Source organism: Cheilinus undulatus, linkage group 16 (assembly GCF_018320785.1).
Source record: "Cheilinus undulatus linkage group 16, ASM1832078v1, whole genome shotgun sequence".
Taxonomy (NCBI): Eukaryota; Metazoa; Chordata; class Actinopteri; order Labriformes; family Labridae; genus Cheilinus; species Cheilinus undulatus.
Window position 1 is genome coordinate 41,005,562 of NC_054880.1, and position 72,089 is coordinate 41,077,650.

General features: G+C 39.4%; 1 long non-coding RNA gene across 1 annotated transcript; it reads right to left on the reverse strand.

Moving 5' to 3' along the window:
- Positions 1 to 41,711: 41,711 nt before the first annotated feature.
- On the reverse strand, positions 41,712 to 43,024 carry LOC121523283. Its single transcript, XR_005993043.1, has 3 exons — positions 42,981 to 43,024; positions 42,683 to 42,817; positions 41,712 to 41,798 (listed from the first exon to the last, which is right to left on the reverse strand). It is a non-coding gene; the product is annotated as an uncharacterized LOC121523283 (long non-coding RNA).
- Between the last annotated feature and the right edge of the window lie 29,065 nt (positions 43,025 to 72,089).

The following is a 72,089-nucleotide window of genomic DNA, read 5'->3' on the forward strand; positions in this document are numbered from 1 at the left end:
TGATTCAACAGGGCTCCAGCCAGAGCAACCAGACAGAGCTTGAGCAGATTTCAAAGAGGAATGGAGTAAAATTGGAAACGCCAGGTGTGCAAGCCTGACTGAGACCTATCAACACAGACACAGTGCACTGTGTCAAACAAATTTTCATGAAAATACCAAAAAAATTAAAAATCAAAGCAAACTACTCCCACAGCTTACAATGAAATTTCTTAAAAATATACAAACAAATGTCCAAAATGTGTATGAAAATACCTGTAAATTACAAAGCAAATCCTTTACAAATGACTTAAAGTTCAGTGTATATTCTAGATTATTATCAAAGATATTCCATCTGTCTAAATTATTAATATGTTGTACTAAAGTCAGGATGTAATGTCCTCATATGCACATGCAGGGTCTCAGGAAGACAAGTTTAGCCTAATCTTGGAAATATGGTCCCCTTATTATAGAAGCAAGTTCTCCATCTCTTTCCCTATCTATCTTTGGCTGTAAGCTCTTATACATAGTCTTATAAAAGCAGGAAATACAAAGGAAAGTAATGTTGAAGTTGGTAATCAGTTGCCTAGAAACAACGTTTTTAATGGTTGCATTTTTGTTGTCTTGATTTCCCTCAAACACTTCGAGTGAAAATTGTTCCACTTCAGTTGGAAAAAAACTAACGAGAAAAGTCTTCAATCAAGCGTCTACCCAACACCCACCCAATCCTGAAAGGAGAAATAATCATCTGCAATGGAGAGTATGCATGTGACGTCACATCAGTGCGAGTCTCTGCCGTTCCGGTGGCACAAAGCTTGAGCCGGTGACTGCAATCATGAGAAGGAAAGCAGCAAACAGCTTCATTTCGGCTGAAAAGTGCAGTAATTTTAATAACTATGCCTTAAATGTTGCTCACCATAGTCAGCACAGATCCTCAGCAGATGGAATATGTTTGTAGAAATAACTGGAGTCCTAACAGTGTGTTAATAGAGAGACAAGATGGACTATTACATTAGCTTAAACAAGCATGACGTTAGTGATGAATATAAGCTAAACCCCGGTCAATTCTCCTTCCTCTTACCTTAAAAGAAAACTGAGAGCTTAGTTCTGCTCAACTGTGCTGTTGTTGTCTGTCTTTGAGGCCAAGTGAGCTAACATCATTGATATGTTTGTATTTTTTAACAACTCACTCAAATATTCAGCAATATTTCCTCAGAAAACTTGATTAAGTGCTGCCTTTTTTTCAAAATGATTCTACCTTGTTGTGTTTTGTAAGTCTGGGATGAACTGTTGGATGCATTTGTCAACACTGCTCTATGATTAGCGCTGATGTTGGAAAGTTAGCACATTTAAAACAACCAGGGTTGACCAAAGTGCTTCACAGTATAAAAGGCAAAGCATGAAACAAGATTTTTTTTTTCTTTAAGATTTATTTTTGGGCCTTTTCATGTCTTTGTTAGATAATTGAGGACAGTGGATAGACTCAGAAACAGGGATGAGCGAGGGGAGAGACATGCGGCAAAGAGCCACAGGTTAGGTTCGAACCCCACGCCCGCATACACGGTGCTCGCCTTTAACCACTTGACCATCTGCGCCCCCATAAAAATAAATCTTTAAAAAATGATATTGAATAAATTGAATCAATTAAAATATAACATCATAGAATAATTACAAAAGTAAAATGAAAAAAATCTGTTGGGATAAAACAATCTCATCTTAAAAAAAAAAAAAAAAGCCAAATAGAAAGGATGAGTTTTCAGCAGTGATTTAAAATGTTCAGGTGTTGGGGCAGATCTTATATGAAGGGGTGAGCTGTTCCACAGTTTTGGGGCAGCTACTACAAAAGCTTGATCACCCCTGGTTTTGAGCTCTGACTGGAGCGTCAGTGAAACAAATCCATCTGTCGGGATAGGGCCCGACACAGAGCCTTGTGGAACACCATTTGTAAGAGTGGCTGTCTCAGATGAGAAAAAATTCCAAGATAGCAGATGCCAATGTTTCTTTATGATTTCTTCACACAGAAAGAAAACTTTGGTGCAAGTGAGAATCTTCTTAACTCAGTAGGAACTTTAAGAAAGAGGAAACTTTACAAAGGAATGATAGAAAACCAAGGCCCATTGCTTTAACTAATGTTATGGATGTTTGTTTTTTCAAAAATGAATCAAATTATGTTTGAGGTGTGAATACATTAAATATGTTTTAAATATTTAAAAAATCTGAATGTTCTTCTTGTTGATCTTTCATTTATACATACATGCAATTCAAAGCTGTTTTTTAATCAGTAAAATATCTGACAAGCAATAGAACAAAAAAGATGAATTAACCTGCCCTAAAGAAAACTGAACTGATCAACAAAAAAACTATATTCAGAATGTAATAATTACTACCAAAAAAAAAAAACTCTGAAAGAAGACCAAAATATCCCAAAATAAATCTAGAGTGCTTTTTTTTTGACAAGATTAAAATACATGATTTGCAGCCCATGACTGTTTACTTATTATATCTACTTTTCTAAGGGAGTCTGAGAAGAAAAAAAAAAAAAAAAAAAAAAAACAGAAAGAGAGAAAATGTTTGATCATTGCACTGTTAATTAAAGCAAAGCTTTATTTCATGGCACAGGTTAGTTTTGATTTCAGGGCCATTTGTTTGGGACGAAAAAAGACCTTTTACTGTATTTTTCCAGTTCTGGAAGAATCAGGAGGTGGGACTTCCTCTAGGCCACCGCTGATTGGTCAGTGATGTCACATGGAATGTTATGACATTCCATGGATTGAATGTCACACAACCAAGCCATGTAATGTTTTACACCAACAAACATTCCACTGGTTATTCATTGTGATAATTTCAGAGTCAGAGGTGATTTCATTCAGAGCTTTGAAATCTGCAAGTCAGCTGTTCACAATTTATTCTGATACAATCTCTAAACCAGATTATCAGATTTTTCTCAATTTTTGTCATTTAAATAACATTTATATTCGAGATGCAAAAATTTGGGATGAGAGGCAAACGCCAACCGGACTTTGTCATTGTGGACGAAGTCTCGGATAAAGAGATAAGTGAGCGCCAGAAGATCAAACCATGAATCTGGCTCAGCGTGGAGGAGGAGGAGAAGATTTTAATGGCCACCGATAAAAAGAAGGGAAATGAGAAGAAAAAGAAGAAGAAGGCCCAGAAAAAACAAGAACGAAAGGTTGATGAGGGTGAACCTGAAGAGGTCAAAATCCCTCAGTCTGAAGCTCAGAAGGAAGTAAAGTCTGTAGAAGACAGGATGTTGGAGGACAGAGGTGAGCTCTCAGCCCCAGCTTTGAAGGATGACCTCCATGAAGTAATGGCTCCTCCAAGAGAGAAGTTTGATTCCTCTAGAAAAACTGTCAGAAGCAAACGCCAACAGGACTTTGTCATTGTGGACGAAGTCTCGAATGAAAAGATGAGTGGGGGCCAGAAGATCAAACCAAGAATCTGGCTCAGCGTGGAGGAGGAGGAGGGAATTTTGATGGCTATCAATAAGGAAAAGGGAAATGAGAAGAAAAAGAAGAAAAAAGCCCCAAAGAAACCAGAACAGAAGGTCGATGAGGATGAACCTGAGGAGGTCAAAATCCCTCAGGCTGAACCTGAGATGGAGGTTAAGTCTGAAGAAGACAGGGTGTTGGAGGACAGAGATGAGATCTCAGCCCCAACATTAAACCACAACCTCCATGTAATAATGGCTGCACATCAGAACAAGGAGCAGGAGACGCTGGCTGCTGACCTCGAGCTTGAACGGGAGAAGAATCAGCTTCTCCAGGAAGAAAAGGACAGCCTTCAGGTTTCATTGGATGAAGTCAACCAAAGGTTTGAAATGGTGACGACTTACATACATCAGGTTGACAACCTTCAATGGCAACTGGAAAAGGAAGTCCAGAATACCCAGGACAGGACGATGGACAGTCAGAGAGTCATCCAAGGCTTGTGGGCAAAGCAGACAGCTCTCCATAAAAACATGACCAAAAAGATCTGCACCCTGAAGCGAAATTTAGCAGGTAGGGAGCGAAAACATTTGAGGCAGGTGAAAGAGCTGAAGAGTCAGCTCAGCCTCCAGGACCGTCTTCATAAGGAAGATCAGAAGAAGCTGGAACGAGAAAAGAACAACCTTCTCCAGGCAGAAAGGGAGGTGTTTGTAACAGATCTCATGCTGGAGCAAGAGATGAACCAGCTTCTCCAGAGAGAGCGAGACCAGTTGGCTGCTGATCTCAAGCAAGAAAGAGATCAGAACCAGCAACTCCAACGTGAACAGGAGAAGTTTGTTGCTGATCTCGCACAGGAAAGGGAGCAGAACCAGTGACTCTGATGTGAACAGGAGAAGTTTGCTGCTGATCTAGCGCAGGAACGAGAGAAAACCAGCTGTCTTCAAAAGGATCAGGGGAACCTCCAGGTTTCACACCAAGAACTCAGTCAGAAGTATGAAACAGATGTTGCTGCTGTCCAACATCAGGCCGATATCCATCTAACTGATCTGAGGAGGATTATCAAGACTTATGAGGACAGGGCAACGGAGGACCAGAAAGTGATCATGAAATTGAAGGCTGATCAGGAAAAGATGGTTGACGAGATGGACGCCCTGAGAGAAAAATCAGAGAAAAAAGAGAATCATCTTCTCAAAGAGGTGGAGGCACTAAAAAATCAGGTTAGTGGCCAAAGCCTTCTCCACAAAGAGATAGAGGAGCTAAGAGAGGAGAAGTTTGCTGCTGATCTCCAGCAGGAAAAAGACCAGAACAAGCTTCTCCTGGAGGAACAGGGCAGGATCATCATGATGAATGAAGAACTGGGCCGAAAATATGATGAAGAGGTTGCAGCTGCCCGACATGAGATGAGCTTTCTCCAAAAACAACTCGAGGAGAAAGTTCAGGCCGATGAAGAGCGGAAAGCAGCCATGGCCCTGGTGGTGGAACAGCAGGCATCCTTTAGAAAGATGGCGGAGGACATGGACTTCTTGAATGGAAAGATCCTTCAGGAGGAGACCTATTCCAAAACCACTGAGGAACTTAAAGCTCAGCTCACACTCCAGTCCTCTATCAGTCTTGAGCTCTCCACAGAACTCAGGGTTGAGAGAGAGGAACACATGGAGCGGCAAGAGACTGAGCCAACCCAGCAGGAAAGGTAAAGAAAACTGATAAAACGGTTATCATTGGCGGCCATTTTGAAAAATGGCTGCCATGGGCGCCATGTTGAAAATTCAAGATGCCTCCATATCCACAACTTTTGGGAATGCCTTTGGCTATAACTGTACCAAATTTCATGCTTGTATCACAAAATGAACAATTGTTATGGGATTCCTAGTTAAGCTGCCCCACTATAAAAAGATTAGATAAAAAAACAGATGAAATGAGTACAGGGTACGGCCAGAATGGCCTGCCCATATCTGTTCCAGATGTAGAACATAAATAAGCCTTTACATGGCTTTATAGGGGAAAGATAGGGTAATCAGAGATTATGAAGCCAAATATTTCCAAGAAAAAAAAAACCCCTCTAAATTTTAAAGTTTAAAAAGTGGTACATTTACAACATAAAACACTTGAAGGTTCCAAGTTAAAAAGTCTTAAATGTTGACATAAGACACTAAAAAAATTCAGGTTTTAAAAAAGATAAACTTAAAATGTTGCAAAGGCAAATATTGACCAAAAACAACAACAACAACAACAACAACAAAACTAACCTAAAACAGTTGTTTGACATTCAACTTCTTGACTTAAAATCTGAAAACATTAAAGGTTTTGGTTCATTTAAACTATTAAACTACAAAGAAAATAAAATCTATTTTCTCATAAACTTACAACTTTTTGAACTGATATTTTTCTTGAAAATTAACAGATCCTCTTTATTCATTTATGTATTTTTTAAGCAGTTGTCCTAACATGCCACCATAATAATGGATAGTTTATACATGGATCCTTTTGCAGGAACACTTGTACCTATAGGTCTATTATGTTGGGATTTTGTTTGTAAAAAAATAAAAACTGACATGTGCTTTGTCACGTGGGTCCTGGGAGGGCTAAGCTCTTCTTAGATCTGAGTTGGGGGCGCCTTAAGAAAAAAAAAAAAAAAGTTGCGAACCACTGCTGTTTGGAAAGACCAAAACATTGGGAGTCCACCAATATTTATCACAGATTAAATAAGGTAGCCTTTGTAAACTAATGTCAGTTATTTATTTACATGAACGCTTCATGGAGTGAACATATCCGACACTTTAACAGTTCATACACAAAATACAAGCAGAAACTTAACTTTGATTGAATAGAGCTAAATAAATCCCTACAATACAGAGAAACAACTGATGTTTAGTGAATTAAAATAACTTTGACATTAATTCATTTCCATATCCATCTCTGATGAACAAGTGGGTGACATCAGGTCCACATAAATGTCAGAAAAATCGGATTTGTGGCCACAAATTAATGTCCACATCTCATTGAGTCCAGATATGTGTTTTGTCGCTCAACACAGCTGAGTTGTAAAACCCTCTTTTTGTGTGTACCTCCACACTGTTGGGACGGATAGGTAAGCTTGGCACTTTTAAGGGAGGGTGCCAAGAAAGTAGGACGGTATGGGTCAGTTTTTGGAGACCCTTTCCAACTTTTGATAATAAAAATAAACGCATACAATGCAGTATTAAACTGAACCACACTTGGAGGAAACAACCTATATGATTCCCAACAAAATCCTAGGGTGGGTTAACCGAGTAGAGGAGCTTATACTGTGTCAAAAAACATTGTACAACACAGGCTCTTTTAAAAGTCTGTATGAAATGGCAGGGATGGAAGAAAGTCAAGAGGGAAAAATAGCATTTTCAAGCCCTCTTTCACTAGCTGCAGTCCTGGCTTGGTAAAGCAAATTTATTTAAAACAAAGATAAATTTACTTTAGCTGGAGCTGTCTTTTTCTAACCCCCTGGACAAAGACAAAGCGAGGCACAGATTGATGTATGAGGCGGAGGAAAATGAAAGTGTGGCTGAGTAAAATATTGCCCAGGGTCCTGATATCAACTCTCAAAATCATATAAACACCATGACGACAAGAGCTGAGGGACAAGAGTGGAGGAGGGAGGGGACAAAATGAGAATGACGAAGGAAAAGGAAGACATAAAAGACAAGCAGATTGGAAATCAAGCATGAAGAGAGGCAGAAACAAAAGGCCAATCATTGCCGCGTGTTGATCAAAGTGTCATTAAAAGGGCTTTGGGAGGGGGATGCTGGGGAGGAAAGGTGGCTGAAATGGAGGAAAAAATGCTCAAAAATAAAAGGAAAGATTAAAGGAGCAGGCTGTGGGCTTTTATCTTACAGCAGTGCTGTGACCCTCTCTCCTGGGGGGGAGGCTGTGAGGTTACCTGCCAACAGGAAAGAAAAGAGCACAGGCACAGAGAAAAGGGTAAAGATGAAGGGATAGAAGAGAGGAAAAATGTCTGACATTAATGCAATGACTGCGACGTCATGTTTTACATGTGCGATTTAAAAGGCCACCATTATTTCACGTTGTACTTCCATGCTGAGGAGGGTTTTCATGTAATCGTGTCTTTGTAGGTAAAGCAATGCATTACTAAGTGTGTGATCTTATTATATTATGGGTACCTTTAAACGTCTTTACCCCCATGGTGAGAATACAGTGTCTTTGTAGTTATGGCATACTGTAGAAAGTGTTTAGAGTGGTTGGAAGACAAGGACAAGGCCTTTTAAGTACAGTCAGTTTCCCATTTACCATTTACTTCTAAAGCCACTTTAACTGTCTTTTTCCCTTCAGAGTACATTAAAGGAAGTGACACACAGAGCAAGAACACTGGCAGCCATGAAAGGACCTTTTTTAACCTCTTTCCGTTAGGTAGATGCCAAGCATGGTTTGCAAAGAGCAAACTGACTTTAGCCAAACTCGTAAGCTAAGTTATTCAGTTGGCAATGTTTCCAGTTTGTTTCACGAAGTAGTCTATTACTTTTAGTTCTAAATTCCTTTTAAAACAAATGAGGACATAAGTCACCTGGGAACATCCCTAAAACATGCATTACCCAAGAGATTTATTCAAAGTAATGTCAAACAAAAGTGGAAGGTAAAATAAGTGATAAGCATACATTTTCAACCCCTTTAAAGTGACTGACATAATTCAACGGAGGTCTGGGCAATATTGCTAGTAAGGTCCAGTCACTTGTTAGTTGATTTCCTGGCGACCATTACACCACGAAGACAACAGAACAATTCAACCAACTCGTAGAAAATATTACTGAGGGAGCACAGATGGTCGAGTGGTTTAAGGCGATACCCATGTACGCGGGCGGCCTGGGTTCGAATCCGGCCTGTGCCCCTTCACTGCATGTCTCTCACCATTCTCTTCCCTGTTTCTGAGTCTATCCACTGTCCTTCCTCTATCAAATAAAGGCATGAAAAGGCCCAAAAATAAATCTTTAAAAAAAAAAAAGAACATGTTACTGAAAAGTATAAGTCAGTGGTACCCAGTTAAATCCATCATGGAGAAATGAAAAACGAATATGGCATATGTGTAAATCTGCCTAGATCAGGCTGTTTTCTGAAGTCCACAGTCAACGCAGCCATCTACCAGGACATTTTAGAGCAGTTCATGCTTCCTTCTGCTGACAAGCACCATGGAGATGCTGATTTCATTTTCCAGCAGGACTTGGCATCTGCCCACACTACCAAAGGTACCAAAATCTGGTTCAATGACCATGGTGTTACTGTGCTTGATGGCCAGCAAACTGGCCTGACCTGAACCCCATAGAGAATCTATGGGGTATTGTCAAAAGAGAGAGACACCAGACCCAACAATGCAGATGACCTGAGGGCCGCTATCAAAGCAACCTGGGCTTCCATTACACCTGAGCAGTGCCACAGGCTGATCGCCTCCATGCCACGCCGCATTGATGCAGTAATTCATGCAAAAGGAGGCCCAACCAAGTATTGAGTGCATAGAAATGAACATACTTTTCAGAAGCCTGACATTTCTGTTTAAAAAATCCTTTTTTTATTGATCTTATGTAAAATTCTAATTATCTGAGACACTGAATGTTGGGTTTTCATTATCTGTAGGCCATAATCATCAACATTTCAAGAAATAAAGGCTTGAAATATTTCACTCTATGTGTAACAAGTCAGTAGAAAAGAGTGACAAAAAATATTAAACTTTTTCATGATATATATTTTTTTTTTGTGATGTATCTCTACTTAAAATTAATAAAGGTGTAGAAGGTGAATATTTATTATAGGTGCTGCAATAAAGATTGCAACCTTGCACTGAATACTTGTGGCAATGTCAGCTGTTTTAAGTCAGCCCTGAGTTGAAAGTTGGAACACCGTCTTTTACTATAGTCCAGCCACTGCCACAGGCAGGACGTGACCAACTTAGCATGTAACTTCACTTATGGTGCAGAAGTGTTCAACATCAAAAACAAAAATCATCCACTAGAAATATGAACAAAGGAATTCCAGCAGTGATCACTTCACATCAGGCAACATGTAAAACAAATCTAAACAGTCAGCCCAAGAGCATGATGGGAAAAAGTCTCCCCCAGATTTTAAATCAGAGTGGGCGGAGCTTAGATCAGTTGTCTACAGAGTCTGAATGAGGGCCATTTTCCTCAGGAGGAAAAATAAAGTAAGAAACAGACTTTCAGTCGTGGTTAAAGACAATGTGAGGAAATCGGTACACTTTTTTATAAATAGTGAAAGTACAATGCTCATTTACTCAAGTGATCAGCTTCATTGGAGCAGTACAGGTGGATTATTACATGATAGTGTTAGAGACAAATGTCACCACACTGCTTGGTTTAAAAGTCTGTTACAACAGCTCATTACAGTGAGCCTCAGCCACTTTCAACAAGTGAAAAAAAGCAATGAGACACATGATAAGAAATCTTCATGTTAAATGAGGAGAAAGATAAACACCTCAGCAGATAATAGTGCTTACACAGAATCCCATCCCTCCCTTTATACCGTTGTTATAAAAATAATAATGATAACAAAATGAAAAAAAAAAGAACAGAGTCTTTGCAGCAGTCTTTAAGCCAGTGTTTTGTTTTGCATGCTTTTGTTTCCTGCTCTTTGGTGACTGCACGCGTTCACACAGTGAGTGACAGTGAGGCAGCTCTTGCCTCAGAGACCCAAAGAGCTCAGGCTAGTGTGTCGGATGCTTCACTGATCCGGGTCGAAGCTTTTATTTCTGCCTGCCCTCAATGGACCGCGGCTCTGTCAGTCAGGTCAGCCTTGGCAGCGCCGACCTTACGTGGCACCTGAACCGGCGCATGTGGCTAAACATGTGCACTCTAGCCTGCATAATTCAGCTCCTCTGTTCATGTCCTTGAACTCTGTGAGTTAGCATCATGAGAATGTCCACCAGATCCCTGGAAATTTAAAACAGGTTAAAGAAAAGCTGTGGTTTCTTGTTGGCTACATAAATCACAAGCTGCATACGAGATCAAGCTGCTGCAGATCTTTTTATTTTTTCAGCGGGTGGAATCAGTCCTGCTTCGTTACTGCAGGCTCCAAGCATGGCCCTGGGCATCAGGCAGAGCTGGGAGGGAAATTTCACTAAACAAGAAGACCCAGAATAGCTTCTGTTTAAAGGAGCGGCTGTCCAAAACAACTTCTGATTGGCTGGCCTCTTTGATAAACGGTTGTCGGATTACACCAGTCAGAGAGCAGCAAAGGAAAGTTGTCATCAAAATCAAATTCTAACCTATGTTGATCCATGTTTTCCATAATATTTCTGATGCCGTTTACATTGTGATGCTTACATGAAACTGCTGTTTCTTTTACATTCTTTTCACAACAAGTCTAACACCAACTTTGTGACTCCACGTTGAAGCACTTTCTACCTCTATTTATTTATCTTCTTTGGCAGACGGCTCGTCAATAGCTACCTGCGACAGAGACGTTTCTGTTTGACAACTCACAAATCATTAATTCATCATGACATTGATGTTCTGACAAGGACGGCTTTTCAGAGGAAGAGCACCGAAGATGTGTTTATCATTGTGTTTTTGAAACACAAAAAAATACACAAGCTGTTTGCCTGGAGCCATTCTTTTCTACCTTTTTCTTCTGAGTAAATGCTTTTGAAGTTCAAATATTTGTGTGTATTTGTGCTTGTTCTGTTGATTTCTGGTAAATCTCCTGTCGTCCTGGTGGACATAGTGCCCAATCTAGCGAGTAAACACTCCATTCAGGTGTTTGATTGCAGAAACATATCAGAAAGCAAAACACAATGTAAAACATCCAGGTTTATCCACTAAGTACCAAATACTCTCAACATCTATGCTACAATACATGCTGTCCTAGAAATGCTTAAACAGCTCGAAGCAACTTTTCCACCGTAAGATATGAGATTTTTTTTTTTTTTTTTAGATTTATTTTTGGGTTTTTCAGGCCTTTATTCCATAGAGGAAGACAGTGGAAAGAGTCTGAAATGGGAGAGAGAGTGGGGAGTGACATGCGGTAAAGGGCCACAGGCCGAAAGAATCCAGGCCGCCCGTGTACATGGGTAGCGCCTTAGACCACTAGGCTATCTGTGCGCCCCAGATATGAGTTTTTAAGTTGGTCTTACAGTACAAAAACTTCCATCAGTAAGAAAAGAGTGCCAATATACTTTCCTCCTTAAGGTGTAGCAACCCCAAGTACACTCTAAACCCGAATTAGTTACATTACTAATAACCATGAGTAAACTGATTGCCTTATACCACTTTAGTTTTTAACCAAGCTGATACTAAAGAGGTCAAGTTGTATTAACATAGAACCTTAATTTTATGCAGTAGGCACATTAAGTGTATATTAGTAGTCTTTATTAAAAATCATTATTTCACATAAATGAAGTCTAAGTTGTATGAAATAACAATGCAAAGTTTAATTTACATAAAAATATATGAAACTAGAAAAGCACTCAGAGAGCGCAGACCTCCACCATTAGCCCTATCTCCCAATAGTGAAGAATCCTTTAAAAAATTCCTGGATCCAGACGGTGATCCGGATCACTTCCAAAATCTAATTTGCTGATTACTCCCTCCCTGGTGGGATGGAGACACGGTGAGGTAAAGCACTGGCTTCGCTACATGTGGACTGTCATGGTGGAAGCATTGCCCGCCGGTGCCGGCAGATGCACTGACAGTCTCACCCATGCTTTTTTTTTTTAAATTTTGAAATAGCCCCTCCCCCCTCTTAAAGAACTAAACATACTAAGTTATCTCAGCTTAACATGATCATTGAATTGGATCTTTGTAATAAGTAATGTCAACATTTTTTGACAAAACATGAAAGAATAATTAATGATTGCTAAAAAGTTTAATTAGAAACAAAATCCGGGTTTACAGTGTAGACAGCTAGCCAAACTCCTTTCACAAATGCCATTAGAGTCAGCATGTAGCCTTCTAGCTCTGAATGTAACAGAGTACAACACAATCACTGTGCTGCTATACAGAGGTAGTATCAAATGTAAAGCATGATTAGCGCTGTACTAAACCCATCGTAATATAAGCAAAGATCAACTAATACTAAAACAGTTAGCAGCTATGTATAGCCTATATACAGCTCTATTTAAGGTAAAGCTAAACAAGCTAAATGCTAAACAGGCTGTTGCTAAGATACTAAATGATAAACATGCTAATCGCTTAATAGTACATTACCTGCTAGCACATCTCTAAAGCCGGTCATACACTGTGCAATTTGGATCAGCTCATTTGGCAGCAAAAAGAGTCGGCTCTTTCGGCTCCCAAACAGCTCTTCATTTGGGTACCTGCTTGGGTTCATTTTACCTGCCAGTCTTTGCAATGTTATAACATATGATTGATATTTGGTCAGGTATTTTACCCCAACTATGCTCACTTTTTAAAATTGATGAAAATAACATGTAATCGTTTTTCAAAATGTACTGTCCCCCCACAACACCTTGTGGGTCGGATGAAATCTGCTCACTGGTTGGGATGTATGACACACCTGATATGAAACATGAATGTTACACCATCAAACATGAGCCCTTTATACAAGGTTTGCCTGTGGTAGAGGATCAAAGATCATTCCTGCTAATCAATCAAATAACACACATACACACACAATCTATTTACAAATGATAATAATAATAATATAATAATAATAATAATAATAATAATAATAATAATAGTTATACAAATATAAAAATGGCTCTCTAACAGGATCGGTTCTTACTGTTCACATTAAAGAGCCGGCTCTTTGAACCGGCGACCCATCACTCTAAAACATCTATGATGCTTAATACTTTTTTATAGGCACTGTATCATCACTGCTTCACTGACAACACTTGAGGTAGTTTTTGTTTGGCCTTCAACATTTCTATTAAATCTGTCTTTCATATACCATGTATTTGATTTTCTTCACCTCATTTTAATTCTTCTTATATTGATTTTTTAACATTGTGTCTCTCTTTAGTTTCATTTTTACAAGTCACTTGGCAGCTTGTCTTTCAGTGCACTAGTCCTTAAAAATGCCATTTCCCCCACTGTATGTCTGCTAAAGGGATAAACTGGCATTTTGCAAGTGTAGTGATGAGGTACTTTTCAATAATTTATTGAAGTAGCCAGAGGCAGTGCCAGTTAGGGCGGCCCATTAAGGAAAGACCAGCTGGAAGGCAGGCACAGAAATTGGCTGTATTGCCAACTTGGCTTGATGTAATTGAATAAGCTAAAAAAACTAGAGGTTCAAAACAATGTTAAGGTAAAGGTATGCCATACCGAAGGTAGTAACAGTGCTTTGATTTTTTGCTATGAAGGCATCTTGTTCTTCTAGCTTACCAGTGGAAGCTCAAACCAGTCCTGCCCAAAAAAGACAAAATATCCCTTTAAATGGAAATGTATAAAGGACATTCAGGACTTTCATTTACATTGCAAGTTTGTGGTAACATTGTCTTGCTAGACTTTTTTCTTCTTTCAAGCTTGGGATATTTTTTAGGCTTAAAGGTCTCTTTAACTGATGAGAGACCAGTTCAGTGATGGTTGAACAGAAGAAAGTGTGGATCTAAAGAGCAACCTCAAATTCTAAATTTCAGCAGGTTTAATTCTTAGACTACATCATGAAAAAAGCAAGTGGAGATAAGGTCTGGAGGGCCTGTAGCAGAATGAGACCTGAGGTCTATGTTTTAAAGGTCTACCATGCCACTAACAAGTGTCACCAAAACTACAGGTAGCCTGCAGTATGGAGAGAATGATGCACTCCCTGTGAACTTTGAATGTCGTGCTTTACAGAGACCTTCATTGTGAACATGACTGAGCTGCTTTGTGCAGAAGAGTAATATGTTCATGCATACAATGGCCCTTTAACCAAAGCATATGGCCACATGCATGGATGCATGTATGCAATATGTTCTAATGTGGTCTAGTGTGCTCTGCTTACCACTCAGTTATTTATAGCTTGCCTCTGTTTTTCAGTCTGCTTTCATGTCCCTGCAAAAAGCCCTTTGGGATATCTCTATACAGGCGTTTACATGTCTGTGATGTCCAGCAGCTGAAGGCTGTGTAGGATTTCAGCCTTCATCTCCCTCTCTCTCTCTCTCTCTCTCTCCTCCCACTCCATTACCCTGCTCTCACCCCTCTCACCCCTTTCACCCTCCGTCCATCCTCCTCCTCCAGTTTGACCTTCCATCCTCGCAGCCTCTCCTCCCCTCCCTCATCCCTGGGCTCCGGCTGTGGAGAGGCATCCTTATCTCTGATGACAGTAGGCTTGTTGCCAGCCAGGCCACCACTTTGCCCCCAGCCAGCGTGGCTCTCAAGAGGGATGGCGGGTCAGGGATCAAGGGAGGTGTCACTGACTGACCCACTCCGCCAAAACAAAACACAGAGACATTTTTCAGCGCTGTCTGTTCTGTGTTACCGGACCTGGAAAGGAAGTCCAGTACAACTCTTTTACCACCTATCCTATATTTTACACTTTATTTCTTGAACGTAGCCTCTGGTACACATAGACCTTGAGTTCAGAGATATAGGTTATGTTCTGGCGAAACTCTCCCAAGGGGAATACAGATGGAGAGGGGGAGAAATAAATGTCTACCGGGTAATAATCACAGTTTTGAGGGCACATAGGGGCTATGCAAGTTTCAATTTCACACTCTACTCTCCTTCACCACCCGTTTGCCCAGTCTCTCCCTCTTTCCTCCTCTTTCTCTCTTTTTCCCTTGCTCTCTTTCCCAGTAATCCTCAGAGGCAGTGCTGACAGCAGAGGTATGATAGAGGAGAGCCTGCTGGAGCGGAGAGGGAAATGATCTGCTAATGGTACACTCTCTCCCATAGGACACCTGCTTACACTCCACAGCCCTGCTGCTCACTCAGTCAGACTGTGTGAGCCATATCCTCATTGGTGTATGCCTCCTCTCAATCAGTGAACCACACTTTCATTTCCCTGCAACTCCATGCCTCCATAATCCCTTCCTGTTTTGGGATTTTTCATTCTTTTTTGACACTTTTTTTTTTTTCTTTAATTGCCATCCCTCATGGGAGCTACATGTTACCCAAAAATTCACCGGTGTGTCACACAAACTTTTCAAAGCTTGTAATGTCATCCCAAGCCTGATTAAAACAATCCACACCCCATTATTGCACCCATGGTGGCAACAAGGCTCAAAGCAATTAATAAGCGCTCTTTGCCACTGCTTTTGTTGGCCAATTTCGACTCCCTCGCTCTGATAACAAACAATCAGCGCACTTTACATCGCAGTAAAACATTTTATGAATGCAGCTCAGTTTGGCTCCCTCGCTATCTTTATGTCTACCTCTGTCTCTTTTTCCCACAGTCATCTCTGTCCAATCACAACCCCCCAAGCATGTTAGATATCCATTTAAGTCAGCTCCGTGTATGGCTGCATTTTAATAGGTTGAGAGATTGCTTGCACATTGCTGTTAACTCCCACAGCAACAACCCATGCATTCAATCTTGTACATACAACCCGATGCCTAAATATGCAGAGTGTGGAAAATGTTAATATGCATTCTGGCTGATGTACTATTCCAAGGAACACCCCGGAGATTATCTCTTATTTATCTGTGTAATCATGGAATTGAATCTATTAAAGTAATATATATTCTAATGAAATGACAGAACCATAATCAGGTGGATTCAGGACCCAATGAGGGGGAAAGAGCATTGTTAATTGGCGTTTCACACTGTGGCCTCATGGGATGCCATGGCTGCTACAAATAGATGGAAGTTTGGGTTTGTGAGTCGTGCATTCACGTCGTTCCAGCCCAGCCTCCTGGAGTTAGAATACCTGGCCACCTGCTGAAAGAGGGATGTGATTTCCGCAGGGATGTGATCCAGGTTTTTAGCTTTGCCCCATCCAAGAGGAGGAGGAAGAGAAGGAGTAGTGTTGGGGAGGGGATCAAGAGCCTCCTTGCCATGTGAAGGGGCTCCATATGTGGGAAGCGGAGTGAGACGTCCCCCAGATCAGGCGCCATCTGGGAGAGAGGACATTATGCCAGGAATAGCCTGCGAAAAGAGAGCGACAGAATCAGAGGCAACACCAAAACGGGTGGTTTGAAAACTGACGGAGTGAAAGGGTGGATAGCAGAGCTGCAGTGGGAATTCTTCAGGGGGAAAAACGGATTGATAGGAGGGCTGATGGAAAGAAAAGCAGCTGATTTAGAGGGATGTTGTTTTCATCTGCTCTCTTGGCCCAACAACCTGCATTTAAGCTTTTCCTTCTAAGGTTGAGCCTCAGTCCCTGGTGTCCTCCCAGTGACGTTCGTGAATTCTGAGTGTGTTTGTGTTTGAGGCCTAAGGGCCGGTGTGTTAAGAGGTGCAAAACGGTCAAACTAATTTTCCTCACAAAGGAGAGACTTAGCCTCTGCTTCCCAGTCCCAACCCTGTTTACAACATCTCCCTCTGCAACTAACAGACCATCCTTGACAGCTAGTGTCCTGAGAGTGCATGAAGACTGCACTAAAATCTACTGATCAATTGCAAATCACCATAAGAATTCCATGTAAGATATAATACAGATTATGTACAGGCAGCATCACTGGTTTCAGATTACAACAAAACTGTGTGTAGATTCTGCTCAAGTGTGGTTGCTTGTGTTCTTAACCAGTGGTTCTCATCCTTTGTTCATTAAAGGGATATTTTGGGATTTATTTTAATTTTATTATGAGGTGCTTGGCTATAGTAGTGGCATTAGCCTCCAGTGATTTCTGTAAAAGTTGCTCCTGTGGTTATTACGAGCTCATGGAGCACTACAGCATAGTGGCTGTAGATGGGAACATTTTATCTGCATAATCTAACGAGTTTTACATAAAAATGGGCCAAGAAAGACGTTGGCTCGCCTGTATGCTGTGTCGAAAATGTACAAAGCACTTCATTTCTCCCAAAAAAGCACTTTCTGTCATGCACTAATTTACGATACAGCTTTTGCCATTTTGTCTGCTTCCACCTTGCACTGATCCTCTGATTGGCTTTGTGGGTCTGCAGACTTCTACAGGACTAAAAACACCACATCAAGCTAAAACAAAGATAATATAAGCGACTACCTGGTGGTAAAGGTGTGGAAAATGTAAACCCATGCTCAGGATCTCTCCTGCTCAAAACTTTCAAATGAAATGTCTCTGCTCTCTCTACTTTTCTACGCACTGTTCTTGAGCTAATCTGAAGGTCACGTGAAGTTTGGAGGTCTGTAGCGACTGACTCTGCAGAAAGTTGGCCACCCCCGCACACTATGCAACTCAGCATCCGCTGACCCCGCTCCTGAGAGCGACCCATTCTTTCACAAATGTTTGCAGAAATAGTCTGCATGCCTAGGTGCTTGATTTTATACACCTGTGGCCATGGAAGTGATTGGAACACCTGATTTCAATTATGTGGAAGGGTGAGTGAATATTTTTGGCAATATAGTGTATTTTTCTTGTACAAGTCCTGCTGTTGATCAAATAGTAGTTTTTACTGGTACTGATCAACAAGAAAATACTTTTGACTTCGGCCATTATTATTTTATTATTATTATTTTAGACATTATTAAGTGATTATCCCATAAAGGAGACATCATTGTACATTAGGGCTATCCAACCACAGTTGTCAGTTTAGTTTTATAGTAAATGTACTACTTTATGATCTCAGAATCTTCTGACTTCATCAAGCAAAATTATTTGAGTTTCTAACAACCAAATTTGAGATCATTTGGATTTTTTCTTCTAGATTTATGACTTTTTTTAAACTCAGATATTCAGAGTTTTGTTTCTTGTATGTCCAAAGACAAAAAAAAAAAGAAACAGACTTTAAAAATGAACAGATTTTATTTTGTAACCCTCCCCCCAAAACACACACACACACACACACACACACACACACATATATATATATATATATACATACACATACATATACATGCAAACATTAAAATAACCATAAAATACCTACTTAAAATTCTAATTAAATATAAGTTTAAGTTCATAAACTCTTTAATGGCTATAATCCTAACAAGAGTCTCCCTCATGCCAGAATTGTTTGTTTCAACCTCTCTATTCATAAATATGTCAAGGATTTCTTTTTGTAAAGAAATGCACAGTGCTTAACAAATTTATTAGACCACCTGTCATATTTGTCTCAAAGACCATCCAGCATCATGTAGTGCTTTAATGCAGACTCCTTCATTTTCAGTGTTTTACCATTTTGAACAGGAATGAGGAATTTCAAACTGAACTCACCTTTTTATACCCAAATTTGAGCCGACTCACTGGGCTTCTCTGAGAAGTCAGAAATGGATCGAGCATAACATTCAACCACTAAAACTCATTTTTCTGTTCAGGAATGCAAGTAAATAACTATAATTTGACATAATAATCAAGAAATATTAATGTGCTTCACTATTTTTTCAGGTTTTTTGTAAATCAGTAAATTTGAAAATTCATGGATAAAAATAATAATTATATTTTAGCATTAAAAATATCATTTGGGTTAAAGATCTTCTACATATTGGTGTCTTAACCATTGCAGAAACATAAAAAATGATTTTGTTAATTACCAGTGCTGTTCATTTAGGGCAGCTGTGGCATAAACCTTACTTTGGTTAGGGTTAGGGTGGTCTAATAAATTTGTTAAGCACTGTATATTTATAACTATTTCAGTTTGAGAACATATCTTTATAATGATCCCAAAAAAGTGCACAAATATGAATTATGTTATTATTATTATTATTTATTTTTTTGTCCAAAACAAGCTTTTAGTTCAATGTTTTTATTTCCAAGTAGTTCCAGAGAGACCACTACAAGAGCAGTGTTTTGAACACTGAAAAATTTGTTTAAATACCCACATTTTAGTGATGACAAGATTTACCATGATTGTAGTTGTGCATTAACATTTAAAATGTTCTAAAAATACATGTAAAATATTTTAATTTGAAAGTGTTTATCCAGTACATGCTTTTTTTTTTTTAAGATTTATTTTTGGGCTTTTTATGCCTTTATTGATAGAGGAAGACAGTGGATAGAATCGGAAACAGGGATTAGAGAGCTGGGGAGAGACATGTGGGAAAGTGCCACAGGCTGGATTCAAACCAGAGCCGACCGCGTACATGGTGCACGCCTTAAACCACTAGGCCACCTGCGCCCCAAGAACCAATGTTTTATTGAGAAGCATGTGTTTCTACCATGCAGGTATGGGATGGTTGATGGGATTCTGCTTCCTTTCAAGCTTAATAAAAATGGGTTTTAAAGAGAGTCATTTGGGGTGCTTGTGGTGATTCTGTAGAGGCTGTTGTTCATATCCAGCCTGTTTCTACTTTACACATACTCAGCTGTTCCATCTGAATAAAGGGTTAGATCTTAAAGAATGTCCTTGATTTCCTCCTAATAATGACTTCTTGTTTCACATGTTTCAGTGGTAAGTTAGGCGTAGTAGCAGCAGCGGTATTGGAGTCATCCCTGTCTTCTTTCTGGGAGTTTTGTGCTCTCATGGTTATTTCTGTGGTGAACTCTCCAAGACTGTTGCGGCTCAGCAGGGAGCTGCCTTTGCTCCTGTTTGCTGTGACAAACTAATCAAAATATTGCTCTGTAATTGGTGGGTAGTGATGTGTAGCCTGTAATTACTGCAGTCAAGGTTGCCTTTATTCTCTGGTACCATGCTGGCGGGATGTGAAGGAGGGTCAGCATTGTTCTGTCTGTGAGGCTGCTGCTTGTCACCATATTGTCAGAACGCTCTGATATCTCTTTAACATAGAAATGAGTGGTTTTTCAGTAAAATGTTTTTTTTTAAGTGGAGGAAAAAATTGAAAATAATAGTTTCTTGTAGATTTATTTGATCTCGCCTTGGATTAATTCTCAGTGATCTGTCTCTGCTTTTTTTTTAAAATCTGACTTTCATTAAAGAGTCAGTATCAAAAAGCCGAACTGTGGTTCAAAGTGTTACAACTTTGCAGCACTTTTTAGGAGCTTTATGATCCTTTTAAGATAAATATGTGACAAAAAGCATCAAGAGCACATGGATGCTCACTTTCATTGCACTAATTGCAATTCTGGATTAGGGTGGCAGCAGCAGAGAACAAAGAGCTGAACACTTAAAAGGAATTTAAAGGAAAACTTAAAAGACTGGCATGCAAAGAAAGTCTTGCAAGAAAGAAAAAAGTCTTGAGCAAAAACAAACCAAGCTTTTCATCTTTAAGAAACTCCATAGAGCTGTGCTTCCTTTTGTAGGAACGCTGGTGTGAGTAAATTCAAAGGATTGGGCGCAGTTATGTTCTAATAGACATTTTCCTCACAGTGGTGACTGTTTGAAGGTAAAACAGAGAAGATCTGGAATCATGATGCTTTTGTTTGACTTCAGATGTCTGTTTCAGATGAAACACTTTCACAGCAAGCCGCTGTGCTTGGAATATTACCACAGCTCGCCGTAATAACGTCAGCGTATGATGAAGCTGTTTTATAAACATGAAAGTGTGAGGCAGTGAGGCCTGATGCTTCACTCAATCTCCTGTGAATGACCGGATATATTTTCTGTGACCTCCTCAGCAGCATTATAAACACATCATTCTCCTGCACAGGAAATACTTCCACTCCTTTATTAGTGCATATTCAGATTTACCGCTACTTCTTTTTGAAGCAATATTTTACATTTATGCATGCATGTGTGTCGCTTTCTTCCCCTTGCATACAGATTATTAAATGCCAGCACGTACAGCATGCATAACATTTATTCTCCTCTAACATGGGAGGAATCCTGTCCCCCATGAGGCATCCTACAAATTAAATGTCTCCTCTCTGCACATTTTAAAGGACAATCTCACATCCCCACATGAAAAGGAGCTCCATCAGGTGCTCTAACACAAACCTGTAGATAAAACAACCTAACTGCATCTAACATCGTAACTTTTTGGACAGATTGTCCCTTTTGTTTGTTCCACCAGGGACCCTGCTTGTTATTTTTGGCTAATTAATTTAGAGCCAGTGTGCCTTGTTTTGTTGCAACACCACAGCATTGATTCATGTTTACACCTAAGCGGCGCAATTAGCAGATCAATATGAAGTGGAGAAATGGGGAGCTCTTCAGTCAGCCTTTGTTGGACATAAATGAAAGCAGATGCACGCACACAAACAACGCAAGCACATGCACAAAAGCGCTGCGGTGCCTCCTAACTACTCCATATGCAAATGTGCATGAGTAATGGCTGCAAGGTAGACAGGGAATGAGAATGAAGACAAAGCAATGCTACGTGTTTATTTACAAAGCTGCAGGATGAAAAATTTAATATGCTTATGGATGATTATTCCTTTGAGTGTTCAATATGACCTTTATGTAATGTGTGATAACATTTCTGCTAATTGCTTGCATTTATTCTTCCAATAATGCAGCTTTCATCTGCATTAGACAACCACATCAGACTTAGAAGATCTGAACACTTTCATAAAGAGCATCCAATGACATCAAACCGCAACAGGCGGCGTCCTAATGCCTTCTGATAAGTGTTGATGTCCACAGGGGGGGAAGGAGCATCACCAATTTTCAGCCGAGACAATTATCAGCCGGTTTGTGTCACAGTGGACTCTGAGGCTGTTTGAAAAACGACTGAAAAAACTCATGCCAGAATAGGAGTGGAATAATTAGCTCATTTCAAGAAAAAGAAAACACTGACAAATGCAGGCGCCTTTTGTAGGCAACACCTGGAAGTTGGTAGCCTTGCAAAGCAGATGGATTTACGTGTTTCTCACCAGCGAATCCATCTCGCAAAGCTCCCATCTGAACCGTTTGGTCCCAGTTAGAAAGTGACAGTGAGCAGCGAGAAGAGGCTGGTGCAATTATGGCAGAAGACATTAGCGTGGATTCTGCTAAAGCGCCAGTTTTATCAGAACTTGACAACATTTCTTCACTAAAAAAAAGAAAAAAGAACAGCAGTGAGTTCTTTATTTTCAAAAACAACAAAAGTTGGGTACTGACATGTCTACAGTCGCCATGGTTCATGTTATGCAGCTCCCTATGGAGCTTACTTCTTTTTAGCGGCGCACCTTATTTTTCGTCTACGTCACGTGTTTTGTTGCTCTGATTGGCCCGTAAAGATGAGACAGACATATGGGCTGAGATTTGTGCCACTAGAAACTGAATTTGAATAATGATATTGAATTTGAATAGCATGATTTGAATTTTGATTTACTGTTATGAAACTGAATTTATTTGCTTTGAAATTGTATTTTATTCACCTGAGCATTCAACTCTATATATTCTTTAAATTCAAAAATAAAAAAAATTCTATTTTAGTTCTACAATTCAATTTCAGTTCAGCGTGGCACACCATTTACGTCATCCACTTCCGTGAGGAAGAGTAATCGAGCACAGATAGTTCTCAACTGAGTGGGAATGCCTAAAATACAAGTAGAAGAAGAAGTGAGTGGAGCTGGCATCTTTTCCGCAATGTCTCAAGACCAGCAACGCAATAATCAGGTTTGTATTAAACTTAAAATTATTCATATTTATCACCGTTTACCAGAAGAAAAACGCACAGTAAGTCCTGACATTACTGTAGCTATTGGAGCTGGCTACTAATATGGTTCAGCATAGCTTCAGTCAATATGACAGGGATAGCTGGCTTATAGTATTTTCCTCCAGTGCATGTAATGCACAGCTAGATTGAAGTTGAAGCCGGCTGGGGGAGGATGGTGGAAATTGTTCCTCACAAACAGCCAGGTTGAAGTTCATATACGAGTCAAGGCAGGTGAGCGAATACTTTTGGCAATATAGTGTATTTTAGTTAGGAAAGCCTGAGAAAGTGATTTTTGCATAATGTCCCCTTTAATTAGCAACTTAACAAGCTGAAAGATGGAAAATATGAAGCGTTTAGGTAACCTCAGTAGGTTAGATGATCATATTCTATAATGATTATTTAAGTGGGACAAACAATTGTTTATAGCATGAAACTTACAATAAAAAAAGAAAATAAAAAAAACAACCCTTTTTGCCTCTTTTCACACTAATGTAAATATTCTCAATTAAAGTTGTCCATTTTTTCTGTTTAAGTTTCTGGCATTGTGCACATTATGGCTTAACTATGAAGTCTGATGTTACTTTACAAATGGTTTAGTTCAATTTTTCCTCATCCATTGTTGACATTTCCAATAAAAAGGTAATACTGTTTCAAGAAAAAAAAAGGATTACATTTTATTTATTTGTGCTACAGCATATACATATATATATATATATATATATATGTGTGTGTGTGTGTGTGTGTGTGTGTATATATATATATTATATATATATTGTTTTTGTTTTGCTTTGTTAAGAGTGGTGATTTTTCTGGTTGAATATAAAATATGGCTATCACACTTTAACTTTACTGTGGACCATGATTTTGCTGACCTCCATGGAACCCCCGATTTGACGGGGCACCGAAGAGGTGTCTCCTTATGGGCGTCCTTATGTTTCAGCACTGCAGGTTAATTAAAATAAATAAATAGAACCTATCCTTCTCCTAGGACTTATTTTTTTGGTTGTGGTACCAAAATAAGTCAAGAATATATTTTTTAAACTTTAAATTTTGGTACTGGGACAACCTCACCTTGCTCATAAGCAGGCAGCCATTGTTGTACTCAGACCCTCTGCTCACGTCCCCTCCTCTCTCTCCTCTGGTTCTTCCTCTCTTATCTCTGATCCGTCATAAAAATCCAGAGAAAAACCTTTGAAAAGCGGTGATAGTCTCGATCCCTGAGTCATGCTGTGGCCTGCTCAGTCACAGTATGTTATTGTGTGTGTCGTGTCACTACCACTGCTGCTCAGCTATGATGGATGTCCAGAAGGCAGGGTGTTGATTGCTGTGGCGCCTCCCCCCTGGGAGAGGTGAGGTTGAAGGTCTGAGCTCTTTGATCGCAAGGTGATAGATGTGGACGGGATGTTGGGTCTTTTTAATGAGAGAGCGTAAAGGTCAGCGTGTGTGTGAGAAAGTGGATGTGTGCCTCCAACGATATGAATTTAAGCCCGAAAATAGGCAGAAAGTCCCCTTTAACCTGGCAATGCATTGTGTATTCCAGAAAAATAATCGAGGGAATAAAGCCTATTTTGCACTCCAGGCACACACCTGGAAAAATATAAGGTGTGTGGGTGGCTCTGCGTGCGTGTCTGTTGGAACTAGTCCACAAACTACAGCAGGCAGCTGCTGCTGGGTGGAATCGTCTCCGTACCGTAGAACAGCCAGACAGGCCAGCGTCCAACAGAGAAGGATTTGGAGGATTTAAACTCTGTGAAGGTGAGGCTCTCAAACACACACACACTCTCCCACACACACGATAAACCCCACATACTCCAAAGAGAAAGGAAAAAAAAAAAAAAAAAAAAGACGACGACGGGGAAGCAATTGAGGCGCAGGAAGAGGATTTCTCTTCTGTCCTCTTACCTCCTTTAAAGTGCTCTATCTCTGCAAACCACATTTGTTTTATTAATTTAATGTCACATCAGGAGGAGCCTGTCGGGCGGGCGTCCGACTCCCAAACTCACTTCTTATAACTTTTTTTTTTCTTCCCTCTGTGTGCAAAGAAGTAAAAGAACAAAGCATCATCATGTAATAACAAAGCAGGGAATGAAGGAGAGAGGGAGGGGCACTGGGGAATAAAAGTAGCTTCCCTTTTCCGATTAAATTGCCCTTTAGATAAAAGTAAATCTAGTATGAGGCAGCAGAGAACATTATTAATGTTTCCCTTCTTTAATGTGAATTTCAGCCTTAATATCAGAGATAGGAAAAAAGGATTTAACATGTTTGATTCTTGGTGTTTTCAGAATCTAATCTCTCAAAACAACTCTGTCTGAGTCTGAAGCTGCTGTCTGGAGTTTTAAAGCTGTTTTCTCTTTATGAAGTAAACATTATCAAATGGACAAGACTGGCTATGTTTACATGGTTATCTTTACTGCCTGATACCCCTGCCTTGAGGTAAGTGTCAGATTAAAGGCAAATATACACTCACCGGCCACTTTATTAGGTACACCTGTTCATTAACCTTTTGCCCATTTCTGTGTTTCTCACTGGCGAAGTCATCTTTCAAAGCTCCCATCTGAACCGTTTGGGCCCAGTTAGAAAGTGACAGGACTAGACATTAGCATTGATGCTGGTAAAGCGTCAGTTTTATTAGAAATTGATGACATTTCCTTGTCAAAAGAAGAACAAAGAACAGCACTAAGTTATTTTCTTTGGAAACGATGTTTTCGTCCTTCTCCCAACCGGATTCGGGAAGAGTCTAATCGTCATGTGTTTTGTTGCTCTGATTGGCCTGTACAGATGTGACAGAAAGAACCCTCATCCAATCACCCTCCAAGTTCTTTTTCATAGAATCTGCCCTTTCCAAAACATAGTCTACTGAATGTTTTCCAGATGGATGTAGGAAATAAATTCATCTAGCGTGTCAAGTTAGGTGTCAGATAGATTAAAGGCAAAGATACACTTAACGGCCACTTTTTTAGGTACACCTGTACATTGCTTGTTAACACAAATAGTTATTCAGCCAATCACATGGCAGCAACTAAATGCATTTAGGCATGTAGACGTGGTCAAGACGACTTGCTGAAGTTCAAACCAAGCCTCAGAATGGGGAAGAAAGCCGATTTAAGTGACTTTAAACTGACTTTAGACTGTTGTTGGTCCAAGTATTTCAGAAACCCCTGATCTGCTGGGATTTTCAAGCACAGCCATCTCCAGGGTTTACAGGGAATGGTGCGAAAAATGGAAAATTTCTAGTTGTGTGGACAAAAAGGCCTTGTTGATGTCAGAGGACAATGGGCGGACTGGTTCAAGATGATAGAAGGACGACAATAACTCAAATAACCACACGTTACAACCAAAGTATGCAGAATATCATCACTTAACACACAACACATGGAACCCTGAAGCAGATGGGCTATGGCAGCAAAAGAGTCACATCATTAAGAAACTGCGTGATGCTATCATGTCAATATGGGACAAGATCTCAGTCGGTATGGGTGCAATAAAGTAAAAAAGTCCTGAAATTGGGGAATCAGCACATTGCTATGCTCCAAGAGAATGTGTGGTTGTAAGACCAAAAAATCAGATCTACTAAAATTACCTTGACTGATCTGGAGCAGCCGCTAGACAATGAATACTAACATTGCAGGTGGATTGACCAAATTGTACGTCTGTCATCAGACGGATCCATCTCGTAAAATCGGACCAATCATTTGAGGAGAGAAGGCGGAAGCTATGGGTGTGGCAAGGTTGTAGAGTATTGTGGGAAAAGTCCAATTTGCAAAGATTTCCTGCTGCTGACTCGACAAATGTCCTGAAGACAATCACTGACATCCTCCACGAGGAGGGTAAGCCATAGAAGGTCCCTGGTGACAGGGCAGGCTGTTCTCATAGGCTGAATCAGAGCATATTCATGGAAAGTTGAACAGGGATGACTAACTGCTTCCACTGAAGATTAACAACTATAACCACTGCCGATCAAGCTCACAGTATTAAGTTGACTCCTCTGTGTGCATTTCTACAATGTTGTGTTCTTTATTTGCTCTGATTGGCCCCAGTTTGAAAGGCAGGGTGTTGTTCAGATGGTTCTAAAATATAAACCATGCCATGGATATGTGAGTAAGTCTATCTAGTGTGTCAGATTAAGAGTCCCAGTCCTCATATCTCTTCATAGTGCACTGTTTCCTATCTATCCATCTTCCCTTTCCCATCAGTTTTCTATCTGATGTGACATGAAAACCCATTTTGATAGACAGTAGCTGTTTTAGAATAAAGGGAATACCCTTGATCCCAAATGCGCTGTCATCTTTAAGTGGTTTTCTTAATGGAGAACTTTTTAAAGTGTTTAGGTCAGCAGCTGTGTGAAGAATCTGATCTGAGAGGAAGCCTTGTACAAGCAAACTAATAAATGTAGAAAGAGCCAGTCCTCATCTTTTTCACTCAGCAGAGGAGTCGGGCTGTGTTGTGAGAGATATCTTGACCCACTGTTAATCACAGATAATCTGTCAGTATACAGAGGGAACAATCAGGCTGTCACTGTGAGAGACAGAATCGGTTTTTAAGGGACCAGTAGACTTGCTTCATGAAGGATTTGTCCCTTTTTAAACCAAGCATGCTTTTAATGATCATTTCTGTTGTCTTATTGATAGCTTTGCTGTGTCCAGAGAATTAAAGTTCTCTTTCAGACCTCTTGTTGAGGAAGAATAATTGTGATAGTTTGACATTAGACATGTTTAGCGATTAAGATTAGGATGTTCACAACAGTCTCAGTGGAATTGTGGATGCTCTGATGCTCTCCTTCTCATTGTTTTCTCTGAAACTGTCAGAACTACTTTAAAAAGCATTAAATGTTACATATTATATTAATTTAGATATACAGTCATGAATGAAAGTATTGGCACCCCTGGAATTTTTCCAAAAAGTACACAATTTCTCCAAGAAATTGTTGCAAATGCAAATTTTTTTTGGTAAACACATGTTTTTTTTTTTCATTTATGTGCATTGGAACAACACAAAAAACAAAGAAAAAAGCCAAAATTTACAAAATTTTACACAAAATGTGCCGGACAAAATTGGTGGCACCCTGAACTTAATATCTGGTTGCACACCCTTGGGAAAAAATAACTGAAACCAATCGCTTCCTATAACCATCAAAAAGCTTCTTACACCTCTCAACTGGAATTTTGGACCGCTGTTCTTTTGCAAACTGCTCCAGGTCTCTCAGATTTGAAGGGTGCCTTCTTGCAACAGCAGTTTTAAGATCTCTTCATAGGTGTTCAATGGGATTTAGATCTGGCCTCATTGCTGGCCACTTGAGAACTCTCCAGCGCTTTGTCTCCAACCATTTCTTGGTGTTTTCTGAGGTCTGTTTGGGGTCTTTGTCCTGCTGGAACACCCATGACCTCTGATGCAGACCCAGCTTTCTGACACTAGGCCCTACATTGAGGCCCAAAATCTTTTGATAGCCTCCAGATTTTATGATTCCTTGCACACAGTCAAGGCACCAAGTGCCAGAGGCAGCACAACAACCTCAAAACATCCTTGAACCTCCACTATGTTTGACTGTAGGTACTGTGTTCTTTTCTTTGTAGGCCTCATTCTGTTTTCTGTAAACAGTAGAATGACGTGCTTTTCCAAAAAGCTCTACCTTAGTCTCATCTGTCCACAAAATGTTCTCCCAGAAGGATTGAGGCTCACTCATGTACATTTTTGCAAACTCCAGTCTGGCTTTTTTATGTCTCTTTGTCAGCAGTAGGGTTCTCCTCGGTCTCCTGCCATAGTGCTTCATCTTATTCAGATGGTCTGAGTTGACACTTTTGCACCCTGAGTCTGCAGGACAGCCTGAATTTGTGTGGAAGTTGACTGAGGATGTTTATCCACCATTCCAACTATCCTGCGTTGCATTCTTTTTTCAATTTTTCTCTTCCGTCCACGTCCAGGGAGATTAGCCACAGTGCCAAGGTTATAAACTTCTTGATTATATGACACACAGTGGACAAAAGACTTTCAAGATCTCTGGAGATGGTCTTGAAACCTTGAGATTGTTCATATTTTTCCACAGTTTTGCTTCTTAAGTACTCAGACGATTCTGGGCTCCTCTTTCTCTTCTCCATGCTTGCTGTGACACACACAGACACACAACACAAAGGCTGAGTCAACTTTTGCACATTCTAACTGGCTTCAGCTGTGATTTTTATATTGCCAGCACCTGTTACTGCCACAGGTGAGTTTAAATGAGCATCACATGCTTGAAATAAAATGGTTCACCCACAGTTTTAAAAGGGTGCCAATCATTTTTTTCCAGCCCATTTTTGAGTTTTGTGTAAAATTATGTCAATTTTGGCTTTTTTCTTCTAGGGTTTGTGTGTGTGTGGGTGTGTGTGTGTGTGTGTGTGTGTTGTTTCAATGCACATATATGAAATAAAAAAGTGTATACAAAACATTTGTAATTGCAACAATTTCTAGGAGAAATGGTGTATTTTCTGAAAAAAAAATACACACACACACACATATATATATCTTTTCAGAGGAATGCAAGTGAAAGCAGGGATCTGTAGTTCTGCTGGGGTGCAAAAGGTTAACACAGCAATCATGAAACTAAACACAAGCATCCCTCATTAAGTGCCTCAGATGTTAATTAACAAATAATGAGAGCTAATTAAGGACAGAACCATCACTTAAGCAATTTTTCCCTCCATACATTAAGCTCTCAGTAAATTACCTTCAAAGTAGTAATTAGTGCCAAAGTGTGTCCTTGTCAATAATGACGGCCACCACACCAAATAAATACAACAACGATGTAAAAGCAAGAGATGCACTTTCTGATATATTCTTTAATGTTAAAAATATAGATGTCTTTAAAATGGAAGAACACCTGCTATATAAAAATAATGATGACAATAATAATAATAATAATAATAATAATAATAATAGCTTTTATTTTCATAGAACTCTCAAAAAAAAAAAAAGGGTTTACAAAGTGCTTTCACATGCAGACAAAAAAAACAGCAGAACCCAAAACAATAGTTAAAAACAGCAAAACAGCATCAAGAGAACACTCAAAGTTGAAGAAGCTAAACTAGACAAAAACCTATAACCTATAAATGAAACCCAAGCAACATTACTACCCAGACATCATCAGATATCAGTACTAACATATTCTGTGACATCACATGAACTAGTCATCATAAGGACTGAGAAAAAGTTGAACTCAGAACAGTAAAATGTAATAAAAAAAAACACTAACAAAAATTATTAATTATAATAATGATACAAGTAAGATAAAAAGGAAGGGAGATGAATTAAAGAATAAGGAATTATAATAAGATGGCACAACATGTCTATAAAAGTGAGTTTTAAGAGGTGATTTAAAAGATGTCACTGATTTTGCATGTTACAGGAAGGTCGTTCCAAAGTCAAGGGGCCCTGGTGGAGAGGGCCCCATCACCTTTAGTTTTAAGTCTTAACTTTGGAACTTCCAGGAGGCCCCCACCTGAGGATACAGACTGTATGCACTGATTTCACTTTCAGTGTGCAAGACCTCGGCTCAGCTGGGCTGAGTGGCAATGACTTAAAACACAGCTGTCTGTAAAATAGGAAACGTATGAAAACAGGGGAAAGCAGGCTAATATCCAGTTAAATAGACCTGATTCTAAGCAAACAAAGTCGAACCTAAGGTTGTCACACATCCACCTGAATTGAAAAAGATGTATATATGAAAAAATATATATTTTAAATTATATGATTTTTATGGCACTTTTTCTGAAGGGACCTGTTTGGGTCCCAAGTGTGTTAAGTGTCAATTTTCTGGGGGGACCCCTGACCATGCAAAGTGAGAAAATAATTTGTGAGCATCTGTTTGGGGTAGTAAACTCTCATGCTGATATTCCTACACAATATCTACACAAAAGTGAGCTCTATGCCAGGTCACCGTCTTTACCTTCAAAGCTGCCACCAGTTTTAACCTTTCCAAAAATTTTTCCATCTTTCAACAGACGTATCTCTACATAAAAATTACCAACCAAAGCTTGAAAAAACAAAAAACAAGTTCTGTTTTGCACAATGTGACCAGTATTTCCAGTATATGCAGGATACCTATGTGTCCAGTCTCCCTCATCGGATTATAATTTTAGCATGCCAGCATAGAATATGATTGGTATCCATCAATGCAGCACTAAAGTCCTGTATTATTCCTTGCATGCAGGCGTGAGTGAATGTAACCTTATCAGATTTCTCATAACTCCCCTCTGAGAGTTGCCACTAATCATTTTAGTCGGTTTTAATATCAACAATTCAATTAAGGACAAGAATAATGCATACAAAGTGAGAGAATGCGCATGTTCCTCTACTTTCGCTTTCATAATGAAGTCGGCCAGTGTGAAATGAGCACAGCCGTTTTCTTCCTCCTCCTGTGTGATGTTGTTTTTCCACTATTATCCTTCCACCGCTGTTGCTGAGCCCATGAGGGCACTGTTTGATGTCAGAATTGGTATCTTGCCACAGAGGTGGGAAATAGGAAATGAGATTTGTGGCCTCTCTGAGGGATCTGCCTGATTGTGGCAGAAAGTTAGCTTCAACTTTGCTCTGCATTCTTGACACTGCCTGGTATTTCTAATATCAATATTCCCTCATCTAATTCTAGGCTGCAGAGGCTTTAAAGGACATCTAATACAGCCAGGAAACCAGTGGAGAGCAGAGACCCTGGATTGTTGGGAAAACAAGCCTCCGCTGAGCTTTGGTGACATTTATACCATCAAGTGGTATGTTCTTAGTCTTTTTAATGGGAGATTTATTTCAAACTCCCTGCCCTGGTACAGAGAAAGGTCACAGATATCAGTGGAGAAGCTGCCAGACCTATGATGCTATTGGTATATTTACCAATAGGAATCAAAAGCAAAAAAACTGAAGTTGAAGAAGTATTAAAAGTTTCCACGAAGAAGTCTTCTGTCGATATCTCTTCTTTGCAAAAGAATCTTTACTGTCTCATTGACTGTCTGAGCTCACACATATAAATCAATGATACATGAATATACAGACTGTCAAAGGAGACATAAATGAATAATCAAATGTTGTAGAAACCAAGCAGGAAAAAATGAACATGATGAAAAATGTCTGACGAAAATATTCCAGTGATAAATGATGATGCATCCTGCTGCTGTTCTATAGAGGCGGTCAGTTATATCACACTACGAAGGAATGGAATGACAGAGATTGATCAGCTCGCTCTTCATATCTTGCAGCTTTATTCAAATGAAAATGCAGAATTAATGACAAAACAACCTTGAAATGTGAAGAGAATGTTATTCTAGATAAAGCTGAGGTTAAAGACAAAGAAATAAAGCAAAGGTTAAAACAGAATGTCAAAGAACATTACTGTACAACTTAAGTTCAAAGCAGATATATATTAACCCTAATCCCGAAAAAGTTGAGGCACTGTGAAAATGTGAATAAAAAGAGAATGCAATGATTTGCAAATTGCATGAACCCATATTTTATTCACAATAGAAAATAACATATCTGATGGTAAAACTGAAGCAACAGGTAACAAAGTATGGAAAATTAAGTGGTACTTTAAAAAATAGTACAGTACAGTAACATGAATAGGCATAAAAGGAGCATTTTAGAGAGGCAGAGTCCCTCAGAAGTACAGGTGGGCATAGGAAGAGCACAAAACTGACTCTAAAAGTGTGGAACATCCAAAGATTTAGAGACTCTGGAGAGATCTCTGTGCACTAGGGGCAAGGCTCAGTGTCATTATTGGGTGCTTTTGGCCCTCAGGTGGCACTGCATTGAAAACAGACATGATTCTCTACTGGAAACCACTGCATGGGCTCTGGAACACTTCCAGAAATCATCGTCTGTCAACAAAGTGCCATCCACAAATGCAACTTAAAGCTGGATCATGCAAAGAAGATGTTACCGTGAACACGATCCACAAACACCACCATCTTCTCTGGGCCAGTGCTCATTTAAAATGGATTGAGGCAGATTGGAAAACTGTTCTGTGGTCAGATGAATCAAAGTTTGAAATCCTTTTTGGAAACCGTGGACGCTGTGTCCTGAGGAGAGGGACCATCCAGCTTGTTAACCTGGTACATTTCAAAAGCCTGCATCTCTGATGCATTAGTGCATTAGTGCCTACGGCGAGGTCAGCATGCACATCTGGAAAGACACTATCAATGCTGAATAGTAGATAGAGGTTTTAGAGCAACGTATACTCAAGTCAAGACAACATCTCTTTCAGGCAAGGCATTGCATACTGCTATGGTGCTGATTTGGGGGGCACGCAGTCCAGACTAAGGGTCGACCCATATTCCTTTTAGGGCAAATCTCGATACTGATCCTAAGTAGTGCATGTGACCAATAACCAATATGTGGAATCGATATTCATTTACATATAAAAACTGCATGTAAAAAATTAAGGAAAATCAAGAATTTAACAATAGCCCTGTTAAGATTAGAAATGGCACAGAGCATCACTGTAGCAGCAGGACTAAGAAAGTGATGCCTTACACTCTAAGTGTCCATGCTACCCAGGCCCCAGTGTTTACTGGCAGGTGTGTGATATCAGTGGTGTGGGCAGGTCATAGGGTGAAACTGTGGAGAGGGCGAATACATCCAGAAGGTAAGACATGCCTTGCAATTGAGCCAGGTTAGCACACCTTTGAAATAATTGATTTTGGCCAAGTTAATTGCTGATACTCATGAATCGGCCAAATGCCAACTATCTGCATCAATGATCAGCTAGGCCGATAAACAGTCTACCCCAAGTCCAGACCTTTCACCAATGAAAAACATTTGGAGCATCATAAAAAAAAAAAAAATTAAAAGAATCCAGGAAAGAAGTCCCAGGAGTGTTGAGCAGCTAAAATCCTCAATTCCTGAACGTTCACATACTGATGTTTTAAGAAAGGGATGCTACACAATGGTAAACATGGCCCAGTTCCTACTTTTTTGAGATGTGTGGCTGCCATCACATCCAAAATGAGCTAATATTTTCCTTAAAATGTTAAATGTCTCAGTCTAAACACCTGATGTGTTGCTTATGTTCAATTGTTAATAAGATACAGGTTTAGGAGATTTGCAAATCAGTACATTTTGTTTAAATTCTCATTGTATAATTACAGTTTAAAAAAAAGGAATCTAATTAAATGCATTTTTTTATGAACAGGTTACTTTACCAGAGTAGAAGCACAAAAATCAAAATGAAAGGACATAAAAGACACAAATCCAAGCATGTCTGACCTTCTCCAACTCCTGCAGTTCAGGCGAGGTTTAGTTTTACTGCAAACCAATCCCACTGGCTACCGTTAGAGAAATGAGACCAGATGAGGCTATTGTGGCAGTTTTATCTGAACTAGACAAAATTTCTTTATTAAAAGAAGAGCAAAGAATCACACTCAAATATTTTCTGAGTGGAAAAGGTGTATTTGCTCTTCTCATAACTGGCTTTGGCAAGATTTGTTTTGACTAACTGGCTCCACTAGTCAGCAATGATAGTGGCTATGGTGTGGAGTTTACTCCAGGAACCAATGTGATGATTGTGGCAGACAGAATGTTCATCCAGTCACCATCTGAGATTTTTCAAAGGTTCTGTCCTTTCCAGACACACCATGGGCGACCGCCCTGATGGATGAGACTATTCCATGCAGTGGATGTATGAAACAACCTACCGGGCATGTCAGATTACACAAAGTCATGTGTGCACAGAATTTAGCCTCAACATAATAATCTACTTGTGGAGGGGTTGCGAGACACTGAGACTGGCTCAGATGCCCAAAAAAATACTAAGAACATTTTTCTGAATTATTTCCAATTGTAAATTTTATAAAATCTTGTGAAAATATATGTATAAAATTGGTTAAACTTGATATAAAACAGGGTCATGTGATGAGCTTCATGCTGAAATCAAAGTAATGTTTAAAAAATCTGGAAAAATTCTGCACACCGGTATATTAACAGATTTGGCACGGCCCCTGACAAATCGTAGACTGGGTCCTCCAATTCTTTGGGTTCTAATGTTGAAAATATTTATTTGTGCCACTTTTTAACCACTTTTCCCACCCAATTTTGACACTGTTTGCCACTTCTTATCAATTTTGCGCAATGTGCACTGATCTTGTCTCTTTTTTTATCATTTTTATGCCACTTTACACCAATTTTACCACATTTTAACATGTTTCCATAACTTTTTGCCACTTTTCTGCCACTTCAAAACTAACTCTTTCAAACTATTGTTGCCTCTCTTTTCTCAGCTGACCCATTTTTGCCGGTTTAGACCAGTTTTTCCCACTTTTTAAATCTCATTTCACCACCTATTTTTGCTCCTTTAACCTCATTTCTGCCACTCTTCAGTCTAAAGTAATTTTACCTCATTTTCTACCAAATTCTGCCATTTTTAAGCCAATATTGCCACTGTTTATGACTTTCTATGTTCATTTTCACCACTATTACCCATTATTTGTCACTTCTATCTTAATACAATCACTTTTTTTTTTTTTTTTTTTAAGAATTATTTTTGGGCCTTTTCATACCTTTATTAGATAGCGGAGGACAGTGGATTGGATTGGAAACAGGGATGAGAGACATGCAGCAAAGGGCCACAGGCCAGGTTCGAACCCGGGCTGCCGCCGTACATGGCATGCATCTTAAACCACTCGACCATCTGCGCGCCCCTTAATTTTGTCACTTTTAACCCATTTTTATTCCGTTTCAGAAAAGGGATTTGCATTTTTAAGATGGGTACATACTTTGGCACAAATTAATAAAAAATGTATAAAGTGTAACTTTATAATGACTCCTTGGGTCCCCAGTATGGCTGGGCCCCAGAAAGCTCTCCCCTTTATCCCCCCTTATGGATGGCCTTGTCTATACATGACTATTCTTGAAATTGCATGGCTGTTTTCAACCACCTTCAGGAACAGTGGGGGTCCCTGGTCTCTGGCACCTTCATTTTGGGGGTCGCGGGCTGAAAAGGTTAAGAACCGCTGTGGTAGTGGTTCTTGCCAGGGTTTAAAAATATCACATGCACCTCGATATCAACATCTGCTTTAATTTGTACAATTTTGTAACTACTGCTATTAAAGAGACTTGGAAAAAAAGACTGGAAAAGGAGAGGGAGGTGTAAATTTCTCTATTTGGATTTAGTGAAAAGACTTTTTCCCTAGAATCCAACACATTTTAAACAGTAAAATAAAAAAAGCATTTTAAGTTTCAGTTGAATTCTTAGGATGGGATTAATTTCCTAAAGCCTCCGTTTATCCCGTGTTCAAATTTTTTGGATTGCTTTACAGGGGTGAGACCTTAGCCTGTCCTCGCCCGTCTCTCCTCCTCCCTCCCTCTCTCTCTTCCATGAAAGTATTAAAATGGAGCGCTGTGATGTGAAGTTTTCATTTCTTCAATAACGGCTTTGTGACTAAGCCCCAGTGTTGCTAATGCACAAGCTACGATTAATGACTGATTCCTAATTAAACACCCATCCGGGCTGCACAATTAGAAATAACTTCAAAGAGAAACGTAAGCTCCAAAAATATGAGGCAGAGCAGGAAGTGGAATCCTCCGTCTCTCCATGAGATAATGTGCACACATGGTTCTATATCATCACTACAGTAATATGTATTGTAAAACAGGGACTGCACTTCAGGTGTGTGTATTTACAGCCCCATTATTCTCAACCAAGGATAACATAGAGCTTATAATCTATGGTGACCATTCAGATAGTCTTTTGTGTAATAATCAACATCTATAGGAGGCCGGCTAACAAGCTGAATTGTCTACAGTAAACAACAAACACAGAAGTACAATCCCACTCATTATGATGCATCTCCTCTACAAGTGAGCTGAAAGTTATTGTGGAGAAAAATTATAAACAAGCCTTTGACTCTGTGCATCACATCTGTCCTGGTCGTTGCCTGATTGCTTTGTGGGCACTGTTTAATTGCCAATTAGGAGGAGACCAGGACAGCAATCACAGTTGCAATGTATGTGTGTGTTTGTGTGCATGTGTGTGCTTTGTTTTGTGTAGAAAGGAAGCAGGCCTGACAAGGTAAGTCGGTGGTCCTTGAAGTGCTATATGTGGGAGTCTCAAAAGCACGCTTTCATAAATCCCAGTGCGTTTGAATGGAACCATTTTCATTTGAACATAGATTAGAGAAAAAAAGATTTAATAGTCAAGAAAATGGAATACAAACAGGTGTATTTACCTGAGTTTCTTTTAGTCCTACAGAAAAGACATATAACCCTGATTTCCAATGAAAGCAGAGGGAAATTAAACTTTAGTAAATAGTACCCAAAGACAAAAGCTGGTATCCTTCATGGTAATTCTTCTTCCTTATGCACAACTGATCCAATGTCATCTTCTTTTAACCCTCAGGCCCTCCTTTAAAAAATCACTCTCCCTCTGAAAGTCCTTTTAGGACATTGGGTATATTTGAAAGTATTAAAAATGAATAAAAAAAACTTTTTTTTTTTAATTTTTGATCCTTAACCCTCACTCCCTTGTAATTTTTAGCTCCATCTGTCCTTGTTTGTCCAGAAAATGGGCATGCAGAAAGGTGTTAATAAAATAATCATTTTCCAATATTTTTTTAAACTTTCACTGCTTCAGATCTCTTTAACAACTTCAACCCTGACCACTAAAAAAAAAAAATCAATGTTACACCCTTTTTATGCCAGTTATTGTACACTATGCCTATGACTTGGATTCAGTGAGCTAGTGTCCATGCTAAACAGATGAGTCTATCGCAGCGAAAAACACGCCAGTTTTACCCTCCTTTTCTCGAGCCTCGTCCTCTACCAAATCTTATGTGAGCGAATGCATTTGTTCATGTTAGGTCTATTTTATGTACAGGCATAAAAAATCAGAGGATATATGTAGGATATGAATCACAAACACATGCATTTCCACCTCTAACCAAAACGTGACCACAAATATGCCAATTATGCGCATATATAAATTTACTGCATATTTGAGATATGATATAGTCTTACCTATTGATCAAAAGGACCTGTGCATCCTCATGCATGTCCATCCACTTGCTATGAATTGAAGGCAAAGTTGAAATTGTCCAAATGTCCCCTTTTCTTAGTCCCAGACTGCAGAACTCAGAGGTATTATTTCCAACTGTAAACACTCCACTTACGGCTGTAAACATAGACACAGATTCACACCCATAGGAGCGCACAAACTTTTCCTTACACATGTAGCCCACTCTCAGACATCCATATCAAGTGGCACAAATCATTTCATGTAATTCTGATAATGTTTAGCGGGTGAAAAAGCGCTTCAAACAGTCTGAGTCCATGGAAGGAAAACAATGTGTGCGTTGCTGAAGGGGTTAAAATGGTGCCCTGGCACTAACTGCTGGATCACTGTGGAATGGTGAAATTTAGATCCCTGGTGATCGACTGACTGCAAAGAAACAGTTGCTTTATGTTGTTTTGGTGCCCTGGACACACAGTCAAAAAACTTGTTTTTAATGGAAGTCTATGTGTCCGATTTCGGACAAACAAGGATGGATGGAGCTATTTCGTGTCAATCGAGTTCTATGGGCAACACTTTTTTTTTTTTTTTTTTTATAATATGAAGAAAAATGATAACTTTGGCCAAATTTGATGCCTCAATCTATAAAAATGTGACTATCAACTCAAAATAATGATGACAAAAATGATGACTGTCTTCAAAACGGACATGGTAGGATTCGAGGGTTAATAGCAAATGTGAATTAATTTTCATAGTTTTAACCCTGTAAATGCCAGTTTGTTTGCATAACACCACTTTTTTTTACACTAAAAATGAAATATTTTCAATTTGATAAATGCAAAACTGATTTTTAGTGCAGGGATTATCAGTCTGAATTATCAGTCTAACACTGATTTTGACGGACTATTACGTTTTGTGTAATTAAAAAAAAAAAAAAAAAAAAAAAATCACAGTCTCCCCACTATTATAGCCAAACAGTTAAAACAAGGTCATTATCTCCCATAATGCCTCTCTGCAGACATTGAAACATGGCAGAATTTGGCAAAAAAATTTTGTGAGCAAATAATTTTACCTCTGAATGACTGAATTACAGAGAAATTAACAGGATTTCTTATTTCTGTAATGCAATGGCAGGAGAATGAAATAAGTGGTTTTAGTGGTAGTCAATGAGGCCTAAAAGGGCTTTAGGAGGGGGAGTGTGAGTTTTTTCTGTCAACACAGTATTGAAATTTCAAAAATCCATTAAAAAATGAACATCTATGTCAAATATCATCATCTTACACTGTAAAAAAAGATACACCATAACTACTCAATAAAATTGAGGCAACAGATTGCACGCAATATTATTAAGTAAATCTAACTAATGTTAAAATTTGAGTTGATATAAATCAAATCAGACCCATAAGATTTACCCATTCAAATTAAGTAGATTCAACTATAGCACACAAATAATTTAACTAAAACCTAAACAACAATATTAAGTAAATATTAATAAGAGAAATGTCTAAATTAGTAAAAGGTACTGATATAAATAATTAAATACAATATATAAATGATATATAAATGAGTAATACTAATCTTTATATTAAGTGCATTTTTTTTAATTTATTTAATAAAATTAATTAAAATGTAAACATAATCATTTCTTGGGAATTAAATACATGTTTGTGTTGTGACTACATTTAGTCTGAGATTAGAATTGGTTGAACAGAAAATACAGAATAAATATTACTTAAGTAACATTTAATGCTTTACAAAAAGTTACACTTTTAATTAGACTTCATTAAAGGTACAGCATTTCAAGCAGCCTTTAACATACAAAAGAACCTGCCTTTGAAACCTTTTTTTTTTTTTTTTTGGAAAAAACACATCGGTCTATTGCAATGTATTCCAGGAAACATCAGGACTTCTGTAAAGTGTTTTCACAACTTCAATTTCCAAATAAATAAAATGCCTGTCTCAAATGAGACTCCCAGAAGACCTGTTTAACAATAGTTGCTGTCTTAAAAAAAAATCCTGCTGAAGTGCATGTGCCACAAGATAAAAAATAGTTAAAATGTAATAAATACACATTAACACAATGTAGAAAAACAATTTTACAACAGATGACCAAAGAAGAAATTGTATTTAAGTGTCCAATTTGTTACTAACATTCACTGTGTGGCACAACAGCCTGTGCTGTCGACCCAGCCTTATTTCAAGCCAGAAGTTTGCTCTTGAAGGACTGGACTCTCTTTGACAGCTTTGACACATCCAGTTCCATAAAAAGTTTTTGGAATACCTCAAAGGTGTACTTAAGCTGCCCGGGATAATCAAGGTTCAGTGTTTAGGTCAAGCCAAAGAGGAGACAGCAAGCTCTGGCTATGTCTCCAAGTCCTGTGATAACTTCCGTGGCCTCAATGACGACTCCAATTTCCTTTGAGTTGTCACTTGTGGAATGTCCAGCCTTTGTGATCACAGTGATCACCACCACAAGCTGCTCAAGTTCCTCCAAGTCCTCTGTGTCCTGCAACATGAAACTGTAATCAGTGTCATGGTCTTAAACTATCAAGAGATTGTAACACATCAAATTACAAAACTGTGTATCACAAAGATTTTTGATATAGGATTTTAATGATAGCTATGCAAATGTAAAGGTAGATGACAAAGCAAAAAAAAAGTTCAAATATCCACCAGTGATTAGAAAAAGGGAACTGTAAAGGCCACAGCATGCAATTCACATCATTTGGTCCTCATCATCAAACCATTCAGAAAGCACTTGTCACTGTCACTCAAGAAGAGACCGCTACATCAGGACAAAAATGTTTCATCGAAGGAAAAAGGTGATCACACAGAACTATTCTGTAATGATTAGCACAGAACCTCGTCTCTGAGGGAATGGGTGGATCCAAACCATGCAGGTAAAAAGCCCTCTTAGCTTAACTGAGCTTACAGACCTTCAGGTCCGTACTGCTTTCTTAGTATGTGCTACACAAACACTAAAACATGTTATGTCAAGCCTAATTCATTTGAAAAAATTATTATTTCCACATCTCCGTAGATCTGTGCCTATAGTTTTTGCACCACTTGAAATGGCGTTTTATGGTACACTGCAATAATATCCATCTCAACGTGCAGGTATTTTGTCAATGATTGGTGTTCCTTCCTCGAGTAGAGTTCAGAGAATCAGAGGCCCATTTAAAGCATGTACTACAAAACTGAAATTTTCCAGGCATAATCTGGAGGAGCTTTATGTGCAAATGCAAACACCAAACAGTGGATTCACAGCTGTGGGAGGAGGTTAACTGATGACAATAGATGATTATATTTTAGTGTGTCTGGTGAATGCATTCAACGAATGCTTGATTTGAGCTGCAACATTTTGAACGCTGCAAAGCTAGCAGTAAAGCAAGAGAGAACATCCTGTGATTTCTCATACATAAAGGCTGTTAAATTTGTGGTGAAAATAAAAAAAAAAACTAATGAAAACACACAACTGCAGCTTTCTGCATCATGTTCTGCCTCTTGTACACTCTATCCAGGTGCTGCCTCTCACCAAACCCAAGCACTTTTCAGAAAGCATGTGAACATGTCTGACATTAACAATCTCCTGCATGCTAACACATTTGTGAAAGGGAAACTCTGGAAGATCTCCAAATCTTCATTAGACAGTTTCCAGTTTCCATATTGCAAAACTGATCATCTTAGGGGCCACTGAAGCTGTACTGTGTGGCAAAAATATGTTTAAAAAATTGTGACACAGCTGTATTAATCTATTGACAGCAGTATCTAATCAATAAATATCAATACTTCACTTGGTTAAATGCAAATTAAGCTCACCTACATTGAATTCTGTGAACAGATGTTCTCCATTTTCACCAAGGTATTCTATCAGGCACCAAAGGTCAACATCTCTGGTCCTCTCAACAGAAGAGTGTGAAGAATCCTGGCAAGAAATATAACAACTAATAAGCCAACCATAAAAACACAAGGAAACACAGCACACTGAAGATGTAGATTTCCATGTAGAAATTAATGCAACACTGTCAATATTTTAACATTTATTAAAAGTGCTTTAGTGACCCATGTATAGCCTATGTATTTTAACTAAGGGTAATGTAAAATTTGTGGCAATTCAAAGAAAGATTTATGAGATCTTTAGCTGCATTTGAACACACCATTCTCTGCCATACATCGCAACTCAGATTATGAGTGTCAGTAGACAGTAGAGCGGATGAGCAGGGAAAACTCTAGAAACATAAAAACTGTAACACTGCAGAGGGTTTTCTATGAAATTAATGTTGGTGTAAACTATCAGTGTAAAGGACAGGTGAACAGGCTCTGGAAAGGCAGGCTCTGTTTACACCTCTGCCAAACAAAGAGCTAACTTTTACTGCCAGTGTAACTGTGCGGTCCTGTTGCTGATCAGTCATGTAGTGTCACAAGGTGGAGGTAGCCAGGGAGACAGAGGTCTGAGCAGAGCTGAAGGGCAGGTGTTTACAGAGCAGTGCAGCATAGACAACATCAGGTGCAAACAATGATTACATGGAAATCTATGAAAATCAATGATATTTTGGCCTGTCAATGACTAAGTGGCCCACCAGGCCTGCACAATGACAGGGGATACCATAACTATGTGCCAGCACCTAAAATACAAAGAACTCAAGAGATTAATGTAATAACCACGAAACTAAAAAGAAGATATCATGCTAAAATATTATCTGGATGCATAATTTCAAATTTTTACAAGATTTTGCCATCTTGAGTTGTAAAAATAGTGCATAGGAATCTCATAAATAAAGCTTCCTTTAATTTTAAAAGGTATTGTACCTCCATTAGTTCCATTATGATTTGCGGTCTTTGTCCAAGTGCTCCACCTTTGGCAAGAAACAGCTTGAGTAACTTGGGTGTGTGAAGGTCCAAAGCAGCCATAAATCTGGGCTCCGGAGGCACAGTAGTGATTCTCTGAAATTTCAACCAAAGAGAAAAAGGCATCAAACCAAATCGTACACATTTCATGCATTCACATACAATATTTTCTGCCGCTTCGACAGAGTGGCTTCTTGATTGAACTGTCTTCATATTTTCACTTCTTGTCTCTTAACAGCAATTAATAGAGTATGCTCACCTGGGAACAGTTAAACAGGGCAGGCCAGCGGTCCTTCATGGCTCGAATACTTGGACAATGGTTGATGACTCTGATGACAGAGAGAGAAAGAACCCAGTTCAGCTTATGAAAAGTGTTCACACATAAACTTACCTTTCAGAAGAGAATATATATTCTTAATGTATTGGGTTAACCTCCTAGGATGACTTTTTCCTGCATGTTTCATGTCTGAAAAAAATATAGTTTTTAAGAACATCCACAAATTCACTTTGAATTGCCTTAGTAGTTCTAATTAATGAGGAGTTAATGTGGATTTTTTAAAGTAAGACATGTTCTTTGAATACACAACAATAGAATGAACACAGAGGGAAACTGTAAAATGTCGTAGCCTGCTAGCAAAAGCACGGTGTCAGGAAGCAGCGAGTGAGGTAATACAGTAAATCTAAGGGGATGAAATAAAGAGGAACAGTTTATGCTTTTCAGCAAGTGAAAAAAGTAATGCGAGAGACCGTGTTGGGATAACTGCAAGCAAGAGTCTCACAGTCACAGTCAATGCGTGATTTAGCAGCTCTGGGCTAACAGCTCTTGGTTGTGATAAATTTCATGTTTTTTTAATAGAGCCTGGTCGTCAGTTTATGAAACTCAAAGCTGTCATGCTCTGTTGTACTGAAAAAGTACGGCTCAAGACACTGTCGCTGCATTGCCAATTTCTCTCCTCGCGTTATTCGAGACATTTTATCGTACCTTTAGCTGCAGAATGAGAAATTTAGCTACGCGCTCGCCATGTTGAATGTTCACATCCCTCCCCGCGCGAGCGATTCCTCCCGGCTTTTTCTCAATTTACATTTCAGGAATTGTATGCAGCTCTTAAACATTAAACTGTTGATACACGGACCCGACGTTTTTTAAGATAACTCTCGTTAACATTTGTGATAACAGAGAGAATCGGTTATACGTTACATGCTCGGTAAGAAGACCGACACAGAGAGGAAGTCAAGCTATTGGAAGTACAGCAGGCACCGTTTGGAAAATAAGATGCTTATTTTACAAGGCGTGATAGCCCTGGATAGCCCTAAACAATCCCCCGCGACAGAAAGTTATCATCTTAACATAAACCCAGTTTAATTTCCACCACAGTTTAACCGCGTTTCTGTAGAACATAACAGTTTTCCTTAAGGAATAGCGAAAACTTGTATGAGGAAGTACCAATCAGTAACTTTCAAAATAAAAGCTTGTGGTTTTGTCAGTGTAATCACTCGTGATATCTTCCTGACATTATTGCGTAAAACCGTCACACTATTGCCTACATTAACATAAGCATAATTTACCTTTCTGTCGCTACTGTGTCTCTGTCTCGCTTTGTATTACTTTGACTGCTAATTTTGTTTTGTAACGTAACAAACACCCACGAGTCATCATTAACATTACAGTATAAACAAAATATGTCTCCTTACCTTTGTCAATCAAATTAAATTGATGAGTTCAATGGAGGAAAGGGGACACCAGTCATCTGCACTTTCTTTATGTCTTGTGAACAGATGATAGCCTGCTGAATTCAAAAGAAAAAAGGCGCAAAATAACCGGAAGTGCTTGACAATTAAAAACTGACTAATTCTATTGAGTTGGATTCATTCAAAATTATCTTCATTTAAAATTACATAAACATAAAAATTATATTTAATGTAACCAAAATAAGTAAATTCTATCTCAAACATTTTTGTATGAAAGTTACTTAAACAATTGCCACAAAATCAAGGACATATTTGTATTGAATATATTTTATTAAATATATTAAGTAAAATGTACATGGCAACAGAATCATTTATTACAGTGTAGCATGATAACTAACAAAGGGCAAAAAATATCTCTAGGAGGGCCTGAAGTTTAATCACTCTGTATACAGTAAATCACAAGTGTAGTCCACGTTGAATCAACAGTTTCATATATTTACAATGAGAAAATATATTATATGTTCAACTGTGCTGTGGAAAACTGCCACAGAGAAATACTCGCTGTTATCTAAATGCACAAGGGTGCATGATGGCTGCCATGTGCCCACATGCTTCATCTGAGCATGTCAGCTGTGCAAACCCTCAAAATTGACACAAGTTGCAGTCTCAATGCGTTGTAGAGGCAGTGTTGAGGCGAAGAGGTGTGGCAGTCAACACAACAGCAGACTAAGGTCAGGTACTGAAGCATGTTTGGCATTTCACCTTGTCAACATCAGTCCTGTACTGCTCTGGCCTCCTAATGGACATCCTCCAGGTCTGCCCCAGGCCCATGTCTCATCTCCCCAGGTATCATCCCAGCTGACGCCTCCACGATGCACGCACTTACCCCTGACGTTTGGACAAGTCTACCAGGACCTTCCTATTCTCTCCCTCCTTAGCATGCAAGCATTAGCCACGTGGTTTTGCAAACAACACCTGAAGAGAGCCTGTCACAAAGGAGTCCAGTCCAGCACCTCTGGCCATCAGTCAACATCCAGGCATCACAAGAGTATTGCAAGACTCAGAGCACCAAGGACCGAAAGACCGCGACTTACATCTGCATGCTCGGATACCCGAACGCCACACTGTCTTTGCTTAGCAAACCCATCACCCATGCACGAGTCAGACCCATTTGATCTCAGTCTTGAAGTCAGCAGATTGATGTCAAAGTAGGTGAACTGTTCTTCTACTTTCACGCTCTCACCATTCACAGACAGATTCTATGGCAGCATCCAAGGCATCTGGAAATGCCTGGATCTTTGTTTTAGCCCAGGAGATGTGCATCCCCAATGCTTCAGGTACTGCAGTGCACAGGGGTGAAGACCCACCCCTGCCTCACCCCAGAGTCAACTGGAAAGACATCAGATATGGAGCAACCACGCTGTCTGTACCAGAATATAGGGCAGACGTCAGCTGGATGAGTGGGATAATCAGTGTTTTAATCAAACGCAATCTTTTCCAAAAGACTGGTACCTGTTGAAAACTCAGACAGTTGAGCCATGCAAATTACAATTAAATGAGTTCATTGTTTCTATTTTTCCTTCTTTAATCTAGTCTCCCTTTTTTGTCTTTGCTGCCACTCTCTTTATTGCTGTTGTAAGAGCTTTGGTCATTGGTCATCATCTGTCTTCATTACTCTCACGTTTGAAGTATCATCACTACATCTCTTAATTTTGCGATAACCTCCTGAGACCTGAGCTTTTATTAGAAATGTACAACCTCAACAGTTTTTAAAAATCAGCCTCAATTTTGAACAGTAAGTAGTTTTTACCAAGTACAGCCCAAGCATGAACATTTCCACTGAAAGTTATGGACTTAATGGATATTTTCTTTCCAAAATCCACACATTTTCTCTGAAACTTTCAAAAAATTACCTAAAATTCCTGTTAAAACTCCTGTTAACTGTATTGTTAAAGTACCCATAAAAGTACCCAAAACATGTGTTGACTATTCCTTAAATGTTTCAGTTAAACTTTTTCGTAAAGCCATAACTTTCCAATAAAATTATTCCCAAAAAATACATGTAAATTCCTGAAAACTGCCCAGAAAATTCCTCCTGAAACTCGTGCTCTATTCCCAAAAAATGACAATTACATTACTCCAAATTCCATGAAAAGGTTGAAAAATTCCCCAAAATGACATTTTAAGGACAAAATTCCCCAAATTTACAATTCATTTTTTCCAAATTTTCATTAAAATACCAAAAATGTTTCAAGGCAAATTTCCCTCAAATTCAGATCTAAAAAAATTAAGAAAAATGTAAATACAATTCCTAAATTGATATAAAAATACCTGAAAATTTCCAAATAAATTTCTCAAATTTACATGAAAATGGGAAAATAAATAAATAAATAAATAAAATTTGTGAAAACTTTCACAGAAGCACTCTGAAGTAGGCAAGGATATCCCTGAATTTCAACAAAAATACATTAAAATTTACAAGCAAATTCCCCAAAGTTTACAAACACATTTACTACAATCTCCACTAAAAATTCATTAAAAAACAAAACAAAACAACAACAACAACAAAAAAAAAAAAAATCATAGCAAATTGGCCCGATATTTAAAACAAATTCTTAAATGAACATTATGCATGCTGTCTTTAAAGAAGGGGTATTATACTTTTCCGATTTTTAAAACATAAATATAAAGTCACAATGTTGGGTGTCCATACTTCATGTATGCAAATTTTCACACCGCAAGACAAACGTATGTGGCAGAAATCTTGGAATTAGAGACTAAACTAATAAAAACGGTTCGTTGGGAATCTCTCCGAGATCCTCCCAAGATGAGATTTTGATGGAGCGAACAGAGAGGTCATCGCAATAGGATCTCCTGACTAGTTCATCAGTGCTGCAGGCAGAGCGGGACAGACCACAGATAGCAGACATTATTAATCTGTTATCGAAATGCCAGGATATATTTACCTCATATGTACATGCAGAGTCTGAAGATGTTAAAGAAGTACAAGGAAAAACTAGACCCTGCTTGCTCTATTTTGTTAAAGAAGGATGGTTAAGTACAGGATTCTTTCAATATTTTATCATTTTGTGTTAACTTGAAAGACTCCAAGAATTTCATCACGTTTACAACACTAGTTTGTTTTACAGAAGGAAAAATTCCCCCACGAGGAACAGAATGATGTGTTCCACTGCACAAAAACAAGATCTATTTAAACTCTGAAACAGAAATCTTTGAATAATTTGCTGATGGTTTGGTCTTATCATGGGATTAGCCTCAAAGGATCAAATTTAATTTGAAATCAGAGCAGCTTAATCTTTTATTGAAGTATGAGGTACCTCAGGAGACAAATATCTAACAGGAACAATTACACGGGAAGCTCGTGAACAACAAACACTCTCAGAATTGGATCTGTAGCATTGCTTTTTGCTGCAGTTTGAATTCTCTGTGCTTGATTTGACCTTTTCCGAGTCCATTTCTTTCCTCTCTGCCATGAGTCACACTAGCTTTACTCAGTACTCTCAGTTTATTTTACAACAAAAGTAAAACTTTAGAGCATGCTGCTTCAGCACTGAAAGCTTCTTATCCACTTCAGCACTGGTTTGGTCTAATTTTGGGCCGCTGACTTCAGTCATCAGCTGGCTTGGTGAATCATGGAGTTGTGGTGGCATTGCCTTAGGTCAGCAGTCTTCTGGCATTCAACCAGTGACCTTTTGACCTATCGATGTACATTAAATCAGTACAAATTGATGCATACACACCTTTCAGTATAATAACAAGGATGTCTTTCATTGGTCTACATTGTTAAACCCTCTGTCTTCAGGAACAGAGCCCTCTGTCCACACTCTGTGTTCATTTTCTATTTCATCAAATTGTGGAGGCTTACAGATACGGATGATACACACTAATACCACCAGTGATAGTGGGGGCAGTGCTGAGTAGCAGAAAGAGAAAATGCTAAACTATGACTAAAGCGACAGCAGGAAGCGGTCTGACAAGGTTTGGCTTCATAGCACGCTCACCATTCAGCTGACTATACGGATCAGCTGAGTTTGCAGAGGGCTGCATTCTTGGATATGGCTGCAATTAGCAGAAAAATAATGGGACATTTTCATTCTTCAGCTGCCTACCTCATGCCAGCAGGCTGTGCAGGCTCAGTTGGGAGGACATCAATCGTAATAGTACGATTAGCATGATGCAAGGACTCCTGGAACAAAAACGAAAGCTTGCCACATGTGCCGTAGGCTACAGTCTCCTTGCAGCTTTAACTGCACTGCAGTTTCTTTGTTGCACTTCTTTCTCCACAAAAGTTAGCGCATGGGATTTGTCAGCTGCTGATCCCCTCGGTAAGAGCCCTGACAGAGGCAGCCCCTCATAATAGTCTTAAAATAGCAAAAACTTTTTTATTAGAGGCTGTTAGCAAAAAGACTCGAACAGAGTCTGATCCATTTGTCTGTGTCACTACCTTATTAGATCTCTGGTACAAAGACTGCTATTTTGCTGAGGATGCTAAAGCACAACTGGCAGGCATGGCCCCAGAGAGTGGTTCAGCCATCAGGGCTGCTTCATGTAAACTGTGTGACTTCTAGGGAAATGGTTTCCAATCTTGGGTCCAGGGCCCCCTCAGGGTACGGTAGGTTTTGTCTGCCCTGAGGTTTGCAACATTTCATTTGAAAATATCTAAAATCATTGGTAAGAACATGTATCACTTTTGGAGGGGCTCCAGGTAAAAATGGTTGGGAACCTTTTTTTTCATGGCTTTCCCAATATAAACTACGTGAGTACATGGACAGTGAGAGTGGCACCATTTAAAACAGAGGTATCCATTTCCATATGGAATGGTTGCAGAAAGGACCTTTGGTGGGTCATCTTTATTTTTGTATGAAAATATGACAGTTTTGTTCCTCATATTTAGTCTTTTTGACAGATGAGACTGAATAAAAATGATTACAAAATAATATGAAGTGATTTATTGATGCTGACACAATTATTAAACGGTCTGGACAGAACATACTGGTTCTGCTGTTTTCACAATACATTCAAAACAGTAAGGGCACTTTTTAAATTGATGCTCATCATTGATAATAAACTGTATTTCCTAGAGCCATTCATAATAAATATGAGTCAAATTAAGCAATCTGACAAGAGCTCTACATCAAAAAGGTGATAAGGTTTGACTCTTTGTTTTATTCATGGTAACCGTCCAAGCTTAGCAACGGGGCAAGCTTTCATGCACCAGCAAACTAATGAAAGGGATTACTGAGCCTTTACAAAAAGGGCTCACTAATTTTGGTCCACTTCACTGGTGCTGATGGGTTTGTTTGTGTGAGTCTGTCAGGAGAGAGACGAGGTGACCAAATAACCAAAGTTTCAGAGGTGCTTATTTGTATTACAGGTTACATTTGCAATAGTGTGAGAACAGAAATTTAACTATATATAGTATGAAAACCTATGTTATGTATTATTACTATCTGACAAAACTAGGTAGTAAGCAAACAGATTAAAGACAGGTGTTCTCTGAAATCTCACAGTAACTTGGCAGGTATCTAGTTAAGTGAGATTGTGTTTGTTGTTTTGTTTTTCTGTTTTACATGCCTAGTGTATGGGATACATTTCACATCCATTAGACAGCACCACATAGTCCATGTGAGGGAAGGGCAGGACCTAAGATTGGAATCTTGGAGGATGACTGGACTATTGTTTTGTCTGCCACTTTCATTATGGGCCGATCAGGAAAACAAAACATACGCATGACTTTGTCCGTGAGGACAGCCCCAAGGAGTAAACTACAAAATGCAATCTATTTAGTCATTACAATTGTTTGCTATCCACAGAGTGTAGCTACCACTCTGTACTCCTCAAATGATGCCAGTTGGTCCATTCATTCTTAGACAAGTAACAGGTACTAACTTGAAGCTTTGCAGGATGGATCCACTTGATGACACATATGCAAAGGTGGCATTCATCCCAGTACCAAGCTTGAAGTCTGATTGAAAGACTTGAATTCAATATGTAACAAGTGTGGCCAAATACTTTTGTCCATATAGTGTAGGTTTTTTTGCATTCATGTGATTCTAATGATGCGCGAATTGAGCTTGAATGCATTTGATTACTTTACCCAAACGTGGTTGGTACTGCCTCTTTCTGGGTGAAAATTCTCCACCAAAATGAATGGAGGGGAGGTAAATGAGAAAGTATTGGGCATTCGCTATTTAAAAGCTTAAAATATTAAAACCATATGCTTTGACAGTTATTCAGAGTCCAAATCCAGTAGCTAGTGGGTTATGAATCAAAAATATGACATGTCACAGTAAGGACTGGTATTTTAAAATTATTAAATGAACAAAGTTTTAAATGTATATGAGTCTGTTCAGACCATCAGTCAAACTGGACAAACTCCCCCATCCTGTAACCTTCTGTATCCCTGTATTTTAGCCTTGAGTTCTCAGCTTTTAAAATGTCATTAAAATGCTGGTGAGTGTGAAAAATCTGTTGAAAGGTATGCAGACAACAGCTCCTGTTGTTACAGAGTGATTGTTAGCTTAGAGCCAGTAGAAACACAGTAATGGTCTTACAATTGACCACTATAATCCTCCCTAGTTTTGGCCCAAAGACACAGAGCTCTTCTTTAACTCTCTTTTGAGGATAAAAACACAGTAAAGCATGGCTTTTTTGTTGTTTGATGCTTAACACAATGCAATAGTGTTTAATCACCCTGATTCTGGTGTTTCCCAGCCTACTGCCATTCAAACATGGAGCTTCATTTCACCCAAATGGGCATGGTCACTTGCACAAGTTTTATTAATGTCTGTTGAGCGTCAGGAACTGGAGGCAGTCTTTAGCCTTTTGAACCCTGAGAACTACTTTTCTATTTTTAGGTTTCTGCTCAAAAATGGCATACACATAACAAAATGGGTATATCTTTGCAACCTATTTGAATAATTTTGGTGTCATAGTAAAGGAGACACTTGTGAGATTTTTGGGATGTGTTAATATGAGTATATGTGATACTGTTGAAGAGTAAATGAAGATGGCACACAGTAAAATAAAAAAAAAAAATAGGTTTGCGTAAAAAAAAAGCATTTTCAGGATGAATATCTCTTTGAAAATGATCCAGCTGCAGCACTAAACCTTTATCAGACCATAGTACAACATATCAGTATGGAGTTTGATATTGCGTAATTCATTTAGTTGTTATTTGAGTTGTGTAAAAAGGTTTATATAGTCTTGTAGCCCAGGTTCTGCTGTTTAATTTGATGTGCAACATCCCAATATTCCTTTGTGAATAGTGCATTATTTCACACTGTGGGGACTTCCTGGTTCACAAGGTTAGGAATGAGTGGGAACGGAGGAAAGTTAGTACTTTAAAGCTCTACATGAACCTATGTGCTATAATTATCATCAGAAAATGTCTTCCTACAGTGAGTATGATCCCTACACTTCACATATAAATGTTTTCCCCCTAGTTTAACTATTTTACCTGGCATTAACATGTGCAATATCCCAATTTACTCAATCCTGCAGGGCTAGCGTCTAGCAAGAAGAAGGGCAACAACAGTCTTGAGGAGTCCTGTAATGAGCTGCAAGGCTAGTTGTGCCCATTTAAAATACAAAACTTTTCTCATTTTGTCACAAAAATGCTCTTAATCAGAAAAGGGATATACCACGGATTGAATAAACCATTGGTTTATGTTTGAGTGCCAGCTTCCTTTCCTCCATCCTTTATGATTATTTAATCCACATTATAAAAAGTATTTCTTTGAAAATGAATAGCTGCTTTAGATCCAAACATGCAACTCTACTGAGCTGAGCCAAATGATCTTTTGATGATTTACAAGGCATCCACAATGGTTCTGCTTTATCGGAGTTAGGAAGATGAAATATTTCGTTTTAGTGTGATTGTCCCATATGTGAGTTAGACAGCTGATGGCTTAGTGTGTTTTAACTAACTTGTTTACTTAAAGTTTGAAGTTACAAGCATCAAGTGACTAAATATCCCTCTGTTTCTTATAGTGGAGACAGTGCATGGCATTGACTATGAAGTCATTCAGATGATAAAATGACAAGTATATTTTCCTCCACATAAGGTGAACATGAGTGAAATGACAGATATTCCTCACTTTTTCTGGTTTGATTGGACCTGACACAGTGTGCTGACATTTGGCAAGGACAATTGATTATTCAATAACTGCTGTCAGGACATGATAGATCGCAGCACAATCACAAGCAAGGTGCATAGTCTGCCCTTTCTCCTGCAGCTTGTCCACATAGCTGTACTCAGAGTCTGTGTCACGCAGGTGAAGACTAAGCAACTCCAGACAACTCTGACTAGAATTTTCACTCACTCGAACACCTTAAATAGTACTTGCATGCAACAGCTGATCTGGAAGGGTAAGTGGGGTACCTTATCCTGGCTCTGTTGTCCCCAGAGTTTCATGTCCTCTCTTGTTCTATCTTTGGCTTTTCTTTAGTGTAGGTACCAGGACAGGCTGTGTCTGGTTTGTGGGAACAACAAGGGTCCATGTGGTTTGATAAGTAGGATTAGCATTGTTACTACATACATATGCATATTTGTCATTTAAATGTTTTCGATAATCAACCAAAATTTAATGTCAGACAAAGATAATCTGAGTGAATACAAAATGCAGTTTTAGAATTGTGTTCATTTATTTAGGGGAAAAGCCACCCAAACCTACCTGACCCTTACCTGGCACGCCAGATGGATTTGTTCACACATCCATCTGGAAAACCACTCATAAACAGCATTTAGGGAAGGGCTGAGCCTTTGAAAAAAACTCGGAGGGTGATTGGATGAACACTTTTGTCGTTTTTGAAAAGAAAACAACTCACTGCTGTTCTTTGTTCTTCTTTTACAAAGAAATGTCGTCAAGTTCTAATAGAACTGGCTCGATAGCAGCATCCACGTAAATGTCTTCTGCTATAATTGCACTGGCCACTTGTTGCTGCTTGCTTACATCATGACTCCGTTGTGCCTGAAAGTACTGCCCCTCGTCGCTAAATGGTCCTGTCACTTTCTAATGGTTCAGACAGGAGCTTTGCAAGATGGATTCGCCACTGAGAAACACGGAAACAGGCGTATCCATCTGCTTTGCAAGGTTAACCTGACTCTATGTGCAAAAAGTAATTGCCACCTGAAACTAAAAACTGGTTGTGCCACCCTTGGCGGCAACAACTACAAGCAAGCATTTTTCCATAATTGGCCATCACTGTGGAGAAATTTTTTCATACTCTTCTTTGTAGAATTGTTTTAATTCAGCCAAATTGGAGGGTTTTCCAGCACGAATGGCCTGTTTAAGGTCATAGGACAGAATCTCAATCAGATATATGTCCAAACTTTGACTTGTCCACTCCAAAACTTTAATTTTGTTTTTTTAAAGTGGGGTACACATATAAAGATAATTGGGCTGTTTTTGTCCCGATTTTCCCCCTTCCTGACCAAGGATGGCAAACGCCCGATTATCTTAGGTCTTATAAGATTATCCTGTAAGATTATCCTGTGGTCTGAGGTGTGTTAAGAGTGAATTTTTACTGATAATTGGCTCCCAAAATGGTCGGGGCCGACAATCGTAAATGTTGAACTTGTTCAATATTTACGGCCAAAAATCTTCATGTGTGTGGAGAAAGCCGAAGACCCCCGAGTCATGAATTGTGACGTGGAACAGAGTGTAGCCAATCAAGAAGCGAGCTGACTGACAACAACCATGGACTTTATACGTCTATACGTGTATGTCTATGACAACAACTCACCTCTAGCTCGCCCAGTAGACTATAAGTCCGTGTTTGCGTTGTTTCCCAGATTTTCTCCCCAGTCTTCTCTTTTTTTTTATAGTTCTTGATTTTTCCATTAAAAATAGTCCCAAGAACACCATTATTCCCTCTTCTTGTATGTCCTCTTCCATGTTGTGTGCTATGTTTTCCAGTTGTTGCAATCGGTTGTTGCTATGTTTCTTCCTCGTTGTTTTTGTTAGATCACGTGTGATCACGCGAGATTTCTGGCTTGGAGAATGAGATTCTAGATCGGTGGTGGGACAGAATCATGATGTGTGTGGTGTGCTGTGTTGACACTATCAGAGCACACCACACACACACACAGTACAATCAAAACCATTCAGTGTGTGGGGTCGTTAGAAGATAAAAATCTCTTAAGATTTAGAAAATCCTTATGTGTGTACCCTGCTTAAGCTATTCAGAGGTGGACTTGCTGGTGTGTTTCAGATCATTACTCATGTGCCCTTCAGCTTGAGGTCACAAACTGATGGCCGGACATTCTCCTTCTGTCAGGTAGGAGGGACAATGGGACACAAGTGCAGACAATGGCTTTCTCAAAGTTATCCCACAAGGATAACCCAAAAAATTGTAAGTGATTAATGACAAAAAGGGTAAAAACAAAAGCACAAGAAAACTAGCCCAAAACAAACACACAAAAAAATCCTGTTCTTGATTAAACTGATAAAAGGGTAAACTAAACCACTGCTGCCGTGCAGCTGAAAATGAAAACAAATTTCTAGGGAGATTGAGAAAACTATCTTCAGAAGAAACACAAAGATCGACAGACTGTTGTGAAAAGAAGAAACAAAAAAGCTGGTTAATGATTTCCAGCACCAGCAATCTTTAACCTCGGGGTAACTGGTTATTCTCTTAAAATTCACTCAAGAAATTGTATTGGGAATGCTTATGCAACCTTAGACTTTCTAACTCACAAGAAATAACACAAGAAAATGCTTTCAATACCTCTGATGAAGGGATAATGAGTCAGCACAGAGTGCTGCAGCCTAAGAATATATATGTTTGCCACACCTGGCCCCAGTCAGTGGCAAGAAGCCACACACACTTGGCACTGCACTGACTGACTCACACTCAGTTAGTTACCAGGCTGATCTTCCTCACACCTTCAGCATTTTCTGGTAGGCAGCAGCACTCGTGGTTCTATCAATCACAACTAGTCGTCCAGGTCCTGAAGCAGCAAAGCAGCCCCAGACCATCAGACTAACACAACAATGTTTTACTACTGGTATGATGTTATTTTGATGAAATGCTGAGCCTTTGTGTTTGTTTTGGTCAGAAGAAGTTTTGGCCTTAAACTCTCCCATGATGCCATTTTCTCCCAGTCTCTCTCTTATGGTTGAATCATGAACTCTGCCCTTAACCGAGGCCTGCAGGTCATTAAATGTTGATCTGACCTCCTGGATGAGCTCTATGCACTCTTGGAGTAATTTTGATAGACCGGCTATTCCTGGGAAGGTTCACCACTGTTCCAAGTTTTCCCCATTTGTGGATAATGGCTCTCACTGTGGTTCAATGACTGTTTATCATGTGTTCTTGAATTCCTTTAAATGGCAGCATGATGTGTACTTTCTGAGACCTTGTAGCCTACTTCACTTTGTCAGACAGGTTCTATTTAAGTGATATCTTGACATGACAGGTCTGTCTGTCATCGAGCACCAATGAAATTAATCTCAGCTTTCCAAAAAATGTGGTTCAATCAGGACCACGTTGTCATGAAAACACAGTATTTGTTGCTATAAACATTTATTAGCAGTTATTAATTAGCACTTTTACTGTTATTTATATTTAGTAGTGTGGCTGTTCCAGGACCCCCCTGCTCTTCCATGAGACTACGTGGAAAGCTTTACGCACGTTTCTGCTCTATATGCCGATACAGAAAGCCCAAAGCAGAGAGAGAAGCAAAAAAACGGAGTAGAACAGGAAACCATGACAACATAATGACATCAAGTCTGAAGCAGAATGAAGGAGGAGCTGGGGTGGAGGAGGGTTGCAAAAGCAGCTTGCAGAGAGAGAGCAGTGGAACGTAGTCAGGCAAGAGAACTTTGAATAAGGCAGCATGAGAGCAATTAGCCAATAGCAAACCAGCTGACTGTCAGCTGATGAGGGTTGATGTGAGATCAGCTTATCTGAATTATGGCAGCGCCTGACGCCATGGCCTGCCTATATGTTGAAGGTGGGAAATCTGTTTGGGTTGCAGTGGCAGTTGAGGCCCGTGTTGTAGGTTGGAAAACTGGGGACCAGCTATAGAGTATGATTGCCAGCGGGCCACAGTTTGTCAAGTTGGTTGGATGTTTTTAGTTAAATTTTTATTTTATAATGCAGATTGACAAGAAACAGTGAGTAGTGTTTGTGAACAACATGATGAGTCTGTCCTTCTCCGTGTTTACTTCTGTTTTGAAGCTCTTAAATCTTCCAAGCGTATGCGCTCTTTTTATCATCAGCACCCACACCACAAATTAATTAAAGCACACTCACAAATGCACCCTGATGTGTCATCATTAAATGTTCTTTGAAATGTAAACAACTATTAAACCAACTTCAGAGTGCTTTGGATGTGACGCATCTAATGCTGTTAACAAAGAGGAGACTGCAGTCATGTTTTGTGTTTATCACAGCAGAACATTTTCAGATGTAAGGATGCACCAATCCGCATCAGTGTCTGCCCTGGAGCTGACCCTGCAAAAGTCAATCAGCTTTTTGCCTTGGATAGCTAGTGCTGTTGCTGATGTATATAAACTGGGGGCAGTATTGTATCGTTATAGTTTCCAAGTTTGAATTTTGGTATTATGACAACCCTAACTGACCTGCTGGGTAGAGCGAAGCTGCCAGCCACTGGAGACTGATTGACAAGAGCTTCACATTTGAAATGAGTGCCAGAAGTTGGTGTCCATCAATGCCAAGCAAATCCTAAAACTGAGGCAAGTCTAGCTCAACCCAGTCAAACTAGGCACTTGTTACACTCATTAAAGTTTCAAGAAAGTTGAGCCAGGTATATTCTCTGGAAAAGGTGATAAAAGTTGCCAAGCTGCACCAATAAGGAAAGCAAACCCTTCACTTTCTGATGTATTAGCAAAACCTTTGAGCAACTGAAAATCAAAGCCCAAAAATATATTAAAAAAGGGAGGATCGTGAAAATAAAGTTGTGGTATCACAAGAAAACATGGGAATATGAGGAGACATAAATGCAGTGATATGAGAGAACTGTCATAGGGTCATGTTTTTATTGTATAAGGAGGGATGTCTAAAGAAAGTTAGTGATGAAGTGATTTGAGGTGTGTTTGTCTGCATTTTGCAATTTACCTCTGCAATCTGGGTGAAAGCCAGGCGGAGAGCCCTCTACTATACTTTAAAGTACCGTGAACTGTCGGCTCAGGGAAAAAAAAGAACATAAATTAGGCCTCTGGTGGGAGTAACATGCACATTCCTATCTCTAGCTTTAGCTGCTGCAGGACAGTCATCCTCCTCATCTGCTCAGGTTGATTAAAAAGAATGGTCCCAAACTCTGTTGCAAGTCCTGTAAGTTCAAAATTTTAAACAAATGTTGGAATCTGTGTTGACACTGGCAAAATAAACCTCATTCAGCTAACTTCAAACATGTGATCAGTAAGTAGCCTTTTATTTTTTTATTTATGTCCAGGGCGAGTGAGCCCATGATCTCATGCCTCTTCCTACTTGATAAATTTACATGGAGGTGTTACCTGAATTACCTGAGGGTTGTGTCAGTCCTCCTTCCTGCCCAACGGTGCCCTTAGGTAGCCTACTCACCTTCAGCAGCCTCAATTTCTGGCCCAAATATGCTTTACACTTAAGCACAGTACTGTATAGGAGGTTATGTGATCAGGTGGGTTTGTTTGTTTGTTTGTTTGTTAGCAACATAACTCGAAAAGTCATGGACGGATTTTCTAGAAATTTCCAGGAAATGTCAGAAATGGCATAAGGAAGAACTGATTAGATTTTGGGAGTGATTCGAATCAGCATCTGGATCCAGGAATTTTTTTAAAGGATTCTTTACTATTGGGAGATAGCGCTAATGGTGGAGGTCTGCGCTGTTACCACTTTACACCAGGAGATGGCAGACATGAGTAACTTCCATCCCAGCTGCATGTTTTTGGGTGTGTTTCTATTCAAAGTTTTGGAGTTTATAGAGTTTGAAAGATGCACACCCGGTCAAGGAGATGAGTCGGAGCGTAACAGAGAGAAAGACAGTAAATTGTAGTGAGAATACTCACAATGCTGGGAGGAATAGAGGAATATTCACCCTCTGCCATGACTTCCAGTCGTCCGGTGAGACCATGGGTGCTTCCGCCATGACAGTCCACATGTAGCGAAGCCAGTGCTTTGCCTCACCGTGTCTCCACCCCACCGGGGAGGGAGTAATCGGCGAATTCGATTTTGGGAGTGATTTGGATCACCATCTGGATCCAGAAATGTTTTTAAAGGATTCTTCACTATTGGGAGATAGGGCTAATGGCGGAGGTCTGTGCTCTCTGAGTGCTTTTCTAATTCTGTTTGTTGACGAGTTTGGAAAAGTTACTGAACTCCCAGACAAATACAATGACAGTAAAAGCCAACACTGCACATTTTGCCAGTTTAGACTAGTCTTCCCCACTTTTAAAATAACATTTTGCTACCTTTTCCACCCATTTTTGCCCCTTTAGTCCAGTGTCTTCTACTTTTAAATCTAATCTCACCACTTTTTCAACAAATTTGTAACACATTTCCACTGCCCTTTTATCTAAATTTCACCTCTTTTAACCCATTTTTATGGCACAAATGAATAATAATAAAAAAAGTGTTGCTTTGAAAAAAATCATCATTTTTCAGGGAAACAAAGCAATGAAGCCACAGCGTAACCTTATAATGACTCCTTAGGCCCCCAGTTGGCCAGGCCCCAGAAAGCTCTCCCCTTCATCCCCCCTCATGGCGCTCTTGTCTACATGTCTCTTTTAATGTGCATGGCTGTGTTCAACCACCTGCAGGTACAGAGGGAGTCCCCGGTCTTTGGCACCTTTATTGTGGGATGACAAGGTTGAAAACCCTTGCTTTAAAGACCAAATCTTTTAGAAATACAGTTCCCATGCAGAGATATAAAGAAAAAATATAAGCTTGAATTGGACAAAGGGCACAGATGGTCTGGTGGTTGGGTTGTGCCTCGTGTATGTGGACGACTTTGGTTCGGGTCCAGCGTGTGGTTTCTTTACCACATCATTCCAACTCTTTGATTACTGGTCCTGAATTTATCCACCATCAAGGATTAAGAGCACAAGTTAACAATAAAAGAATATTTAAAGAAAAAAGGATCAACGAATATCATAGCATAGTATAATCTGTGTTTTTGTGAAACAGATTAATATCTCTTCTCTCTAATGCCGAGCTCTAGATTTAGGGTTTATGTAATTTATTATTTAGTATTCCTGATTTTGTTTAAGCTATGGTGTCCTTTAGAGTAATATGGCTCTCACATTTATTTGTACAAACCAGTACTGAAGATTTCTGTGAGGTTAAAAACATAGACAGGTCTCTTAGACTGCTGCAGAGATTGTTAACTCTATGCTGAGATTTGTGTTGTTTTTCTGTTTGTCTCTTTTTCACTATCACTTCCTTTGATCAGCATGACCACAGCATTTAAAGAAACCCAGACAAACTCCAGTAGCATTTATGCTGAAAGGGTTTTCTTTCTCATCCAGGTACAGTATGTCTCTGTAGTATACACTGTGCCCTCTCCCTTACTGAGCATAAAACTGCCTGGTTATGCATTTCAAAGGCTCTGGCGTTATGAAAGGAGGCTTCAGTCTCACATGAAAGCTCTGCTGTTGATTCAAACATCCAGCAAGCATGCCTTCTCCCATCCCAGCACTCCTTCGATGATGACATATGTTCTAATCATTGGGTCATGTCTCTCACCGACATCAAAAGTGCCACGTCGAGATGCAGCATTCTCAGAGACGCAGAGGAAGGAGAATGACTTCCTGGATCGGTTATGTCGGGGAGGAGAAGAAAATGTTTGACACTTCCCTCTCTGCTCACCCGTTTTTGAAGCTCCAAGGGATCCAAGGAGGACGGCGTGGCTGCTCTCTACCTCTGATTAGGGGACATCCAATGGGAATAGATCTGGAGCAGGAATGGGTCTTATATTTATATTTATGTAGATGGGGGAGTCATAAGGGAGACTAGGCAGAATGTCAGGAGCGTAGGTCTTGGGCTAGTACCAGGCATTTTTTTCCTGATATTAATAGATTGTCGAGCTCTGAGGAACCTGACCTAGTTAAAGATGAATGAATGGACTGCTGGATTAAGTATATTCAACTCTGTGCATTTTATTAAATGTACAAATAGCGTTAAAATACCCCAAATATTTCTTTAATTCTATATATTCTATATAAACAAATCATTTTGCATGTGTCTGAATTAGAATTAAACTCTTTCCAATGCTACAATTGGCATTGAAAATGAATAGATGGTGCATTTATCTCAAAATTTTAAGACTCACTTCTATTTTTCTAATAGCCAAAATGCACTGGGATCCTGGGATAAACCAAAGGAATTTAAATTGATGCAGACTCTGACATTTTTTCTCCCCCTGCACAGTGAAGTGTAATTTACATATTCAGACATTTGTTCTGCAGAATTGAGATATCTACCAACTCACTGTGTGTGTTTCTTTGGAATTCCTGAGTCAAAAACACAAACCCCAGCTGGTTCATAATGTCTGATTATAATCAGAGGGCCATGGTCGGGGTTGTAAATATGTCTTGGTCCATAAGCCTCTGCTTTAAATACTGACCTCACTAATTCAAAGCTCCTTTCAGGAGTTTTTAGCTAACCCCTACAGTGTGGGGGCAGCTAACAACACACAAACACAGGACAACTGAAAATGGTTCGTTGGCAGGATTGCTGGATGGCTGGATCATTGCATGAAAGGATGGAGAATGGAAGGATCAGAGGATGGATAGAATGAAGAATAGAAGGATCAAAGATTAATAGATGGATGGATATTTGTATGGTGGCCTGGAAGTGCAATGCAAAAATAACAATGTCTGAAACACTTACAAAACATGAAACATATCGACATCAGCCAAAGCTATTTAACATTTCATTAAACAAATTTACATTTCATAAAACAAATAAACAAAAAGCCAAAATACAAAATTACACCTGAGACAAATTAAAAAGCCGTGGCACAAAATTACAAAGTCTGAAAAAAATCCAACACTTCAAACAAATTTACACGGTCTGATGCAAAATTAGAGTCTGAAAAAAAGAAAGAGGTTTTAAACAAACAAACAAAAAAAGAAGTGAAATTAGCTTTTAGAAAACAAATTTACAAACACTTTAACATGAGCTGAGACAAATTTATAAGTTGTATAACACGTTAACAACATTTGAAAACGTGTGCATACAGCAGTATGTTATGTAAAGGGAATGTACTGAAGCCAGAAGTGACCCAGGATTTAAGTTTTGTAAAAGTGTTTCAGACGTAACGATTCTATATTGGACTGAATAAATTTGTTTTAAGTTTTGTAAAATAAATAAATAAATAAATAAAAATAAAGAAAATAAAATATAAATATTTCAGACTGTGATGTGATTGTGTTAAAGACTTTACTTTAAAATATAAATATTTTTAGTCATTTCTAAAAGTGTTTCAGACTTTGCGATTTGATGTCAGACTTTGTAAATTTGATTCAAGTCATGTAGAAGTCTTTTCTAAATTTTGTATCAGACTGTGAAAATTCATTTCAAGTTTGTAGTAGTGTTTTAGACTGTCATTTTGTTTCTGACTTTGTAAATATATTTAAAGTTTTGTAAAAATGTTGCAGACTTTTTTACATTTGAAACTAAACAAATTTGCTTTATAAAATGTAATTTTGTTTTGTCATTTGCAAAAGTTTTTCAGACTTTGTAATTTTTTATAAAACTGATTACATTTGTTTAACGTTTGTGAAAGTGTAACAGACTGTAAATTCAGACTTATTCATTTTATATCAAACTTTATTAAGATATTTCTAGATCTGTAAAGGTGTTTCAGGTTTTGTTATTTTGTATTTAATTTTTCAATTTATTTAGTAAAATATATATGTTTATGTCATTTGTAAAAGCGTTTCCAACTTTGTAATTTTGTATCAGGCTCTGTAAATCTGTTTTGTAAAATGTACATTTGTTTGGCCTTTGTAAAAGTGTTTTAGATTTTATTTCATATTGGTCTTTGTAAATGTGTTTCAAGTTTTCTTAGTGTTCAGGTCTTTTTTTGTATGAGACTTTTTTCAGTTTGATTTGTATAATGTAATCTCGTTTTATGAAATGTCAAAATGAGTTGGTTAATTTAAATTTGTTTAATTTTGCATAAGACTTTTTAAATTTGTTATTATCTTTAAGTATTACAGTCTTAGTAATGTTGTTTTGGACAAAGTAATTTTTTTTAAGTCTCGCAAAAGTGTTTCAAACAACCAGAAAGGAACTCCACAAGCACAACCACTGAAAACCACTGATACACAAACCTGTGTTTTAATTGGCTGACTGACTGGGTGAAATGATGAATTGATGCATCAAAAGATGGATGGATTGATGATGGCTACACTGCCTCTATTTTGGGCTATGAGCCCCTAAATCTCCTTTGATTCGGGCCCTTAAGTGTGGAAACCAGTTGAACATCACCACATAAATCAACACTCAAAAACTCTCCGGCTGCTGGCTGTCAACGGATCAATGCTTGGATGAATCGGAGGGTCAAGGGATTGAAGGATTTAATGAATGGATGATTGAATAGCTAATTGTGTCCGTCTCAACCCAAAGACATCCAGACGGACCTCCACACACACAACAACAACTCAGAACCACCGATTCACAGATGGATGGATGCATGGATGGAGAGATCACTGCATCAAGGAATGGATTAAGGGATGGATGGACAGATGGATGGAGGGTGTGCTGCCTGTGTGTTGGGCTGTGATACCCTAAATCTCTGTTGATTTAGCTCCCCAACACTGTGAACAACCAGTTTAAGTTTTCCACACAGAAACAACACACAAACCCAACCACATGTGCCGAATGATTGAAAAAGGTTCATTAGTAAGTTTGCTCGCTGGCTGGCAGGATGGCTGGATCAGAGGACTGAAGGATCATAGGATTGAAGGACAGGTGGAAATTTTGTAGGTAAGGTACATTTTTAAATGTTGATCTTGACCCAAAGACCAGATGGACCTCCACAAACACAACCACTCTGGCCTGCTGGCTTGTTGTCCAGCTGGCTGGCTGGCTGGATAGATAAATGATTCTCGGGATAAGTGGGGAGTAGTTGGGTTTTTCTGCCTGGTCTGTGAACATTTTAGGGTGCTTTCACACTAGGGGCCCGATCCCAGATCCGAGTGCACTTGAGCCCAAAGTCCAGTTAGTTCTGGTAGTGTGAATGCAAATGAACTGCACCCGGACCCAGGTGGTCTCGGGTGCGATTTAAGTGGACTCTGGCACGCTTTAGATGAGATGAGAATCAGCTTTATGGCGCCATCGTAAAAGCTAAGCTTCTTTCCATAGTGCGGCAGTTTGTTCACATTTTTCCTCAGTACAGGGCGGAAATCACCAGAATCCAGTCAATAAACGGTCTGTTGTGACTGACCTTACAGATGGACACAAGTTAGAGTCACTGAGATAAGATGCAAAGGCAATAAAAGTCTCCTGACACCTCAAAAACCTCTGTATCTGCGCAGCGCAAGCCCATTTAATCCTCTGAGCTACATGTAGATGTGCCAATACGAAGAGCAAAGTTGCTGGCTTCTTAAAAAGTGATTTTAATCATCCATGGCTGCAGGATGGACTTTTTTTGCTGGATTAAAACAAAAACAATCTTCGCTCAGGTCATGACCCCAGTGGTTGCATTGGTAGCTTCTTCTTCTCTCTCCTCCTTGGCAGGTTTGTAAACCTGCTACGTGCATACCGCCACCTGCTGTTTCAGACCAAGTACACACATCGAAACAACTGGGCATAATGTGAAAGCACCCTTAATCTCTTGGTTTAGCACCGACAGTGTGGAACACCAGCCGAACTTGATCTCATACGCATACGAACATATGCATAGAAACACTGAAGAAGGTTCATTGCCAGGATTCCTGGCTGGTTCAATCAACCCATTGAAACATCATAGAATTGAAAGATGTAAGGATCCAAGACAGACTGATATTTTAAAGGTTTGCTAAAGATTTCAGTGCCAATCTGGACCCCAAGACAACTAGATTAACCTTCACATAGAACCCTTACAACCACAGATGCACACAAAAATAATAACTGGCTTGCTGTCAGGCTGGATGGATTGACCAAAGTATTCTTGCATCAAAGAATGGATGGAGAGACTGGGGTACAGTGTTTCTCTTTGGGGATGTGACCCCTCAAATCTCTCCCTAACTCCCAAACAATGTGGGCAACCAGTTGAACTTCTCCACACAAAACAACACCACAAAACCACAGATCCTGAAGGATTGAAAATGGGTCATTGCCAGGATTGCTGGCTGTCTGAATCGTTGAATAAATGTATTTAGGATCAAAGCATCAGGAGGTGGACGGATTCTTTTGCAGGTAAGCTAAATGTGTCAATGCTGGTTTCAACCCCAATGCAACAAGACAGACTTCCACCCACACAACCACTCAAACAAACACAGATTTATGTGCAGATATTATTTTCGCAGGGTGGGTGGATGCATTAAGGGCTGGATGTAGGTAGGTACACTGCCTCTTGTTGGTGCTGTGATACACAATCCGCTATAAAAATAGCTGCAAGGTGTGTGGCTTCAGCAAACATCTCACTTCGGCATGTCAGCCCATGCTCTGCTCTGACTTCATCTCAGACCTGTGAGCACAGCTCTGGCTGTATACACAGGTCAGACAAACTGTTCCCAATGTAACAACCACCAGGTAGAGGCACATCCACACATGTGTCCCAATTATCACCCCTGCTCTTTGGCTTTCACTTCAAGATGAGATTTTTTTTTATCCTAGCAGATATTTTAGGTATCAGATACTTTGACCATCATCTTATGACGTTCCAGTTTAATTGATTTTATGACAAGGACAATGTGTCGTTTATAAAATGTGCATTTCTGACCAATCACAGTGTGCAACTGACCATTCCCTGATAAATGTGTCTGAAAACAATTGAAATTTAAAGAATGCACCTTTAAAGGTGAAAAAGTATTTGCCCCCTTTCTGATTCCTGATTTTTTTTTTTGCATATTTATCACACGTAAATGTCTCACAAAAACAACCCAAGTAAATGCAAAATGCAGTTTCTAAATGATGATTTAATTTATTAAGGTAAAAACATCCAAACTGGCCCTGTGGGAAAAAGTAATTGTCCCCTGAACCTAACAACTGGTTGTGCCACCCTTGGCAGCAATAACTGAAATCAGGCATTTATGATAACTGCTGATGAGTCTTACGCATCGCTGTAGAGGAATTTTGGCCCACTCTTCTTCACAGAATTGTTTTAACTCAACCATATTGGAGGGTTTTCCAGCATGAACTGCCCGTTTAATGTCACACCACAGCATCTCAATTGGATTCAAGTCCTTCACTTTACTTGGCCACACCAAAACCTTAATTATGTTTTTTTTAGCCATTCAGAGGTGAACTTGCTGGTACATTTCAGGTAGATGTCGATGTCCTGCTGCATAGCCCTAGAGCACTTGAGCTTGAGGGCATGAACTGATGGCTGGACGTTCATCTTCAGGATTTTCTGGTAGACAGCAGAATTCATTGTTCCATCAATCACAGCAAGTGGTCCAGGTCCTGAAGCAGCAAAGCAGCCCCAGACCATCACACTGACACCACCATGTTTGACAGTTGGCATGACGTTCCTTTTTTGTTAAATTCTGTTATTTTTACACCAGATGATGATGGACTGCACACCTTCCAAAATGTTCAACTTTTGTCTGGTCAGTCAGAGGAGACAGCAGGCTTTCAGAGGAAAGAACAAGAAATATGGTTCAAAAGTTATTCAGCTAAGAACAGGCCTCTCTTCTGGTGGTATACGACAGTGCTCAGAGGGTTAAGGCAACCTTTCTGAAAAGTAATAGAATAACTGGACAAATGGATGAAAAGTGGCAAGAATGGATTAAAAGAAAGTGATGAAAATGGGTGAAAAGGGTCATGAATTGATAAAAAAAATGGCATAGATTGGACAAAAGTGTTAAAAGAAGTCCTATACATGAGCAAAAAGAGGCATAAAAGTGGCAAAGATGGGGTAAAGTGTCAAAAAACAATGCAACAATGAGCAAAAACCATTTTCAAAAACTGAAAGACACTGAACAATAATAATAAAATACATTACTCAAAAAGAAAAAGCCAAAAAAACAAGCAAGCAATCAAAGTGATAAGACAGCAACAGAGTCAAACATTAAAAGCCAGTTTTTGAGCAGTGATTTGAATGTGGATGAGTCCGTAAAGTCTTGGATATGTTTAAGAGGTGAGTATAAAATCAGCATTAAAGTGGCACCGATGTGTGGAAATGGACACAGAGTTACAGAAAACAGGCAAAAGGTGGCAAAAATGGCATGTGATGGCTAAAGCAGGCCGAAATTGCCAAAAGGTGCTGTAGAAATGGGCAAAAAGGGGCAAAAAGTGGTTAAAAACAGGCAGAAATGGCTGAAAAAGGGCACAAACCAGATAAAACTGGGAAAACAAGTTCAAAGAAAGTGGTGCAAAATGGGCATAAAGTGACAAAAATGGGCAAAAAAATGGCAAAAGGCAGCTGAAGTATAAAAAAAAAAGCAAAAATTGGTAAAAAAAAAGGCATCAATGGATAGAGATTGGTTTAAAAGTATCCCAAATAAGTAATTTCTAACCTGACTCATCAGATGGATCGATTTCACACATCCATCTGAAAAACCTTCAATACTAAGCGTTTGGGAAAGGGCAGAGGATTTGAAAAAAAACTTGGAGTGACTTTGGTTGAACATTCAGTCTGTCACAACTTTACGGGTCAATCAGAGCAACAAAACACGTGATGTAGCTGCGGCCAAACCACTATAGACATGTCAGTACATGAATTTTGTCATTTTCGAATAGAAAACAACTCTCTGCTGTCCTTTGTTCTGTTTTTAACAAAGAAATGTTGACAAGTTCTGATAAAACCGGCACTTTAGCAACATCCATGCTAAGCTCTTCCACCTTAATAGCACCGGCCTCTTGTCCCTGCTTTCATACGTCACGACTCCGCCGCACCTGAGAGTACTGCCCCTCGTTGCTGACTGGTCCAACCCAAACTGTTCAGATGGGAGCTTTGCAAGATGGATTCACCAGTGAGAAACAAAGAAATGGGCGTATCCATCTGCTTTGCAAGGTTAAGCAATTTTAGCATTAGAACCCAATAGTAGATGAAACGCTTTTTGGCTCTAACATGGAGTGAGTGTTAGCCAGGATGCTAGCACCAACGCTAATAATCCAACATAGTTGTATGTTGACATTATCAATAAATTACAAGGGAGGTCCCATTCTCTCAGTCTCTCAGGGGCCCAGTCGACTCTGTGGGCAGGTCTGGCGTATCCTCACGTCCAGATTGATAAAAGCCGACCTGTGCATGAAAATGACTGTACATCCAGAGTTCTGCTGTACTTATGAGGACCTTTGTGAAGACTGAATAAACGTCAAAGGAATGTATGAGCATTTGGACCTTTTTTCATGCTTGTGGAGCCTTTCAGTTTTATCTGTCATGCTTTGATTTGCTTTGTAGACATTAAACGTGGGACCAATGAATGAGAAGTATTTAGGACACACCTCTGACACTACAGCATGTAGAAAAGAGGGAACGGCAGACATTTTAGAGCCAATGGCAGCATGCAGCATGCACTCCAGGAACATTCACTCCCTTTCACACATTCACCATCCTGGCCACAATGTGTCTGATCACAGCTCACACATGGGGAAACATACACGCTGCTGCACTCGCCAAAAGAATCACAGCGTGCTGTGTGAGAGCAGAGGGTGACTAAGGCAGGAATAAATAAAGTCAAAGCCTTTTACTGAGCAGAAATGAGGGGAGTAAAAACACTCGGCAGGTTCTTTGTAGTCTGCACAGCAGCAGCATAAACTACACTGTGGTCACTCTGCTGTCTTGTACTTTTACACATAACTGGAGCTCTGCCTCCTGGTAAGAACTTGCATTTAAAACTTCACAAGTTTTCTTAGCAGGTAGGAGAAAATGGAGGTAACTGAGGATGAGGTGGATCTTTAAAAGATCTCTTATGGTACTTTCTTCTCTGACATCTCCATGCCTCCAGGCTAACCCCTCACATCCACTCATCAGAGTGAGTGAGTAATAACTCTCCGCTCCTCTCACCTTTTCACCTCTCGTATGGTTCACGCATTGAGGCACAGTGTTCTCAAAGCTGGGCGCAGCTCTGCCCGTAACCTCCCGACCTTATGCTGAGACTTGCATGCATGCACGCAAGAAAACACTCAGCGACGGTGCACACAGCTGCAGATGGACAGCACTCCAGTCTGAATGGCACAAGGCCAAAGCTCCGCAAGGAGAGAGGAGCGTCCAACATTAAGATGTGCATTCACACACACACACACAAGCTAACACATGACACCACATTGAGGAGAAATCTCTGTGGAGTTTTTTTGTTTTGCATCGCTGGTTTTTGCCCCTGAGGGAGGAAAAGTCCCTCTGCTATGATGGGGCGATAAACATCAAACACATCCACCAGCATTTTGAGTCAAACAGGACTGTATGCTTATTTTAAAACATGTGTCTTAAAATTGTAATTTCTTCAATTAGCACAATCACAGTGTGTTCTTTTAAAAATCCTCTGAGTATTCATCATGATGAAGGCCAAATGATGCATAAACATCTACAGCAGTGCCACTTAAAATATACTGTAGATCTGATTCAGTTTAGGAAGTTAGAGAAGTTTAAATGTATGAAACAGAACTGTAGACAACAACTAAACATACAGAAAGAGATGAGGGCAAAATAACAAGCCCCTTTAAAAATTTTATTTTTAGAAAAGTATTTCCCAATTGCTGTTACGTTGCCATTTACAGTATGTTGGGATCAAAGAATGTAATATGAAAAAAAAAGGCCATAAGAAGTCAATTTGATTTCATTATTCATTTGCATAATCTGGTGTGGGTGTTGTGCTCAGAAAAGCATCCCGATAATCATGTGCCCAACAAAGTGAGCCCAGGCACTGGGGCCCAGGCCCTCTGGGATGTGGTCTCGGGTGTGATTCAAGTGGATTGCTCCCCATAGAGAGTTACATCAGCTGAAAAAAGGTGGAAATCATCAGAATCTCATCAACAAATGGTCTGTTATTACTCACCTTATGGATGAACAAAAGTTTGGAGTCAGTGAGATGAGATGCATTGGCAACAAATGTCTCCTGTCACCTAATAAACCAAAGTGTGAGCCCATTTAATCCTCCGCACTTGGATGAGTAGATACGAAAAGCGACGTTGCTGGCATCTTAAGAAGTGATTTTAAATACATCCATGCTGGCAGGATGGGCTTTTTTTTGCCATTTGCTCAGGATGTGCCCCGAGTGGTTGTCATGGTAGCTTCCTGTTCCTTCTCCTCCCTGGCGGGTTTGCGAACCATCTACGTGCATGTTGCCACCTGCTGTATTGGGGTACATATGCAAACAGTCCTGGGCATAGATCGATGTTGCTGGGGTGAAAGCAAGCCAGGGGGGAAGCAGCCTCTGACAAAGCTGCAGACCAAAACAGTTAATGATACGCTGAGGTGGAAGAGCATGTAGTTTAAGCTTGAATTGCAAAATCGTGCAAAACACTGAGGCTTTTTGTGTGAAGAATCCATCCATCCATTTTCTACACCGTTTATCCCGTTGGGGGTCATGAGGGGCTGGAGCTTATCCCAGCTATCATAGGGCAAGAGGAGAGGTACACCATGGACAGGTCGCCACTCAATTGCATGGCTGACATATAGAGACAGACAACCAGGCATGCTCACACTCACACCTACAGCCAATTTAAAGTCACCAGTTAACCTAAAGGGCATGTTTTTGGTGGTGGGAGGAAGTCAGAGTACCCAGAGAGAACTGAACTCATGCATGCATGGGGAGCCCATGCAAACTCCAAACAGAAAGGCCCTGACTGGGAAGCAAACCAGGAACCTTATTGCTGTGAGGCAACAGCGCTAACCCCTGCACCGCAGTGCTACATCTTCTACCTAAAACTTGCTAAATTATGCAGAGATAGTTGTATGCTATGCTGTATAGCCTAGCTCCCCTAGAGCAAGCAGCGAGTCCTTCTTAAAGGGCCAGCGCTTTCTGAATTCTCTGGAGGCTAGTGCCACTACTCATGCAACCCAACTTTAGAAATATGGAAATATCCCTTTACTGTTAACAATGATATGCATGCTGTCCACTGTTTGACATAATAGCAGCCATGTGTCTGTGAGTGGTCAGTTGTTGAAACAGATTTCTGTGATTTCCTTTCCTTAGTTATAAATGATGTTGCACACCTGACTGGTTTGTCTTCAGCTCAGATAAAGAGGTAAAAATGTGCTTTCTCTTCTTCACAAGTGAATTTGTTGGTTGTGGAACCAAATGTTGCTCTCTCCTGAATATTAATGGAGAAAAAAAAGATGTGTGTATGTGTGACTGGATCAAAAAGTGATGTTAAATCATTCATAATGCTCTCCCACTGAAACTAATCATCAAGCAAACTCCCCAGCTAAGCAGGTTCATCTTGTTTTTTATGTATGAAGTATATGATCACATATTTTATTTAGTTGTTTTTTTACACCTTGGAGTATTGAATGAGGAAAGTTAATTATATTGCATTGTTACCATGGTGATAGCAGACCAGTTGATTTATCTCGTGCTGATTTGCTGCCAGTGAGTTCACTTTTGAGTGCGCCCTGGGAAATGGAGGTAGTGAATTACAGTTTGATGCACTTCCCAGAAAATACGAACTTGAATCCAAACACACATAATGAGACTGACTTTATTTAGGCAACCAGAGGGGAACAGTCACGGCATATAAATAAAGTAAAAACCAGAATAAAGTGCAAGCGGATGCTCAAAGTAGGGTACATTCATCACCAGAGTTTGACCCAATACTGTTCATCAGGCAGACCTGAAAAAGGCCTGAGGAGTAATAACCTCATGTCACACGGCAAAGATTTAAAGGAACCTTGGCGCAAAGTTGCAATAAAGTATTATGCAAATAAAGCACATTATGCTGCCTTTCCTGTTGTCTTTATCACCAGAAATCTGTTACTAATGTGCTCCGCCTGCTGTGTGGGCTACATACAGACAGGGAAAAGACAAACAAATGAAAGTGAACAGGCAGACATGAGTAACTTCACTTTTTTTTTCTTCAATCAGTCTCTTTCTCTTTGTTCTGTTTGCCTTGCTGCGTCTTTCATGTGTACACACGGGGACACTTTGTCAGACTGATGTAAACTAATGCAAACACGAAGCATGAACAGGAAGTCAGAGCAGACAAAAAGGACCTGAAAGACGCTTCCTTTCATATTTCACGCTACCGCGTCTGCAAGGACACATATGTAAACTTTAGCACAGACGCGCGGCATTCACAGGAGCGTAGAAGAAGAAATAAGCAAACAGTGGTGAGTAATCAGGTCTGTCTGCAGTCCTAATTACACCCACATTTGGAGTTTAGTCACCCATGAGTAGCCAACCATACCAGAATAAATGAGGCCTTCGGTGTCACATCTGGGCAATATCAACAGTGGCACTAGGGCAGCCGAGGGTGAGCCGGCACTTTGAAGGAAAATAAATAAAAAACAAAGGTACGCCCTTCACTAAGAACTTTATTTAAACATTGAGTAGCTTACAATTTCAGTATTTAGGCACAAAATGTTTAACTGTACACTTTTGGTGATACATATCCAGTA